The sequence below is a fragment of the Netta rufina genome (genome assembly GCF_964035555.1).
Source record: "Netta rufina genome assembly, chromosome: 2".
Taxonomy (NCBI): domain Eukaryota; kingdom Metazoa; phylum Chordata; class Aves; order Anseriformes; family Anatidae; genus Netta; species Netta rufina.
In genome coordinates, this window is record NC_140124.1 from 41,985,438 (window position 1) to 42,057,526 (window position 72,089).

At 38.6% G+C, this 72,089-nt stretch overlaps 1 protein-coding gene across 2 annotated transcripts; it reads right to left on the minus strand.

Annotated features, from left to right (window-relative positions):
- Window positions 1–4,301: 4,301 nt before the first annotated feature.
- AZI2 (5-azacytidine induced 2) lies at window positions 4,302–26,337 on the minus strand. 2 transcript variants are annotated; one of them, XM_084282872.1, is made up of 8 exons: window positions 26,122–26,337; window positions 17,029–17,258; window positions 15,788–15,913; window positions 15,401–15,500; window positions 14,141–14,289; window positions 12,027–12,088; window positions 8,466–8,581; window positions 4,302–4,997 (listed from the first exon to the last, which is right to left on the minus strand). In XM_084282872.1, exons 2-8 carry the CDS (start codon window positions 17,251–17,253, stop codon window positions 4,603–4,605), a joined length of 1,173 nt encoding a protein of 390 aa, XP_084138998.1. In that variant the 5' UTR covers window positions 17,254–17,258; window positions 26,122–26,337; the 3' UTR covers window positions 4,302–4,602. The 2 variants fall into 2 exon arrangements, with proteins under 2 accessions (XP_084138998.1, XP_084138997.1); XM_084282871.1 differs by lacking the exon at window positions 26,122–26,337 and adding an exon at window positions 19,540–20,226.
- Window positions 26,338–72,089: the final 45,752 nt, after the last annotated feature.

The window sequence follows — 72,089 nt, forward strand, 5'->3', positions numbered from 1 at the left end:
CGATAACAGAACAAAGTCCTGTTTAACCTGCAAGTATTACTCCCCTACCATTTTATACGTGCTTCATATGCATGACTGCAACCACCCGTGCTTGCTTGCCAAGCAAACTCTACTGACAAGCCTGAAATTGCACCTACTAAATCATGCCGTAACCCACGCACTTTACCTACATAGTTGCACGTGTAAGAACTGGGTTCTCACACCTCTTCCTTTGCTGTGGCATTTAGAGCTGGGCTCTGGCATCAGCTTCCTCCAACACACCCACGGCCTTGATTTGATGTTTCCTAGTTCTGAATTCTTGATTTCACACCTTTTGTATTCGTCACGTCTTGTGCGGTATCTTGTGTTTTAATTGCATTTTCACTTTTTATTTAAAGTCAAAATGAAGGAATGAGAACTCTGAAGTGACAAAACTCTTACTCGTAAATGCTTTGGGTTTTGCTTTCATCGCAGCTGCAGCTTCTCCTTTCTACTCAGGTTAACAGGAAGCAGCCCTAGATTCTAACCAAGGTAATAAAGCATTAATGGTACCGATAAAGCAGTAATGGAGTGAAGTGCATTCTTCCTCATACTCCTCCTCAAGCAGAGCCTGCAAGATTGTGTTCTGTTTACAGGTCCACAAAAATATTCAAATACATTTGAAACAAGCACTCCATCTAGTTATAGGAACAGTAAGCATCTGGTTATTAGCCGTGCCTCTCCCCTGGATCAAACTCCCTGCTCAAACACCCTCAGTACAAGTTACTGCCCCTTGCACTGCCTTGCTGCTCAGAACGCTTCAGCTTTCACCTCAAAGCACAACACAATGAATTCTGTCCTGCGAAAGGGAACAGACTGAGGGGCACCGATTTCAGCTCATGTCACAACACTTACAGACAAGAATTTTACAAAAATGGTTCAACTGCTTGCAGGACTTGAGAATATGCAACAAAATGAAAGTGAGGGCTTACCTTTAGTGCTGATAACAATAATAAAGAAGTACTTCTGTCATTGTGCCACGTTCATGCAACTGCAAGTTGCATACTCTTCCCCCTACAAAGAGAAGCAAAAGTCTGACCCATTAAAAATCATACTTATTTCTATAGTTGCGCTACACAAAGGAACAGGGAAACACCTTATCTTTTTTCCACCATTTTTGTTCACTGAACCTGTCCGAAGAGCAGAATAAAACACAGGCGAGCTGTTCAGCTACTGAAGCTTTTCACTCTTCCCTTACTAGGTCACAACATCATTAAAAAGACAGGTGGCTGAGCATAGGATCCCCCAAGTCTACCGCAAAGAGTTTTTGAAATTAAATCTGATTAAACCTGTTTTACATCTCTAGTATAGTTCATATGCTTACATGGGCCTGTGTTGAATTTTTTGCCATGGCTATTGTTTTCCTGTACCTCCACCATATGTCTGGCACAGCGCTCACCTTCTTCCAGCTGTAAAAATTTGACAGCACATTACAGCTAATTTGGGAGTTGGCTTTTCTTCCCTATGGATATTTTCACATAGGAGGAAAATGAAGCAGCTGAAAACCCACAAAACTGGCAGGGAGGCTTTCTAGATGTTTAAAATGGTTAAAATTAATCAAGTTACAGTGGAAGTTTACATTGTGCTACTAGGTTAGTCCAAGTCTCCAAACATCCAAATACATATTCATCAGCCTGCCATATGCTCACTTAAACGTGCAAAGCAACAACCTCGTCCTGCCCAAAAGCTGTCATTCATTGCTGTTGAATGGAATTAGAGCTTTCTTAAATTAAAAATTATCAAAACTATGGGGTAGGTGAAGTTTTAAAATGTTCCAAGCTCACATTCAAGTGATTTTTTTTGGTCACTTTACACACTTATTGAAGGTTTTGGGCCTTACCTTGCGCAATGTCACTGCTTTATGTAATAAAAGCACACAAAGCACCACAGCCCCTTTACTACAGCTACTTCTGCATTTAATTTGCTGTCACTACGATGAAAATGGAAGAAGTACCTTAAGCCACTAGTGGCATGGATTTAAATGACTTTTCCATCTTGAGTCAAAATTTGACTGTATGCTTCAGACCACCAGATGTTTCACAAGCCAGCCGGCTCCCAAGTGGCTGCAGAGCTGGGGACTTCCTTTTCAAATGTTGCAGTTTGGCCACGGCAATGAGTGACTGGATTGGAAATGCTGCCTACAGCAAGCTCTCCGTGATGCTGCCCTCCTCTCTCAGATGTCAGCACATCCGAAGTCCCTCTCAGCAAACATGGCTTTTCCTTCCATGGCCCCTTCTCCGGCACAGTAAGCAGCACAGGTAAACCAGGAGCTGGAAGCAAAGCCTGGAAATTCTTAGTCACTGCAGAAAAGGTTAAAAATGAAGCTTCCCCATCACACAGGACAGGCTGCCAGGGCGGCTTTGGACTCAGCAGTGAAACCCCAGTAACACCCAGGAACTTAAGGTAACCAGGTCCCTCAGTTCCAATCTCGAAGAGAACACATCTCCCACCATGCACTGAAGCAGTCATTTATTTCCACCCTGAATGGAGAAGAATGAACCTCAACCCAAACCCTTTGTATTTGGAGTGACCTTTCTACAGAATGAAGAAATCAAATCCAAGTAACAGTTCTTGTGCCAAATACTAGAAGGAGATTTATAAGTTAAACCAATTTCAAACAAAAATAATTTATTAAAATTCTTACACAGTAGAATTCCTTCATTGCACAAATCAAAGTATTAATCATGCAGATGGCTGCTGAATAATATACTTAGAAAAAAAAAAAATCTCTCTCTGTAAGGATGGGGTGGGGAGCCCCAAGAAGTAAGCTACTTTCGAACTAGATACCATGTAGTTTATGCAGCCACATGAGACATGCTTCCTGCTGCTTTGTTATTACACAGGTAGTTGGTTCTATCAGCTAAAGCCTAGTGACTTGGATTTGTTTTATGCATATTGGGTTTTGTTCTATTACTTTCCAAGAGATTGTACTCCCCTGAGTCAGCTGTGTTCATTGGTCAGAATAAATTCCAGCATCTGACACCATTTCCATTAATCACAGACAAGCCACTATACGTGAGCAAGATGATAGAAAGATAAAAACCACTATCTGGTGAACAGGAAACATTATTTATGTATGCTGTTCACTAATACAATAGAAGGTATCCGAGAGGCATTCTCTCAACTTTGCTAGACAAACTGAAACAGGAGAGGATGGGCATCACATGAAGCACTTATTCCACAGGGGAAAAAAGTGCCTGGAACCACACAGACCATGGAGTGCCTTGGCTAAGGAACACCCATCATTACAAAGGTTATCCTACAGCCACAGCCTCCCCGTGTATTTGCAAGCAATTTTAAGATCATTTGCTACTAAACAGCTGTGAAATTAATTTTTTATTACACTGATCTCAAGCGGGACCTGCGAAGTTGAATACTTCAGCCCCACACACATCTGTACATAACATTTTTAGTATTAAATACCTTCCCACCCGTTACAAGTATCATGGATCTAAAATACAACGCATTTTCCTTCCAAGTATTGAGCAGTCGAGGCAATTCCACTTAACCCTGTTGTATTAAGCCAGATAAGAAGCAGAGCAGATTTAAAAAAACTAGGCATAATTGTATTTGTCTAAAAACAGTTCTTGGCCTTAAGAGGAGAAAAAAAGGTCAAGTAGTACTCGGACACCCATCATCTGCAAATCTGAGTAACTTCAGCTCTCAATGGAGCACTAAAGATACCACCAAAATTCTTCTGTGTATCAACACCCAGTCCAATTAAATTAAGGCTTTGTTTCTTTAATAAAAGAAAAGTTAGTAGCCTGAACAACCACACAAATAAAAAGTCAAGGTTCTGGCGATGTGCAAAGGAGGCACAGTAAGGATAACTGCACTGTGAGAAGGACGATTCTGCGGCAGGCACCACTGTGCGTAGAAGGAAGCCCCTTTCCTACAGCATAAACTGAGGGAAACAGGCTGAACATCTACGACTCAATGTGTTCAGCAGCATTACTTATGATCCTTTTTAATCCACAGTAAGGCCCAAAATGGTGCAATCTAAACAGGATAGCGTAGGAGTGATTTCTCCCTTGCCATTATCTAATATAAATCAAAGTTTTGACAAAAAATCTCACCCTTCTTATAAAAAAATCATATAAAAATGCATTTCTAAACCAGAGGAATCAAAGTTATTTGTAAGGAGAGAGGAAGAGAGAATCCAATCTTCATTTGATGCCTTAATCTGAGAAAAAAATGCTGTCAAAACTAAGCTCAGAGCTGTAACAAGTTTTAACATGACACCAAGTGCTTGATAACATACAAATAGCAAACAGATACAGAACTGGATTATTTTGTTTTATTCCAAGAACTAACTTCTCACTGTAATCTTTTAGAAATGTGTGCCATTTGCAAGACAAGACTATCTAGGCCCCATGCTAGATTCGTTCACAGTACGCTATCGCAGCTTTAACTTCTCCTGATGTACAGCAGAGGAAGACTAGGCTTTCTGTTTTGGAAATAGAATTAAAAACAAAACCAAAACAAAACACATTTCAACCCATTTGTTTACCTCTTTAAGAGTTCAAGCAGTAAGGTGCCTATTCAGAATCATTCTAAAACACTTCAGTTCATTCTAAAAATTGCTTAGCTCTTGTGCAGACAGTTCTGATTACACTGATCCAGGTAATCTGCTGGACAGTTTAACAAAGTTGTTTTATTTTTCATTTCCCAAAACACATTCTCGTTAGGTTTCGGAGGACTTGGGAATACCCAGGAATTATCTTCCAGAGAACTCTTTCCATACGAATGGTGTTCCTGGAACGTTTTACCATCAACTGGAATGGGTCTCTCATCTGTCCATGCTTCCAGAGTCACTCTTTCAGATGGGCTTTTCCCATCTCTCAGCAGAGGGGGAGGTACAGCATTGCACAGTACTTGATCATTTTGGGAGAGTTTTTTATAGACCACCACCCCAGACGTCAAGTTCAACTTCGGAACATTCTTCAAGTCAACACATTGTACTGGTGCAGAAGAGGCAGCTGGAAAAAAAAAGATGATAAAAAGATTTTTCAATAATAGGTTATTTAGTGCATTTTTCACTTACTCCAAAATGTCCTACAGTACAGCAGGTTATGTTAAATCCAATGTTTTCAAGCTACAAGTTTGCAAACAGTTTTTTTACTTCAGTAACTGCTTAATGCTACAAACTGAACACACTAACTTCCTCAGATTTTGCAAGATGAACCAGAGATCCTCAAATCATCGTGTCTGAAATACACCCAACTCCAAGGAAAATCCCCAGTCCCCACTTCAACACAGGTAGAATAATTTGAATAATCTGAATAATTTTTTTGACAAGACTGGAATTAATACTGAAACAGAAGGAATTTCCATGTGCTTGGAAAAATCGACCAGATTCAGAATATTGCTTCAGTAAGAACACACTTCTTCCTACATTACTGATTCTTTTTTAACAAGGCATGCTCTCAGGCTGCCAAGAGCCTGAAAACTCCATGAAGCAGGAGAAAATGCATGTTACAGGGTCCCTGTGCTCCTGTATTGTCTGACTTTTGAAAAGAAAGCCACAGATTGCACTGTTCAGCCATCTGAAATTCCAGGTGAGGTTTAAACCATATTAGGAAGGGAAGGATTTTGAAACGGGACAGCATCTACCTGACATGAAAGAGCTGCAACTTCAACAGACACCTGAAGAGACAGACAAATATTTTCAGGCAATGATTTTGTAGTACTACATAAATGGAGCAGATAAATGGTTCCTATAGTTAAATAAACTCATAGGTAGTCTTCCAGAAGTGTTATGAATCTCAAGTAGGAACTGTAATTTGTAACTTTAATTCTAGGGACAAAGAGTCAGTATCTCAGACAAAGACTGCAACTGCAATTTGTCACTAAAAATTAAAGGATCTTACCCAATTTGCAAATGTCAGCCAAAAGCACTTTCCAGCAAGAGAGACACCATATCTGAAAGATATGCTGATAGATTAGATTTGGCCACCTCATCCTGACAGGCATAAAAAGCCATTCAAGGTCTATAGACCCTTAGAAGTTTAAGGAAAACGTAATCTACTGTAACATATTTGAAATACTACTACCTTAGCATCAGAGTTAGGAGAACTGTAGTAATTATTAATAATCTCTATACAAATAAACAGGTTTTACTCTCTGGAATGTTTACACTAAGTTATCTAACACCTTGGCAGCTTGAAGCAGCACACCTATATTCAGAATTGTGTGGCATTACAGCCCTGGGAGTGAACAGGTGGTGTAATTTACTTTCAATGATCCCTTAGGTTAGAACTAGTCAAACTCCAATGTTTGCAGTATTCAAATTGAAGAGTAGCTTTAGCTACTCTTCAAGGAATAAATTGTTTTTATTATTTTTTTTCCTCCTCTAGCAGCAAAACAGTTCATCCAGAGCTAAACAGAAAAAAGCCAGGTAAGTTTGCCGTGGTTAAGGTATGTTCAACCATAGCAGCTATGCAAGAGTACAAGAGCAATCCTTGACCTGTTTTGCTGGCTATCTTGAAGTCACTTCAGGTAAGATTTCTGTACCGTGTCAATTGTTGAGGTACCTGAGGTAGTTTATTTAATGTTTTTATTATAAGACAACTAATACTAATCAGCAAAGCAGAAATTTGGTTTTCAATCGTAAATTCTACCTGTTAAAAGGGTAGAGCAAAGGTAGAAAGGGTACCTGCCCCAAGACATTGGGCAAGAAGAGAAAGTTGGGCTTCACGTGATTTATTGAAAAGGCCTTTGAAAATAAAACAAAAACCCATGAGCAGATGTGTAGAAGTGGCCTCCTTACATAAGTGACAGCTAAGCAGAATCTGTGTGTTAACTGATACTGTTAACATCAAACACTCAGCAAGAAATACTGTGTTCCACAGACTTCACGCACCTTGAAAGAGGATAAATAGTAATTAAAAAAAGCCCCCCCATCCCTGACACTATATACTGTAACTATATAGTTGCTGCTATAAAGAGTGAAGGAAAATAGCTAGTACTACAAGGAAAGGAAGTTTTAAGTCAGTTCTACCCCCATTTTATATAAGCCAATATTTTGCTGCCAATACTAACAGACATATCTGCATTGCATTCAGTGTGGCTAACAAGCAAGGTAAACAAGGAAATAAATTCTAGTTTCTACCAAAGCTGTCCACTCTTACATACTTCTGAAAATTTACTGAGAGGAACCTACAGAGCAAAAGGCAAAATACCTTGTTTTTCCACTCAATCAAGATTGCCTTTTACTGTTGTGGATGTACGCATGCATTAGCAACTGCACAAATTCAGTTTGTTCACCAGGTTGAAGAGAAAGATCAGTACTTGTGTAGTGGCAAGACAGGTAACTCCAGGTTAAAAATAAAACCAGCAAGATCCTACACAATTATATCAAACCCTGACAGACTTCAGGGTTAAAAACTCATTCAGTTCTTCGTTTCTCCACTGAAGTTATTTGATAAATGTGTCTTAGAATTGAAGGAACACAGGCTAACCTGGTAACAATACCATCAAGTCTAGAATGAGTGTTAATAATTTATCAGCCAAGTACCAGAGAATGATCATTAATCACTGCTGGCCACAGACAAAGCCAGTCATTGACCTGGAGGTGAATCCTATCATTAAGTCAGTGAGCCCATCAAAGCAGTTAGAAACAAAATATCTTGATCTTGTAGTAGATAGGGACATCCAAGACTGTCACTACTACACCAAGTTCAGTTTCTTTGACCACCACCTTCAGTGTTCTGAACACAGTAAATACCACAGCTCAAGTGAGCAGACAACAAAGGAAATAAACACCAAGATAAACAGACTGATTAGGTCTGGTCCCACCATAATAACCTTTTTGCAAAGCAATTGGATCAAGAGAAGCATACATGTAAAATAGAGAAAAACATCTGATGAACTGCTAACAGAAAATACGCTCCCCTAAATTGTTTGCAAGGTAGCAGCAGAAATAAAGCAGTTTTGCAACATCAGTCAGCAAAATGTCATCTTGCATAGCACTATGCTAGAAAATGCAACTTCTCTGTATGCTAATGTAAAATATATAGCCATAAGGGAATTAAAGTTAATTTTAAAATGCTGCCATATTAATACTTTATATATTCTATAGAGAGAAAATAAGACTTGTATTTGAAAAGATTTTTTTTTTTTTTTAATATGAAGTGGTTGTGGTAAAAGGTCAAATACGAGTAAACTTAACACCTCAGCCTTGTGCACATAAGCAACACTTGACTGAGAAAAAAGCCACAAGGGGAACAGAATACAGTACTGAAGAAAAAACACATCAGCAACACCTTTATGTGTGAAGTTGACCAGTATAAGACAGAAGCAGAAAATGGGTAGGCTGGAACCATAATACAGCCTAGGTTATCAACTTCAATTGACGAGATTCTGATAAGATATGATAGCCAGTTTCTTTTGAAAATGGTGCAGCTTGGATCTACGATCTGTGTTTGTAAGGTCTGTTACTGACTTGCCTTTCTTGGTCGGTGTTGAGTTTGTTTTCAGTTTTCGTAGAACCTCAGCTTGCACTTCAGTCACTAGCTGCAAATTAGACATTTCTCTCTTCAGATCCCAATATGCTTGTTGCACACTTTCAAAATAATAATAAAAAAATTAAAGTTAAATACTTGCCACCTCTAAAGCACTCCCATGCCTGCTAACATTCCCAAGGCTTTTTACCTGACATACACTGACAACTTTACAGGAGTACCATAATTCAAAATGATCTGAGCAGTACTAATAACTACCTTAAACTGAACAACTTTTCTATATTATAATCTTTATAAGTTACATACATATATATTATACATTAAAATATGAAAGTCTTAGATTAACATACTAGATAATACTAATGATTTCAAATTGCCCAAATGGAAAGAAATATGAAGCTTATTCTCCAATATCATTATTTTAAATTATCTTCCCATAAAATTAGCAGTCTCAAGGGAGTATTTTTGTAAAATACATTAAATGAACACTAAATTGCAAGCAAGGTAGACTATTACCATTGAATGGATTTTGATAAATGACCCCACACACCATCATATGCTATGATCCTAGTCACATTAATTGATCACAATCTTAAATACTCAAAAATCATTATTTGGGTCTTTACACCATTCATTCTGCTACAGTGAATTCAGACTAGATTCTAGAGGTCCAAACAGATCACACATACACACACAGGGCAAAATAATTCAGCACAGTGTTTCATATTCGAGTCATGTAATTTAAATTAATATACTGCCTTAACAAAAAGGGTTAAAATTAGAAGATCCAATTTATTCTCTGATAAGACAGCATAATTTGAGAAATGTATTTAGCAATAACAGCACTGTGCCAACACTGAAGTTTCAGATAATTAGCTAGTGGGAAAATGAAGAACAAAAATCAGAAAAGTTAGCAGCTTTGTATTTGAAGAAGTTCTGCTTCTGTCATCTTTACCTGTAAAATTCACTTGACTCTGAACTTTTAATTGTAAAATTTTCATCTAATTAAGTTGATGTTGCAACCATCCTTTATTTATTTTTTAAGAAGTCTCAAAAATAAGATTAAACAAACTTTGGTTACATTAAAACAGAACTGTCCAATATTTACACATAGTCGTGAATAAAGGAACAGCTCAGTGTCTGTGACCATCTATGCACCATTCATCTCTACAAAGGATGAGAGAGCTGGAGTTGTTCAGCCTGGAGAAAAGACGGCTCCATGGAGACCTTATAGCAGCCTTCCAGTACCTAAAGGGGGCTTTTAAGAAAGATAGAGAGAGACTCTTTATCAGGGAGCGTAGCGATTGGACAAGGGGGTATATTGGTAAAAGGGTAGATTTAGGTTAGTTATTTGGAATAAATTCATTACTCTGAGGGTGGTGAGGCACTGGCACAGGCTGCCCAGAGAAGCTGTGGATGCCCCATCCCTGGAGGTGTTCAAGGCCAGGCTGGATGGGGCTTTGGGCAACCTGGGCTGGTGGGAGGTGTCCCTGCCCATGGTAGGAGCATTGGAATGAGGTCATCTTCAAGGTCCCTTCCAACCCAAACCATTCCACAATTCTGTGATTCAGAAAGAGTTCTGTAACATGAGTTTAGCTCCATTAAAAAGGATCTTGCAAAGGGATGCAGGTACCAAAATTCCACTTAAATCACATAACATATTTGAATTGTTTTGGGGGTTACTAGTCTAGAATCCCGTTGCAAAGCCCAATTTTCAAGGAAGTTTCAACTAAAAAGCAAGGATTTCATGTGCTTGGGTGTTTACCCTATATTGCCTTCTAACATGTAACATAAAGTTTGAATATAAGAACTTATTTTTCCCTTATATTTCTGTGCTCTGCACAGTTCATTCTGTATGGAAAAACAAAGCATTTTTAGCCACAAATGCACCTCGTATTTTTTCTTCTAATATAGAACTACATTTAATCAATTTGTTTAGGTTTTTTACTATTGTAATTACTACAGTAAGAACATAAGCAGAACATATGATCTGTACATCTGTCTGAAATGTTTACAATTTTTTATTTTGCCACCAGTCCCCATCCTGAAAAGCACAATCAGAATATAATCATTGTACAAAAAAAAAACATATTACATGAGAAGATTTTAGAATCACTATAGCTTAATCTGCAGCAAAGTAGATTTGCAAAATAATAAAAAAAATAAATTGAAGTCAGATTTGCAGGCTGCTGACAAATGTGAAATAATTCCTTTCCAAAAAGTTCACTAATTGCAAATGCCTTTGGCTTCCATAAACAGCAGGATTGCTTGCTACAATGAATGTTTCACATAGGAGTTTTCGAGTGTTCCCCCTCATCCCCGTGCACAGATTTTTGGATGGACTGGTGTATTCCAAATGCATCACACGCTCATTATGTGTATCATGTTACACTAAACGCTACACTGTACATATGTTAATTCTGATGGCTGCCACCTGAACACGACTTCTTGAAATAAATTTGCTCTGGAAGATCAAACAGAGCTGTTTTACCTTGAGGTAACACCTTTTTTCAGGCGTGTAAGACTGACTACGAAGCTCCAGCAGAAACCACAAGAGAAGTGCGAGCTAGCTATCCAGTCAAGATGAAAGGTGAAAGTATAATTTGTTTATAGCGTCTACAATGTTATCATCATTATATCAGAGAACATATGAAAGAAATGTCTGTAGGGTTCTTTCAGTGACTGATTTCCTTTCCCATCTCTTCAACAGCCAAGTAAGCAAAAAGATCCTGCTCTAAACAACCTGTCATTATGAAGGAGCACTCTACCCTCTTGTGGAAAATTGTGGAAGTGCATTGGCATAACCATGCATAAGAGATGCAGGAATTTCGTTTCTGCAAGACAAAACATTTGGGAACTTTATGGAAAAGAAGTTTTTCAATGCATGAAAGACTTAAGGGATATATCTACTATCTAACATGGCACACATACTGAATACAGGATAATATAGGACAGTACCAAAAGCACAATTATTCACTATTTGAATGCCTGTAAAATAATGAATGCTTTCTGTTCCACTAAAACTTCAAGAAAATCATTTCTTTTTGCATAGGTCAAATATTGGTACCTCTATATTTAAAAAAAAAATATCCTTCAATGTCTTCTAATAGAGCTATTATTATACTGCACTAAGTAAAAACGTATATTCTCATACTAAGCAAGAGATTTGAAGCCACCAGCCAAACACAGAAACCTCCTCATATGCAAAACAAAGAACTTCCTATAGCTGGGATGAGACTTGGAAGTTCATCTACCACCTCCTCATGTCAACGGATTATTAAATAGTTGATTTCTAAGTCCAAGATAATTTCATTTTCTATACAATATGAAAATGTAAATACTTTCTTATAATTCTGGGCTTCAGACATCATTCTGTCTTCATAGACAAAGGGAAAGAGAAGATGACTTTGCTTAATCAGAGTGCCCAGACTTAAAAGTAGATTATGTAGTTTGAAATAACACATTTGCGCAGGCTGCAAGAATATCTACACCCTCAAATAACTGTCTCTCAGTAAAATAAGTATAAAACATGAAAGATTTTCATACCTCTGAATGTCTTGCCTTTGGGGGTGGTCTCCATTTAATGGCTTTCCATCTTGAGCCTGGTCCTGCATAACAAAGTGAGGGGAAGAAAAAAAAAATGAATAGGTGAGTCGAAATCTATCTGAAAATACTGCGATGAGTTCTTATTCATATTCCTGCTCTTCATGTACCCCTCCTGCTACCATTCCCTCTAGACAAAGTTATAACTAATTTGATACCAGTTACTGTGGCTTCAGGCCTACCAAAATTTCAAGCAACTTGTCAGTATAATGTACATATGGCATCAACCACAATGCAAAACCTGAGTAAGAATACCCATATAGAAAAAAATATATACAGACCATATATATATAGGATGTTGAAACAATATTGACCTGTTGGATTACCCATTAATCATATTTCTCTCCCACACACGCTTTTGAAGACTTTCTTACCACCACCCAGAGATTCAACTTCATTATTCAAAAAGCTCAGTTGCAGTATATTATTCTACATTTGAAAACTACTTTTTTACTTCCTATGTTAAGCAGTTACCAGGATCAAGGAGAAATTACATTAAAAAAAAGTCAGTTGCTCCTTCTACTTGTTCTTTACAACAAATGCTGCTGGCATAAGCATTAAATAGTGTCATGTTTGGTATTTCTTAGAAACACTATTTTAGTCTTTTTTCTAACAACATTCATTCGCACACTGAAGTCTGCAATCTTCAATTATTTCTATAAAACCACATAAAGACATCAAAACTGCATAGAAGTTCAAGTACACCTTCAGAATTTACAAGCTATTGCAAATATCTACAATAATTCCAGATTTAAAAGAACACAACAACCAACAGTAATGAGAGTTAATAAAACATCTTGCCTGCCTTCCAGGTAATGTGCTTTATCCCCACCTAGTGGAACAAACGCAGAATAAACCTGACACAAGACGGCTGACGTGTAAGCACATCCACGTAAGCTAGGAGAGTGGTTTCAGCAACCCTGTAGGGACCCGTTCTGTGCTAAGAACCGAATGCTCCAGCTATGTATGCTTTGAGGGAGGCAGGAGAGAAGGACATCGCTTGAGGCTAGCTCAAGTCTGGTCTCTGAATGCCCACAAGAGGTTGGGGTGCATCTTAGTTTCATCCAAAAGGAACCCAATTCCCCTCCTTCAGATTGCTCCATAATGCAAGGCACAAGGCCTGTTCTGTCTCAGATCTCCCTTTCATTTCCTTAACCAAACTATCAATTCCACCCAACTAATTCCTGCTTTCTCATCCTAAATTCATCATCCAATTGAAGGCTTCACAAATCTCTGCTCAATCTCAGAATGAGCAGTTAGGGATAAGACTGAGACAGCCTGAACAGTTGTTGTGCTTCCCTCAACACCTTTTTTATCTACTTGTACAACTAGTTCCATTCTCTTTTAGTACCTTACACTTTCATGTTCTTTCTATTCCCAACATTCTTCTTCTCCCACTATGACAGTCTCTTCTAGCCTTCGCCATTCAAATCCTACTGTCTTCTCCTCCTGTTGTTTCAGCTGTTTCCTGTGGATACCTCAAGGTAAGGTCCCAGCTACTGATTCCAGTTCTCACCAGTATCCTAGCTCAGCCCAGGATGCATCTTGTTACAAAAAAGAAAAGAAAAAAACAAAACAAAAAACCTGCTTTTCTGACACACTTCATGCAACTATGCTAAAGAAAAGTGTTAGAGCTCCTTAAACAAAGTTCATAATATCTTTAAACACAAGCATGCCATTGTTGCTACAAAAAAAAAATATATATATATAAAAAAAAAAAAAGACCATGTTTGGCTCAAACATTCAGAAAAGCTCAGCCTGAGAAAAATACCAACATAAGCCACTTTGATCGGAATGGTGACTTTAAAGAAACAGTAAAGCTTTATTTTCTATTGGTAACATCTGGGTAATCTCACCTATGTACATGCACTATTTCCAAAAGTAAACCAGCCTATGGCAATATTTAAGGTTAATTTTATTACGATGTTCATCTTGCAACCAATTATTTTTTGTATCCGTTTCTTTACCCTTTATTTTGCTTGGACAAGATAGTTAAAATGTTCTAACAAAGCCAAATCTATTAATACAAAAAAAAAAATCCTTAAAAATGAAGGTACCTTCTGCTTATATTTTTGCAATTCCTTTCTGAGACTACTGCACTCTTGCTTGAGGTTTTCTAGATCCTGTTCCAGACTATGCACTTTCAGGTCACTGTTCAGCTTCTCTATTTCCCAGTTGGACTGATTACAATTCAGATTTCTCATGACTGTAAAAAAGACAAACAAGACAATCAGATTTCAGTCCCCATTCAAGAAATACAACTCCTATAATACATACAGTTTCACCTCAACCAGTCTACGCTCTACAGAAACCTTATCCTGAATAAACTGCAGTCCATGGTAACAGAGAAACAGTAACACTGATCAATTTGTAGGTAGAGAAATAATCCATTCTCTGAGTTTAAAGTACACAGTCCTCCTTTCCAGAACTGCACTGGAGATTTTAAGTAACAAAAAGAGGAAGCAACATAAAAAAAAACAACAACAACAATGGAAATGCAAAAAATCAGTTAATGGCAGAAACACATAGCATATTACTGACTTGCACACTCCATACACGCTTTGAAAACATAAGCCTTTTCCCCTCAGGTTTGTATTGTTGCACAGTTGAACCAAGTGCTTTTTTGTTTTGTTTTGTTTGTTTGTTTGTTTTCAAATTCGTATATCAAGAAGTTCCAAGCAGAAAAACAAAAGAAAAAGTAACTTCATTAGACAAAAAAAATAATAATAAAATCATGTGATTACTATTAAGAAGCAACCTAATCTCATCAGTTGTAGGAGGCTAGCTAGAGGACAAGAACAAGACATGAAGACACTCCCCAGTCTTCAACGACATGGTGCACTCACTTCTGGATTTAATGATTTATACAAGCTTAAGCTACACTCGTGTTTTTTAAACAAGGCACTCAGAGCCCACTTAGGAATAAAATTGATTACCCAACAAGGCTTCAAATCGCATTTTCAAAGCTCTCTTCATAAACTCTGCACTTCATATCTCCTTAAACCATTATGTTCTCAACAATTGCTATTATAACACGTAGTTTGCTCCTCTAGGTTTAAAAACATTGTGCAATGGAAGTACCACATCACATGCTTCAGGTCCTCTTGGAAAGTAATGCAATTCAAGCATAGCATTGCTTATATGAACCTTTCAAATGACTGCATTTGTATAGAATCTGAAGTCCAGTCCATAGATTTAAACATACAGACAGCATTTTCTTGTAAAAGCTATATATGATTAAAACTCTTAATGCCCTGAGTTCATAATATAACCACTAAAACTAGTCAGCATATATTAAGATGCAACCAAATGCATACCTTGCTGAGTTTCCACTTCAGTTTTTAGTTGCAAGAGCTCTACTTCCTTAGACTGCAACTGTTCATTCAAGGCTTTCAAGGATTCTGCAGTTTCTTTTTTCTATTTTCCAACAGAGAAGAAAAAATAAAAACCTTGTGGAAGTTTTCTTCTATCACATCTGAAAATCATTTTTTTCTAAAAACAATTATTTTTTCTAAATACTAGAAAAATATTGCTTTGATTTTTTTTAAACCATTAGCCTACCCCTCTAAGAAAATTAAGACTATTGTCATTCCTAAATAAAGTATCACCATGTACTTAGAAAACCTAAAAGAGTGATACCTCAGATCTTCAGCAATTAAAAATTCATTCTACAAGTGTTTAAGTCATTACTTAGGAAGACCTACTATTTTATCCAGTTTGCTTTTCAGATTATCTCGGTCAATGCAGGCCTCCCGATAGGCTTGGTATGCCTTATTTACTTGTTCGCGGCCAACTGAACTGCGCTCTTCCTCCAGGCGGGAGCCAAGCAGCTACAAGTTAGAGACAAGAAAAGAGATGAGAAATATGTTCTGTATCTTACAGTGAGAACTTTTTTTTTTAAAGTTTCAAAAAAAGTTAATGAAATACATTGATATGGACCAAAATTTTACAGAACTACAAAAAAGACCATTTAGGAATTCTAGAAACCATACTTAGTCCTTACTAGCCTTCTGCTATGAGTATTTAAAAAAAATCCACTAGTCATGATTACTTACACCAACAATTCCTTAAACAAATTTTTTCCAAGTTCTATAGATGGAAAAATTCCAAGTTCTACATTTTGGAAAAAGAGGTTTAAGCACATGAAGATATAACACACAATTCTGAGCAAACTAAACATTTATAGTGACTCATAACATGAATACCGTATTTTTTCCCCTGGTGTATTCCTATGAGGAAAGCCAAAGCAGAATTATTTTAAAAATACCTCTATTAACTTCCAGGTCACCACTGTCTCATTGCCAGTTAAGGGAAACGACAAGCAAGGGGGAATAAGCACTACCAATAAGATTGCTCCCTTCTTTCTGACAGAGTAAAAGTGCATTTGGTTAAGACAGCAAGAAGCCTTACAGACCTCAAATTGCAACTGTTCACATAGAAAGTTCTTGTTTTGACTATCACATAATGCTTTTCATTCTTTTTATTCTTCACACCTTCTATAAAAGAACTGAGACTTTTGAAAGCATTCAGTGTACGTAATGCAGATTCATGATAGGTTTGTAAGTATTTTCTTAAAAATTAAGATGTACAAAAAGAATACAAAAATCAAAGCATTGACGGAATATAGCTACTACAAATATCTTTCAAATTAATACCTGGAATAGGAGAAAGTATGAGAACTCTTATTTTTACGGCTTGCTATCTCTGCCCTTTGCTTTTGTATTGACCTTCAAAGTATGTGTATTACTTACTAAGTTTTGTCCTTTACATTTCCCCCCTCAACCCTAAAAAAAGTTTTTACACGTATTTCCAAATAGAGGCATTCAGATAGAACATAAGCCTTAGCAAACTTCCTGACTTTCATTACACTTTGAAATTTACAACTTCGAAAAGGTATCAACTTTACCAAGAAACATGTGGGTTGTTAAGTTAACATTTTTATTACCTTCTCCTCTAAAATTCTCACTCTTTTCTTTAAAACGGAGTTCTCCTTCTCTGTCTCCTTTAGCCGCTTCTTGATGTCTTCATATGCGGTGACAAGGGCAAAGTGGGAGGCAACAGACTCATCTCCACTGTACGCTGAAACAGGAATCTCCCCATCTCTCTTATGACTGTTGTCTGCTTTCTCATGGTTCAAAATGCAGATGTCATCCTCTATCAGCTCCTCCATGTCAGCTGTTTAAAAAGATAGATGTGAGTCAAATTTTCACAAAGACAAGGTCATCAAGAGTCTCAAGTCTGAAAATCTTCCAAATACTGGAGGATGTTTCTGCTTAAGTAAGACAGCAAGACTGAATATCCGGGAAATATCTTTATCTTGCAGGAAAAAAAAAAAAAGACATTACTTGATAAAAATATTTTGAGTATGCATCAGATTTCTGAGTCCCCAAATTCTTTTTTATTAAGGTTTAACACCATCCTATAATCTTTGGCTGGTGATATGAAATATTTAAACTTTACAGACACGTCTCACTAGGGTTTTTTTCAATTCCACACTGAACTATAGTAAAAAACATTTCAGTTGTGAGAAACTGACCAACTACATTTCCTGAGCACAAGCAAAACAAAAGAGAGACATTTAATTTGATTCATTCTTGAATGCAAATATTTCTACAGTTCCCAAAATTTTAAATGGAACCTTAACACTAGCATTAATCCTTAAAAAGCCTACACTGTTAGCTACTCTCTAGTCACAGCAGAAAACATCCTGCCATACAACGAGCCACTCTTAAGTGCAGATAAGATGCAAACGAAATGTACTTCACAACATGATCTGTCTCAACATGCATGCAGAAAACTGACAGTAATCTGACCATAAACGGGCATCACTATCACTAGGCAAATCCACCTGAATGACAAATGCAAAGTAATGATTGCACTGAGCTTTCGTTGCAACACATTATTTAGGTTGAGCAAAATATTCAACAAGAAGGTGGTGTATTTTCTTGTTGTGCTCTCCATTACCTTTTCCTTGAACTCCAGGCCTTAAACAAGAAGCCCCAACAGCATCTTCCTTCTTGTGACTAGTTATCACAAACAAGTTCTGGGTCATTCACATGGATTTAGTTCAAGATCAAGATTCCTCATCTTTATGTGCAATACTAATGTACAGTAAAAAAAGTTTTTTCAATGGAGAACTGACCTGATCAGCAGGGCAGACGTGGATACTGGGCGGGGAAAAACCCACACCCACAGCTGGTGCCCCGGTTGTGTATTTGCTGTTTCAGTTACTAGACTTCCTTCTTAGACTAGGATATTTGTTCAGCAATATGAAGAGGTAAAGGGATCGACTGCCTTTGACCTTTCATCTATGTGGTCCAATTCACTCCTCTGTTTCTAGCGATGGAAAAGCTGCGTGGACTGCAGCTTTATGAAGAGCTCTGTAGCCCAGACACAGCTGAACAATGCTGCTGTTACCACATTTGTCTCAACTTGCTCCAAGCCAGACAGACAACATGATAAAAGCTGTGACAGCTCGTTGATACTAAATAGGCAGCGGTGGAGTTGCAGCAGTAAGAAAACTATGCACAAATCAAGGCTGAAATTCCTCCAGTGGTTATCTTCAGGATGTGAACAGATGCACTGTGTACTGTATTACATATCCTAGATTGAAAATGAAAGAAAAAGCTTCCCTTGCCTGTCATTCCACCTCATGCTTACACAGCAAGACCCTTGCAAAGAAAGTTTGCTTCCTTCTGCTGGTAAGGATTTTAAAGCTCCACGTACAAGGTGACTTTGACGAAAAGCACTGCCATTCAAACGGCATTACCTGATTGAAGGAGGTAGAGTGAAGGAGGAATACCTCGAAGGAGGTATACTGCTGCCTTTATGACCTCCCGAAAGAGGAAGGCCTTACAAGTAAGTAGGACTCCATATTTTCACACAAATATTTTTATAAATTCAACTACACCCTTAAAGTGCACCCACTAGGAGGACAAGTTACATGTATACTTACTGATTTTTACGTAACGGCTGTCAGATAACCTACAGGGTTACTGAACTCTGGACTTCTGATACTGTTCCTAAAGCAGCACATAGGATGCTATTTACAACGCAAACAATCAGCCTCCACCTAATTCAGAAGGGCTTCTAATATTGTTTTTCTACATTTCAACGCACAAGTTTAACATTTCGGGAAGCTCTGGCACATGCATTTTGAGTCATCTTACTGCACACCAGGAGAAGACAAACAGCCTGCCAAACAAGAGCCTGCTTCTCCTGAGAGAGGTGCCCCACGTAAGACATCCCCTGTGAGAAGAGATCTGATGATGACACATTTTGGAGGGGACAGCGGGAACAGACACTGCATGCCTAAATGCAGAAAGGGGGATATTCAGAAGGGCCGGTGGGATTATCTAATTGCTGGCTTCAAGCAATCAAAAAAGAAAATTCTTATCATGAAACATGCTTCTCTTGACTGGAATCTCAACAGCTTCAGCCAAGAATGAAAACTCACCAGGATATTCACATTGGCTTGGGACTGATGTCACTTTCATGGAAATAGATGAGTGCCACCGAACACCAATTTACTCAGAATTTCAGAGCATCACATGGAGGAAAAAGCGGTAAGATTTTTACATTACTGCAAATGTGGCATAACATCACTTAAAAAAAAAAAAGCTACAGTGCAGACATTTCATAAAACAATAAGCTTCTGATATTTGGAGATTTCCCTCTCTATCTTAAAGGACATTTCTGTTTTTGAAAAGAGCACTGATCCCAAAACTGAAAGCAAAACAAACCATTCGGTCTGGCAGTAGCATGAGAAAATGTCTTAGCAGTCATAATCTGAAAGGAAGTCTTCACCTATTTCAGTCTAAACAGCTCCCCGTTTTTCTCATAACAACGTTCTCTACCATCTATTTTTTACAAAACTTCAAAAATTGCACCAAATTTATGGAAGCAAGAAATAAAGAAAAATGTATTTATCAAATCTAAGGGTATGAATTGATACAACATAACTTTAATAATTAACTTTATAAGTAAAAGGTCACTGTTGTCTGTGCTTACTAAATATTCCTTATTACATGTTTCAAAAGGTTTCAAATCTCATAACCCATGCAACTATATAACACAAACGTCTTAAGGAAAAAAGGTGCTATGACTTCCCTGCAGGATGACTCACTGATAACCCAAAGGTAAGTTACAATCCACACCTCACCAACTGCAGGACACTTTATACGGACACAGGGGAGAATTTGCAACAGAAAATTAGAGCAGCATTGCTGAATTGATCTAAATAAACCAACAAAACCTAAAAACAAAAAAAGGAAGAAGGCAGAAAAGCGCATCTCTATGCTGCAAAAACCTTTCTGACTTATTAAAAAACAAAAACACCAACAACAAAACAAAACAAAGCCACCATCAAGCCCCAAAGTAATTTCTCCTGCACCTGCTAAGCTGGTATTAAAAGGCCAATAGGAGACGTAAGCTCATACAAGAATAAAACCTGGCTGTTAAACAGTAAGATCAGCAGTTCTATAAAGGTTACTGTGAAACACAGTTTACCCAACTCTTTGCTGTATTGTCAGGAAAAAACCTGAAGAGATAGCATGCTTACAAATACTTTTCTTCACAGGAAGCTTTGTTAAGATATTTAAGCAATGAATTGAAACCCTTAAAAGCCAAGACTTCAAATAATGGGATTGTATCTGTAAGAAATCCCTGACAACAGCTGCAGCTTTCAATTCTACTGTTTAAGCATAGGAATCAAAATTTAGTGTCTCCACTGATATATTATGTCATTTTAGAAAATCAGAACTGCAAAGGGCAATCAAGGAAGAGCCCTCTGAGACAATGTGTGTATTAGGTTATTCCATGAGTCAGGACTCCTCAAATCCAGCAGTGGCAGAAGGGCTTGCAAAACAGTTTGCTGAGTCCTGCCTGTCTTTTACTCCAGTTGGCTTCCTCAGTAGGAAGCTGCACATGTGCTGGGCTGCAAATGCCACCCAGCTGGCACTCTAAAAGCACCTGGGTGAACGTGGATCTCTGGTAACCAGTTCATGAAAGATTTAAAACATTAAAACATTTAAACTAATATACAGACAAGTTGTTAATGCTGAACAATAGAATTATTGTCCATCTCTGCCTACCTAAAGCAAGTTTACAATCCCAAATTACCACACATCCCAACCTAGGGAAGGTCTGTGACAAAGAGGCATGTTACATTTACAATATTTTTTAAGAGTGAACTGCACACTAAATGGCCCATTTAAAAGGGTTCTAATCTTTATTTCCCCAAATAAAACATTAAATGAATACCAGTATCAGCACTTGTATGAAATGATTCATGTTCTCCAAAAGGAAACATAGGACAGGCTGTAGCAGTAAGTTCTAGCAGAAGTAATTATGTCCCCTGCTTACAAGCACATGAGTTTGAATAGATGGCACACAAGTTCTCTTTCACGTACTGCAGAAAAGAATGGTTTCCAGAAATCCCTTCTGCTGGCCATTGACACCTAATGCAAGTTAGAGAACAGCTTTAGGATTTAATATATTAAATATAATGCTTGGCAGAACCGCAGCTTTTCTCTTCGGAGAGCTTTACAAATATTAGTCATTAACACCATGGGAGGTGGTTAAATACAAAACACATTTTACATATGAGGAAGGCAGTTTAAATGAATTCCAGGATGCAAAGGCTCTAATAGCAAACAGAGCCCTGCACTAACAGATTTCTGTAGGCTGAAACCCTAATCTTGCACTTGGATCAGCAGGAAAGACGGTAAAAGCAGGATTACACGAAATTCTTCACAGTATAAAGCAGATTCCCATTTTGACCCTTCTTGTGCTCCGAGACAGAACAGAATGGTTTTTGAAATATTTCCAAATGCCAAATGCAAATAATTTCAAGATGGTGCTTTCCTGATTTTTTTTTCCCTAGGCTACTGAGAGTCTGAACCATTTTACTTTGTTTGCCTCTCAGACTCAAGGGATTTGACTTCACAGTGGTGGTATGAAGAGGCTCCAGGTGTTAACACAGAGTACGATTTCTGTACTGGTTTACCTCGTCTTATGTAGAAGGGCACGTACATGCACGTAGGTATAAAATAAAACATTAAATTCAACAAATATATCTGACCCACAGAAATGAGTGTGTTGTAACCCCCACTTGAATTTCAGGATAGTTCAGAGGTTAGAAAGATACTCCAGCACAGCAGCAAAAAACAAAAAAATACAGAATTCCTGCAGCTAACAACAAAAACCCCACACAGTGTATGGCACACGGTACTTAGGCAAGATATTCACCATCCGAAGCATTTGTCATTTTGCACCTCTCAGAGATCTCAAGTTTTTTTGTGATTCCAGTCCTCTACGGTCTGTTCTACTGAAGCTTTCCTTTTTAAAAGCAGATAGCGGCTTCCTTTTTAGAACAAAAACTCTGCCTACACGCAGCCCAGTCGCTGTTATCTTTGGCCATTGCTTGTCCTTCAGCAACGTCCACAATCCTCCCTAGGAATCGCTGCTTACAAGGACACAGCTCTGCAGTTTTAATATACTCACCGATCTTCAAAACAATGCCAGCTGAATCAGAACTTCCAATTACTTCATTTTGCTGCCTCCAGCGCTGCAAAACACTTTGTCCCTAATCACTTTCCCTAACACCCATAAGGAAAGGAGAAGAAAGAGGCGTTGTAACCAATCAGATATTGTTCTCCAATATTTGAAGCCACTGTGTCATATAATCCTGTTTATTAAACTATCAGATTTAATCCTGAAACTCATTAGAAGCAATAATGCCAAAAAAAAAACACGGGAAGGAGCAATGTGTGTTCTGGCTGTTAGACCTTCCTAACATCAAACAAGTTTATTCAAAGGTTCCTGAGAGAATCATATGCTCTTGTGCTAACATTATCTGTTATTTTAATAGACACCTCCCATTTCAAAACATTTATAAAGAACAGCAACATTTATGAACAGTAAGAGGGTTGCTTGCTTGTTGTTGTTTGGTTTATTTCTTTTTCTTTCTGAAAACAACATCTTTTGTAAAATATATAATAGGTCCTACCTTCAGTTTTAAGTTTCCTCCCACTTAATGCAACTGCCATATTAAATCACGTTCAGTAAGTGCATGGGTTTAGTGACAAGGTATTGTAAAAGCCTTGTGTAACTGCATTAACTGTTAATTCAACTAGAAACACCTCACCTGTTGCAGCTATTAAAAGACGAGTTAACCTGCTTTGCGCTGATAGCCCGTGGTCATCCTGTAACTCACTAACACGCAGGTTTACATCTCATCATTTCAAACAAACCCAATCATTTGAACACAAGTTTCTGTAAGCAATTTGTAAGTGGCTAACGTTCAACATTCAAGTTCCTCATGCTTCACTCCCCTTCACAAACACCATTTCTTCTCCCCAGATGTGTTGTCAAATTTTAGGAGCATCACCCATTTTGTATACTGAACTCCACATACCTATTAGTTACATGATTACACACATGACTGCACAATTAGCTGACAGCAAGTTGAACGTGAGTCAGCAGCGTGCCCTGGCAGCCAAAAGGGCCGACCGTGCCCTGGGTGCGTCAGGCACGGCACTGCCAGCTGGGTGAGGAAAGGGATTGTCCCGCTCCGCTCTGGAGTGGCCTCAGCTCTGCATGCAGTTTTGGGCACCACAGTATAGGGACATAAAACTGTTAGAGAGCCTCCAAATGAGGGCTATGAAGATGGTGAAGGGTCTAGAGCGCAAAACGTATGAGGAGCAGTGAGGTCCCTGGGTTTGTTCAGCCCCGAGCAGAGCAGGCTGAGGGGAGGCCTCATGGCGGCCTGCAGCTCCCTCACGAGGGGAGAGGGGAGCGAAGGGGCAGGCGCTGAGCTCTGCTCTCTGGGGACAGCGACAGGACCCGAGGGGACGGCATGGAGCTGGGACAGGGGAGGGTCAGGCTGGGGGTTAGGGACAGGGTCTGCACCCAGAGGGTGGCCAGACACTGGGACAGGCTCCCCTGGGCAGTGGTCACGGCACCGAGCCTGCTGGAGTTCAAGAAGCATTTGGGCAACGCTCTCAGACACAGGGTCTGATTTTTGGGTGGTCCTGTGTGGAGCCAGAGGTTGGACTTCATGACACTTGTGGGTCACAACTCCAAGTTTTCTATGACACACAGTATTTTTAATGAATCTATTTACAGTACAGCACCTAACAAAAACATAAAATGGATTATTCTGAATAAATCGCATTTGGCTTGGGGTCTCTAAACCCACCATTGACTTTTGCCATGCTAGTTACTAGCCTGACTCTACCATTAGTTCCAGCTTTGCCATTTTAACAAACTCAGTCTCGCTGCCGCTCTGTTTTATTGAATACGGACACCTTTATCTGGGCTTCCTCTGTTTAAGGAACATGTAACAAAAGCCAAACCCCCACTGTGTTTTATCCCATTTCCCTCAGCCTTTTCATGCATTTGCATTCTAAAGAAATCAGGTATCAACAGCATGTACAGTAATAGGCCTGCACTTTTTCAGGTTATCACAGAATGGTTTGGGTTGGAAAGAACCTTAAGATAACCTCATTCCAGCCCTCTGCTACGGGCTGGGACACCTCCCACCAGACCAGGTTGCCCAAAGCCCCATCCAGCCTGGCCTTGAACACCTCCAGGGACGGCACATCCACAGCTTCTCTGGGCAGCCCGTGCCAGTGCCTCTCTACCCTCATAGAAAAGAATTTCTTCTTTATACCTGATCTAAACTTAAAGCCATTACCACTTGTCCTATCACTGCACCCCTGACAAAGAGTCCCTCCCCAGCTTTCCTGTAGCTCCCTTTAGGCACTGGAAAGCTGCTATAAGATCTCCCCGGCACCTTCTCTTCTCCAGGCTGAGCAACCCCAATTCCCTCAGCCTGTCTTTGTAGAAGAGGTTAGTTTTCACTTTCCTAAACACCCACCTATCATTTAATGCTTTCCAGTCATAATGCTTCTACTAATACGATAAGAGCAAATACTGCTGGATTTGCAACTTCGTATAACAGTTTTTCCAACACTGTGAGATGAATTTATTCTATTCTTCCACTCTTAGTATACTAAATGCTGTTTGTTCATGCACAAAGTAGCTTTAGGAAAAATGCGTTAATTATTTTGGGGGAGGACATGGTGCGTATAAAACCCTCATAGAATCTGTCCTAGAGTTCACTCTAAAAGTGTTTTGTGTCTCTCCTGACCAAAACAATTTCAAGTTTTCTACACGTATCAGACCCAAGCTTTCCAATAAAAATAAGTGACTTCACTCATGTATCAGTACCTCAACAACTGCGCTCAGATTACCCACAAATGGGGCAATAACTTCCTACCCAAATTACACCGGGATCACATGATTGACATTTATTTCTATCATGAGTTCTTTTATTACTAACCATTATCTGAGGAACTAAATGTAGTAGTAATTTAGATTTGTTTTGGTTTCTAGGCTAAAAATTCCAGGATCTGGTTGCTGACAGATACCCGGTACTAAAAGCTGTAGCAGCATTTCATTAGACACCCAGGAAATGAAATGTTTCCCATAGCCAACAGGCAGCTCTATCTCGGAAGAGCATCTGACCTTTGGAGCCCATGGCAGACTCGACGATATTACAACAATAATTCTTCCCTCACTCTGCTTTTTCAAGTGCTGGCTTTACTGCATGCACAGAGGGTAAGACGAGAAGGGAATTAGGGGGTCCGATGAGAAATGCAAAGCGCCCAAGACCACCCAGTGGCATAGTTTACAGCCCAAGCTGCTCACGCGTGTAAGTTACCGGATAGCTGATTTATTTAAGGACGGTAAATTCCCTGCCGGGTGAAACACAAGGATTTGAAGGCGTGATTTCTGCAGCTTTCGGCACCAGCAGCATGACAGCATCGCAACACCCATCCCCACTTCCTTCCTCCCGTGCACCACGGCCTGCAACACCTGCACTCCAGCCACCTCCAGCCCTTCATCCCGCTTTATTCCCAATTCACACCAAAGCTCTCAGTTTGCTCCTTTCCTCTGCCGGACTCCCCTCTACCTGCCCCAAGCCCGTGCCCCCCGTGCCCGCAGAGCCCCCCCCGAGCCCCGCAGCACCGACCTCTGCGGGCCCGCCTGGGGCCTGGCGCCTCGCTAACGCGCGGTGGCCTCGGCGGCGGGGCGGCGCCGGCCGTCGCGGTCCCCGCTCGGGCTCCCGTGGGCTCCCATCGCCGTGCCCGGCTCGGCCCGGCCCGGCCCGGCCGCGATCCCGGCCCCGGCCCCGGCCCCGGCCGCCTCCGCCGTGCCGGGAAGTCCCGGCCCCGCCCCGGCGGCAGGGCAGCGAGCGGAAGGGGAGAGGCGGCCGGCGGCGCCTACAACCCCCGGCATGCAAGGCCCTGCACGCAGCACGCCGGGAAGGCTCCTCGCAAAACCACTTTTTTTTTTTTTTGGCCTTTTTTTCCCCTCGGATGCCGCAATAAGCTTAAAGCACGCTGCGGGAGCTCTGATCGTCCTGACGAGGCGATCCGCCAAGTCTGGATCCGTGGTGTTGAGGGCGAACGCAGAGCTGCCAGGAGGTTCCTCCTGACAGGAACGCAAAAACAAGCACAAGATCTCCATTAGTCGTGTTCATAAGCCTCAAAACAACTCAAGTCTTCAGCACGCTAGCACAATTGTTTTCATCTGAAGTTTAGGTTATATAACCTTTGCTTTTTATGAGCCAAGTGCGCTGTTTTCCAGTGTATCTAAAGTCTTTACTTCCCAAAGCAGTGTCCTAAGTTCCAGGAATACCATTTCCAAGTTAACCTTTTTCCCAATAATTACATAGCATAGATTGAAGCATGTCCTCATATGTTCTTGTATAACAAACCTCTCTTCTGTCCCTTCTATTGTTGATCTGAAATGGTGCCATTACAAAATGCAGAACAAAAACATAAGGATCTGGCCTACCAACTATATCCACTGTTCTTACAAATAGCATTAATACATTAAGTATGATGTATATTTTTATCCATGTATTTAATCAGCATTTTTTTTTAGTACATGGGATCATATATGCTGGGGAAAAAAAAAAAAAAATTGACCACACCCAACCACTGGCCTGTATTGATAAAGCTCAGTTGCACAAATCTAAAAACAGCTTAAAAATGGTAATATTAGAATTATTGTCTGATTGTAACATTTCAGACAGAAAAATATTGTGTATTGTGGGAATAAATACTTAAGTGAACCACAGTTAATGGCATCCGGTTGGCTTTTCTAGACAGAGGTAACATTTTTCTGAAGAGAGGAAACGCTGATTTAGGATCAACCCAGTACTAGAACAGGTTGTGGATTAAAAAAATAATTATAAAGTGTAAAAAGAAATAGCTCAGCGGCACGTAGGCATACAATGATTCCACAGAACAGGTGCAGAATCAAAGAAAGAAATACACCTTCAGATCAATTCTTCTTAAAACACCATGTTGCTACCCAGATCTTTTTAGACTGTTTGGCCTGGATATTGCAATCTACCAAACATTATTTAATTAGCAAGACACTTCTCTGTACTTTGAAATCCTAATTCTAGCACATGATAAGCACGTACAGTCAGATGCATTGTCAGGTGCAAGCATAACACTGCAGAATTGTTATACTTGACTTTTCAAGCAAACACCAAATACAATTCCCAAATCTTCTGAAACTCTTGCAAGTAATTCAACATAAGAAATGGCCCCAAAGTTGTGGGCCAGAGCATCCAATGTCAAAAACTGCATTTTTAATCAAGACTAATACTTTTTCAGGACTGCCTACATTCCAGTTTGATAAGTCAGAAGAACAGTATATCCCTCACAGAAACTGACTCCACAGCTGCTTTTTCATATTTATGGAAAGACAGTGTTTTGTCACAAAGCAGAAAAAAAATATTTTTATCATGGGAAAACACTGATCAGTGATAAAATATAGTTTAGTACAAGCTATATTAAACCAACTCACATCTGATTTTCTTCTAGAAATTTTTAAATGGAAGATACAAGATTCAGATATGTTAAGGCCACAGAACAGAACTGAATAATTGCAACTCTGATGGATTGAAAATCTTTGCCTGGTACAACTTATTCCCTGAACTGTCAGATTCTCTTGACTGTTATTACTATATGTGATTTTAACAATGTACAATTAGAATGATACTAAATGTTTATTACTTATATTCAGAATAAAAAACTTTATATAAAAAACAGTATGCTATAAAAACAAATTTAGATTCAATTTTGCAGATGCAAAAGTTGTTTAATACTCTGCATCTATTGATTCAGATTATCTTAGCCTGCAAAATAAATGTGACTTTTACTTGCTCCCCATTCAGTGCAAATCCTTGCAGATATAAAAGTAATTCTTAGCCACTCTCCTCAGATCCTTTCCTGTACTTGACATCATACAGAAGCAGCACAAAGATCATAAAACACATTTTTCACAAAGCCTTTACACCATCTTTGCAATCCTTCTGTATCACCACAATAGGACAAAAAGACGCATTACAATAATAACATGGAAGTAAAGAATGTTAGTATATGCAATTAAAATCTTTGCCACATATTTCTCTTAACTGTATTTAAAGGCCATGTAGCATTTAAATACAAAGGACATTTGCTGAGTTTTAGTTACGGGTTTATGGGTATTATATTAAGTATAAATTCCTCTACAGAAGTCAGACACAGGTGATGCTTTTATCAAAGCACAACGGGAATCAACACTTTACAGGCACTTCTGAAAAATAAATAAATAAATAATAATAAAAAATAATAATAAAAAGTGCATCTTTTTCTAAAACTTGCCGTACATCATAGTCATTTTACTGCTATCATAGTAGGAAGGGAACTGGAAGGGTCATTTCCAGAAGTTTAGGAAAAGCATTTGAGAAAGTAGCATACAATTTGTTTCAAAAGAGATGAGAGTCCTGTTTCTAACAGCTCTTTTACCCTTCAGCCCTAGCTGGAAGCTAAAAAGCCATCAAACTCAGGGCTGGCAGTGGGACAACCACCACCTTTCCCCTCACGCCCTGCCCTAAGAGCTCCGAGCGGCCATTAGGTGAGCAATGGCACTGGGGCACCAGGCCAGGCCAGGCCGCACTCAGCGGCGGCTTGGCCAGCTCGGCTCAACTCATCGCTGGCTGACAGGATCATCTCCATCAGGGGCTCTGATTGACAGAGGAGAGCTGGTGATATGGATTTTCCTCAAAGCAATGGGTGCTGCTTAAAATACCTCAGGTACCGCCTGGGCTTCGGTTCACCCCGAGCACCTGGCTTTCCCTGGTCTTGGGGTTTCTGGGCTCACTGCCAAAACTTGCCTTTTCCCTCACCCGAAACAAGGGTGAAGGAAGGAGTGGTGGCAGGTAGGAACCTAGTGTCTGCTGGCTGTTTTTTCCCCCTTCTCTATGCTCAGTAAGTCTTTCTGGAAGTTTACTGGCTGCAATAGCAAGCTCCTCAGGATCTCCGAGCTGAAGTGCAGCTTGCTTAGTTCTAATGCTGCTGCCTTGGAAGCTGTGTTAGTCGACTTGTGAATCCCCATAAATATATATACATCTATGTTAGCAGGTAAAGAATTAATTCCTGTTAGGAGAAAGTCATTTAAAAAGGGGAAAAATATAAAATAACCAAATTCAAACTTTTATTGTCATCCATAGCTGAAGCGGTGCTTGCTGTTGCTGAAAAGTCAATGGTAAAACATTGGCTGAGTTGTGCTGAGCTAAATTTCTTTTGTTGCCCTTGTAATACCCACGGGGTTTGAAATGCTAAATTGTTCTCCACATTAAGAATAAATATTTTGTGTTTGAACTTAGATGAAATATTATTTTCATGTTTCTACTTTGTCCCTTCCTTATTTGGGGCTCTAAAATAAAAATTGCCCCCATTTGTGTTAGGAGGCTTTCCCTAGCTTTTCTTAGCTAAAGTAGCTAAAATACATCCATCAAAAGTGTTCCAGGCATCAAAGTAGGCTAGAAAGAGCTGTCTGTTTGAACCGTCATGCAATTTTACAACTGACTTGAAAAGGTTTTTAGAAGTCGTATTTTTACTTTTGTTTGATGTTGCCAGGAGGCAAATATGCATGTGAATGAGAAGAGAAATGGAATGGGAAGAGCCCTGTCCAGAACTAATGTGGTGGTAAACACCGTGCTCGTTTTCATGAAGGAAGCACTGTTCTGAAAGAGAATTTCCATTCCAAATATGGCAATTTAAAACTTCCATTACAGCTTTTAGAGAAATAGATTTGGGATTGTGAAGGAACTGGGGGCAGGTTGAGGAACACTGGAGTTTCATATGAGTTTTTTCACTGACTTAATGAGCATGGAAGCAAGCTAACGAAGCATTTTAAGTGATATTTCTCTGTCCTTTTTTCCTACCTGTTTCATGTATGCATTAGTTTTTTCTGCAGTACAATTAGGATATGGTGTAAGTGGGTTAGAGAAAATGCAGTAAGATTTTCAGTATGATAATCAAATCATGAATTATTTGTTTCTTTATGACATTTGTAGTTTTGATCGTGAAATTCATAAGCTAAGTAATGTGCTTATTATCAGTGTAGTAGCTAGCTCTGGCTTAATGTCTGTTAAATAAAATATACAAGACAGTAACATTCAGAACTTGTAGCACTCTTAAAACATTATTTTCTATGAATTCAAAACTACTGTATCCTGAGCCATCGCCAATGGATTTGCTTGCAAAACACTCTGAATTAATTTGTGTCTAACACTTTTTATTATCTTTAGCAGTATAGAATCAATGTATCTGAGGCAGATAGATCTCTGGTCCCTCAGGATGTGTTCTGGTAGCCTTCTAGCTAAAGGAACAAACCCGGGTCTCCTTCTGATCACACTAATTCATACTCATTAGTTGCAGGAAGTTTGAAATTCTGTATGCTAATATGATAAAAGCAGTTAAAACTCCATTGCCTTCTCCTGACAATGTATTTTAGTTTTATTTCAGCACTAATCCCAGACTGCTCATCTTTTATTTGTATTTAGAATTGGGAATTTTGATACTTCTGTAGCTACAAGCCTTTAAAACTGACTTTCTCAAATATAGGCATTTTCTGGTGTTTGTTTCTTTATTTTTTTAATTTCTTTTTGTATAAAAATTGGTAAAGTACATTAATAAAATGTAGGGAAAGGAGAAGAAATTGTTTTCTTTTCTTCTCTCAAGAGAAACTGAGTGGCTGCTTGGGGCCTACTGCCGGTAATGTAAGCAAGAACCAAGGAGGGCATCTGGCACTATTTTCCACCTCTTTTTTTTACTTTTAAATACAGATGAACTGCTCAAGATCTAACAAGACAGTTTCAAAGCCGTAAATTGGGAAGTGTGTAAAGGAGTATAGATATGTCCCAGTCTGCTCCTTGATGGATTTGTAGAATGTTCCAGGTGGCCATGAAATAATTCATTTTGCTAATCTGAGGGGTGTAATTGTAGTTCAAGATAAACTGATGTAATCCCCTGAAAAGCAGAATTTTCCTGGAGAGTTTTCTCCACTTTTTTGAATCATGAGAGAAGTGTATAGAGGTATACTACATTGAAGGTAAACTCTATGCTCTTTGTGCTCCCCATCTAATTCCTCTCGTTTCTTTTACTGGGCTTTTGTATGAGAATGCATTTTTAGATGACTGATTGTCATTGATGTATCTGACAGAAAAAAAAAAAAGAAAAAAAGAAAAAAAAAAAAAAGAGTATTCTTTGAACCAGGGACTTTATCCTGATGTCAGTACACATTGTTGATTTTTCATGTATACGTGTACCAGCAGTGTGATGTTAAACCACTTAAAACAGTCCTGTTTTTAAGTTTTGCCTGACATAGTTTGTAATTGACCTGGTAATGTGGGCAAGGGTCTTTGCTGTTAAACTTGATCTCATTTTCAAGCATCAAAACAAGTCATTTTTAAGCAGATTCCATTTGTGCACAATCCCTTTTTGATTTAACAGAATTAAAAGCCAAGATTGTCAGATAGTCGTGCTTCCAATTCAAGAAAACAGAGCTGTTCTTCACAGGATGAGTGAAGGTAGATGGGCACATGATGATTTCATTGTTGAAATGTCATCATTGTGCAGGAGAGCAGATAAACTGTTCAGCAGTGTCTGGGAAATAGCAGCATGGTAGCTGAGATTTTTACTGTAGTGCAGAAAACAAAGATAATTTTCTATGCTCTACTTGGTCAGTGATTATTCTTTCAAATCCCATAAATCACACTTCAAAATCTTGATCTGGTCAAGAGCATACCAGATATCTGAGGAAGGAGCTCAAGGAACAGTTCAAAGATGAAAGAAAGATTGCAAAATATTCTTGAGGGTCCTACCACTCCATTTTAGAGCTACAAACAACAAAATCCAGGCAGTCCTGCAAATTCCTTAGTTCTTCTTGCCTTCCTCCTCCTTAGTTCTTTTCATGTGTTCAGTTCTCTGGGTATTTAGGTTATTATCCAGCACAGCTCTGCAGCTTGTTTAGATAAGATAAGTGAGCCCGTTCACTTGAACTACTTGCAAGCCATTCATAGCTTTCAAAAATAATGATAATTTTCACAGAATCACAGAATTTCTAGGTTGGAAGAGACCTCAAGGTCATCGAGTCCAACCTCCAACCTAACGCTAACAGCCCTCCACTAAACCATATCCCTAAGCTCTACATCTAAACGTCTTTTGAAGACTTCCAGGGATGGTGACTCCACCACTTCCCTGGGCAGCCTGTTCCAATGTCTAACAACCCTTTCAGTGAAGAAGTTCTTCCTAACATCTAACCTAAAACTCCCCTGGCTCAACTTAAGCCCATTCCCCCTTGTCCTGTCATCAGGCACGTGGGAGAACAGGCCAACCCCCACCTCGCTACAGCCTCCCTTGAGGTACCTAAAAAGAGCGATAAGGTCACCCCTGAGCCTCCTCTTCTCCAGGCTGAACAAGCCCAGCTCCCTCAGCCGCTCCTCGTAGGACTTGTTCTCCAGGCCCCTCACCAGCTTCGTCGCCCTTCTCTGCACCCGCTCAAGCACCTCGATGTCCTTCTTGTAGCGAGGGGCCCAAAACTGAACACAGTACTCGAGGTGCGGCCTCACCAGAGCTGAGTACAGGGGGACGATCACCTCCCTAGCCCTGCTGGTCACACTGTTCCTGATACAAGCCAGGATGCCGTTGGCCTTCTTGGCCACCTGAGCACACTGCTGGCTCATATTCAGCTGACTATCCACCATCACTCCCAGGTCCTTCTCTGCCTGGCAGCTCTCCAACCATTCCTCTCCCAGTCTGTAGCTCTGCTTGGGGTTATTGCGCCCCAGGTGCAGGACCCGGCACTTGGCTTTGTTGAACTTCATGCAGTTGACCTCAGCCCATCGGTGCAGCCTATCCAGATCCTCCTGCAGAGCTTTCCTACCCTCGAGCAGATCGACACACGCACCTAACTTGGTGTCATCTGCGAACTTACTGAGGGTGCACTCAATGCCCTCGTCCAGATCATCAATGAAGATATTAAAGAGGACCGGCCCCAGCACCGAGCCCTGGGGGACGCCACTAGTGACTGGCCTCCAACTGGACTTGGCTCCACTCACCACGACTCTTTGGGCCCGGCTATCCAGCCAGTTTCTAACCCAGCGAAGCGTGCGCCAGTCCAAGCCAAGAGCAGCCAGTTTCTTGAGGAGAATGCTGTGGGAGACGGTGTCAAAAGCCTTGCTGAAGTCAAGGTAGACCACATCCACAGCCTTTCCCTCATCCACCCAGCGCGTCACTCTGTCATAGAAGGAGATCAGGTTCGTCAGGCATGACCTGCCTTTCATAAAGCCATGCTGACTGGGCCTGATCGCCTGCTTCCCCTGCAAGTGCTGCATGATGACTCTCAGGAGGATCTGCTCCATGAGCTTTCCTGGCACTGAGGTCAAACTGACAGGCCTGTAGTTTCCCGGGTCTGCCCTCCGGCCCTTCTTGTAGATGGGCGTCACGTTTGCTAGCCGCCAGTCGATTGGAACCTCCCCTGATAGCCAGGACTGTTGATAAATGATGGAAAGTGGCTTGGCCAGCTCCTCTGCCAGTTCCCTCAGTACCCTTGGGTGGATCCCATCCGGCCCCATCGACTTGTGCACATCTAAGTGCCGTAGCAGGTCACCAACCAGTTCTTCATGGATAATGAGGGCCACATCCTGCTCCCCATCGCCTTCCACCAGCTCAGGGTACTGAGTATCCAGAGAACATCCGGTATTGCCGCTAAAGACTGAGGCAAAGAAGGCATTGAGCACCTCCGCCTTTTCCTCATCTCTTGTAACTAAGTTTCCCCCCGCATCCAGTAAAGGATGGAGATTCTCCTTAGTCCTCCTTTTTGTGTTGATGTATTTATAGAAACGTTTTTTGTTATCTTTAACGGCAGTAGCCAGATTGAGCTCCAGATGAGCTTTGGCCTTCCTAATTTTGTCCCTGCACAGCCTCGCTACTTCTTTAAAGTCCTCCTTAGTGGCCTGCCCACTTTTCCAAAGCTTATAAACCCTCTTTTTCCTCCTAAGATCAAGCCACAATTCTCTGTTGAGCCAGGCCGGTCTTCTTCCCCGCCAGCTCGTCTTTGGGCACGTGGGGACAGACCGTTCCTGCGCCATTAAGACTTCCCTCTTGAAGAGCGCCCAGCCTTCCTGGACCCCTCTGCCCTTCAGAACCACCTCCCAAGGGACTCCACCAACCAGTGTCCTGAGCAGCTCAAAGTCAGCCCTTCGAAAGTCCAATACAGCGGTTTTACTGGTCCCCTTCCTGGCCTCGCCAAGAATAGTGAACTCCACCATTGCGTGGTCACTCTGCCCAAGACAGCTCCCGACGATCACGTCCTCCACCAGTCCTTCTCTGTTTGTGAAGAGAAGGTCTAGCGGGGCACCACCCCTGGTAGGTTCACTAACCAGCTGTGTCAGGAAGCTATCTTCCACGCTCTCCAGAAACCTCCTAGACTGCTTTCTCAGGGCTATGTTGTGCTTCCAGGATATGTCAGGGAAGTTGAAGTCCCCCACGAGTACAAGAGCTGATGATTTAGCAACCTCTGTCAGCTGCCTGTAGAATTCCTCATCCGTCTCCTCATTCTGGTTCGGCGGTCTATAGCAGACCCCGACCAGGACACTAGCCTTGTTGTCCCTGCCGATCCTAACCCAAAGGGACTCGACCTTGTCATTCCCGACCTCGAGTTCTACAACCTCGAAAGACTCTCTAATATAATTTTGGCCAGTTCTGATTTGTTTACTAGAGTGCATTTTAGGTAAAACCTGAATATATCATCTAGAGGCTTTATCTCGGTAAGACACAAAATCAGAACTTTAGAACAGAATTATCAATGGCATAGGGCATCAAACTGGAATTCATCTGTGAAGGTATCTTGCACTTTTAAACCTCAGGAGGTGTTCAGAGTTTGACCATAATGAAGATTGTACTCTTGTTCTTGAAAAATGAACAGGTGAGAATCTGAGTTTTGCTGCTTTGTTTTGAAGAAGATCAAAAGAGCTCATTCCCTTCCATTTGAAGAAACGACAACGCTGAACTTCTTGATTATCTGGAAGAATTCTGTGCTTGAATTTAAGGATCTATCTTGTAGCACTCCAGGTAGAAGGAGTGTTTTTGAAACTTAGACTAGAAGATTTTGAACACCACGGCATTAACGTGATAGTAAAATCCTTGTTCCTGTTTTTGCCTCAGAAGTTGCAAGATTTTTTCCCAGTGATTATGCTCACTGTATAGATCTAGAGCAGCATATTTCAGAAGAAGAAAGTCATATTTTTTAACTAAAGCTGACTAAATATTTTCTTGACGCTTCCCAAGAATGCTGATTGTTGACATGCAGGAACTGAAGAAACGGAGAGGATGTGATTCCCACACTAGAAGAGACCATTCATCACTGGATGGTTGAAACCCATCCAGTGCATATTGCTGCAGATGGCAGATTGTTGGCCAGCACATCTGCGTGTGGCTAAAACTCCTCTTTCCTAACGGTTCTGTTCTTCTGGATGGGTTTTTGTGCTTAACTCAGGGAATCAAAACAATTCTTAGAGGAGAAATCAACCCATGTCCGCGTTTGCATAAAATTAATCATGCGTCTTAAATATTTGATGTTCTTTTGGATGTAAAAAGTATGAAGAACTGATTCAAAAAATATGAAGAATATTTCCAGTATGTGTACTGAAAAATGTATTTTATGTGATGCTACTTTTCCTCCACAATATTTCTTTCTTTTTCTTATTCTACCTTCCTAAGCTTATAGAGAAGCAGTTGAAGCAATCTGTTACACATCCCGTGACTGCCAGTTTGTTGGTGCCCTTGCTTAGCGTTGGTGCCCTTGCTTGCTTTTGTTTTAGATATTAAAAATAATTCAGAAATACCTTTGGGAATAATTAAACCTTCCTTGTAGAAATTCTGTTGTACTTGTGGTTACGATTGTTTTGCAGTATAAAATAAATACAGTTCAACACTCTTTTGAAGGATTGGCAAAAATGTGATTTTTCTATGGAAAATTAAAATGTTGTCTGCGTGAAGTGTGGGGTTTGAGTCAAACATTTCCCATTTTCAAACAGGGACTACTTTCAAGTGATGGTGCTGTATAAGTTTATACAAATCAGCCGTGGTATTGCGATGTGAATACTAATGCACAGTTGAATAAGTGGTTTTGACAAAGTTTCCTGAACAGTCTGAGCTCCATAAAAATGGAAGCCAGGATAGCAGTTCCAGAGCTTCCTCTAGGAAATAGCTCTGGTAAGTGTGCAGATGGCCAAGATAATGCTACAGATGTTGTAATCTTAGTTGCTTGGGTTTTTTTCTTTTTTTTTTTTTCCTTGAGACATGAATATATTTACTTTGTAGGATGTGCTTTTCTGAAGCGTGCCCTAGTATAAAAAATACGAGTTGGAGAGAAATGCTCAATATTAGCTCAATCAATCACTGTTGAGTGTGTGCTCGGTTATTGGGGTAAAATGATTTACGTTTAATTTTTACTACCTGTGACATTTTACTAGATTGTGCTTCATGTTTTTTTTTCCATTGATACCTATTTAACTTTACTGAATAATGTTTTGTGAGAAGTCTTTAAGATTACCACTTTATAGAACTAGTTGCCTTTGAACAAATGTGACCTCTCTGATGATCTAAGACTCATTTTTAAGCATACAGAGCCAATAGATGCGTGCAAACTGATCATACCCTTTAGCAGACCCAAATCTGCCAGCTCCCCCCACCTGTATTTCACAAAGCTTTCTATTCCCTGGGGCTTTCTGTTCATTTTACTCTATTAAAAACACTTCGGGATCTTGCCACTGATTAAAGTGTCCAACTCTTCCAAACCTTTGCCTGATGTTCTCTAGCAGGCAATTGTTCTTCTGCCCATTTCTCTGGAGAGCCTCACACCATCACCACCCTCCCTAAAACTGTTGACAGCGCTGCTTTTTGTAGTGCTCGCTCATATGTCCTGCCTTAACAGCTGCCACGCCTGCTTGGATGGAGTCTAAAGAGCTGCAGCACTTCTTGGAGCAAAGGTTGGCTCTGGCGTGCCAGGTGTCGCCCTGACGGAATGCATGGACTTTTGCTGTGAAATAAAAAAGCTTTCTGATTTCTGTTGTGAATTTTGCTTTTGCAAAAATACTAAGAACGTAGGAATTATAAAAACACACGTCCTGCATGCTGATCCCATGGACGTTCTTGCCATTGAAATTTTAGAGTCATTACTTCTTCGGGAGTCAGATGATGCTAAGATGATCCCTACCTGAGCAAGACTGCACAACTAATATTTGTCATGGATTTTAGTATTAACAGGCCTTTCAAATTCACAGGGAGAATTTCTGAATGTCTATAAAGACGATTGCAATTGGAAATTGTATCACTGAAGGATCTTCTAAGCTCTGTCTGTATTTTCTGTGCTATTTTTAATTATAATATGCAAATTCTTGAACTCCAAAAATGAGCAGTCGGTATCCTGTCGCTGCAGGGATATCGATGAAATGGGACACTAGATTTGTTAAATGTGACAGATTGAACTTGTTCTCTCTTGATACACTGGTTTATCACAAAATTCAGATGAAGCTAATATGGGTGTTACATTCATCATATATTTTGTTCATCTTTACAGAGCTTTTAAAGTAAGAAAAGTACTTCATTTTTTCCTCGTATTGCATTCCATGCAGTAGTTGATAGCAATGGAGATGTGGATAGGATTCCAAAACAGACTGCTTATGATGGTGTATTTTTTTTTCAGATACTTTCTGGTGCATACTTTGCTCTAATCTGTCAGCAGACAGTACATGGTATGATTTAGATGGCTGGGTTTAAAGCAGTCACGTTGAATTTCTGGTCAGTCATTGTTTCAGAGCTTTCATTGCTGTAAAACATTAATTGTTATTCCAAGCCCCTGTTTCAAAAGTTAAACCATATTTTAGAAGTGGATCTATAATTCCATTCAAAATCCAAAATTAAATATAAAGTAGATTTTAAAATGTTCTGTACACTTTCAGATAGACCATGTTTATATCTACAGCAGCGTGACCAAAGCTATACCTTCACTTTGAGGGGGAGAAAAGAAGCTGCAGAGATATGACTGAGGTTTCCATGATCATGAAGGCAGCAGGTAAAAGAACACAGCTGTTTTTTGCAAAATGTCACAGTACTAAAGCCAGAGGGCACTCAAACTAGCAGGAGGTGAATTTAAAACAGATAAAGTGCTGCTTTATGCAATGTGCATTGGACAATGTGAGTCAGGCAGTGTAAGCAGGTTCAGAAAGGGGTTGATGTCATAACAAAATAACAGCTTAATTTTATAATAAAAAGACTAGGCAAATAAGTGCCTCCTAATATCCATAAACCAACATCTTTGGGTGCTGTGGGAGTGTGCCAGGAGAAACTGGCTGGATTCGTGTGTTCTCCTTAAACAGCATTTCCTTTTGCCACTCTGAAATACAGTGCTAGGTGGACCTGTGGTCTGCCTTAGCAGGACACAGTTCTTTCATATGAAATATTCAATTTTCGGTTCCAAAAATATTTTTTCTATCAGAATTTGCTGGCAACCTCAAAAGAATTGCAACTGGTATGAAGAACTAAGAGCATCTTCTTTATAAATTACTTGTAATTATTCTACTTTTTGTCTTCATTTTGCTTTTTATAGGCATTCAGAATACTGGTATGCATTTCTTGCTGGTGTATACTAATGAAAATGCCTGATATTTACCATAAAATCAAACTATTGCATAACTGTTGCTTTGACTGCTTTTGAGTGCTTGCCAGGGATTAGACTGTGGGTATAATTTCCTTTTAATAACTTCATGTTGGGTAGTCCTGCACTCTGGTTTATGCACACTCATGCCAGAACAAATCAAATATGAAATGTCGCCTTTTGGAATTTTGAATGTAAAATAGCTTGTGGATATTTTGAGAGTATGTTCTGGGTGCTGTCATCAGCTGTAATCCTCTCTTCCTCCAGTTATTCAATTCATTAGCACTTGCTCCTCAGCAACATAACATGTTTTTCTGGAAGATGTTACTACGTACAACCCACGTACAGAACCGCAAAACACTCAAAGGTGCCATCTTTTTTTGTTCAATAGTATCTTAACCATTGCTCAGATGTCCTTAGTCTTCAATAAATCAGTCAGGCATTGCATGCTACCTGCTATATCACTCAGAGCCTATATTATCCTGATAGAAATGGCAGAATGCTAATATATTTACACAAGAGTCTGTATGTCTCAGTATACACTTTTTTGTTTGTTTGTTTGTTTTCACTGTTGCAGTACTGACATTTTTAAGTGTTCAGGAACAGCATAACAGTGTATATTTAGATATACACTTATCAGTAAGCTGGAAATTTGATTGCTGAAATTACAAAAGAAATTGCTTTTAAATAAAGGTAGCCCAGAAAGATCTATTGTTTTGTGCAGAAAGTGGTTTTTAAGACCCCTTTGAAAATGTTTTTAAAATGTTCTTAAAAACATTTGGTAACATCACTACAGACTTTTCTTATTTATGTGTAACTTTGCTACTCCAAGTGTGAATGTCCTTTTTTATTTCTGTTTTAATGTATTGGTTTAGGCTGCTATTTAAGAGGAAAAGCCTGGAAAGGCCTGAAAAGGCCATCTTTCTTATGTGTCTGAGACATGTTTGAGTGGGGGAAGACAGCACGTCCCAGTCGCTGATCTCTGTACCTTCCTCATTAAAGCTGAGGTGTAAAGTGTGGACAGATGTCCTCAAGCCTGAAGCAGAGTTGACAATTGAAATGGTTTCCAGTTTGACTTATATTGGTTGGAATAATTGTGTGTAGGGGGTGAAATGCAACCTTTTGCCTTTCTGATCGACCAAGCATATTTGCCAAGTAACTGATACGACTTCCGCTTAAGTCACCCAATTCATTCCTGTATTTCTTAATATACCTCTTTCTGCTATTTTCGGACACTTCAGTTCTTTCTCTCAATAAAGACATGTCCATTCTTGTAAAGAAAATAATCTTTCTTAAAGGAATTACTGTGTTCTTGCCTTTGGCTGAAATGCATCCCTCAGTTAAGGTTATGAGGAAGCTTGTTAGGCCGCTCTACAAGCGAAGCAAGGTTGCACCTGAGATTAATAGTCCTGTTGATTTCTTTCATATACTTTTCCCTAGTACCTGCCTAAGAAAGTGATTACTTACAGCACTGATTGGCAGCAAAATTAACACCGAATGTGTAGTATATGAGGTCTGTGGAGCATTCCTCCAAAGTCCTCAGAACCATCTGCTAGTGAGAACTCCAAGATAATATGCTTCAGGATTTTATTTCAATTTCCACATCCATCTGTTGTGATCATTAGACACATCTGATCTCCCCTGGTGGAGAGGCTGGCTGTGCCGAGAGCGGGCTGGGCTGGGCGATGCAGCTTTGGGTAAGTGTTCGAGGGCTCTCACCTTCCCCTTCTTCCCCTCACAACAGAGCAAGGGGTGCGAGGGTATCTAGCAGTAGCTAACACAAATCAGAAAGCTGCATTTTAGTGATCATAAAGGTGCATATTTGCTTTCATCATACTAGTGCTTTGAGATTTAGCCTGTGGGAAGGGGTTGTCCCGCTCTGGTCAGTGCTGGTGCGGCCTCACCTCAAGTACCTTGTGCAGTTGTGAGCATCGCAGTATGAGAAGAACATAAAACTGTTAGAGAGCCTCCAAAGGAAGGCAACAAAGATGGTGCAGGGTCTGGAGGGCAAGATGTATGAGGAGCAGCTGAGGTCCCTGGGTTTGTCCAGCCCCGAGCAGAGCAGGCTGAGGGGAGGCCTCATGGCGGCCTGCAGCTCCCTCACGAGGGGAGCAGAGGGGCAGGCGCTGAGCTCTGCTCTCTGGGGACAGCGACAGGACCCGAGGGGACGGCATGGAGCTGGGACAGGGGAGGGTCAGGCTGGGGGTTAGGGAAAGGTTCTACACCCAGAGGGGGGTCGGGCACTGGGACAGGCTCCCCACAGCAGTGGGCACGGCATTGAGCCTGCTGGAGTTTAAGAAGCATTTGGACAGTGCATTTAGACACAGGGTCTGATTTTTGGGTGGTCCTGTGTGGAGCCAGGAGTTGGACTCAATGATTTTTCTAGGTCCTTTCCAACTCATGTTATTCTATGATTCTATAATTTGTAGATGGAATTTGACCTAATGAATAAGAATTATTCTTAGTTTTTGCTGTCAAAAGTAAGTGGATGTTAGTCTGATCGTGAATATTTTTTGTTGAATTTATTTTTGTGAGTTTGTCAGGTCTAGTGGTGATGAGACAGATACACTCTGAATAACACTGTCATAATGGCTTCTTCTGTATGGGTCTGACAGTAATGATACAGACATTTTCTTGCTTCTTACCAATATTTCTTTTCTATACAGCTAATTCAGAAGGTTGAGTGATCCTTATCTTTGTCATGGCTTAGTTCATACAACACTGCGTATAGCTGACTTTGTATGTAAGTGAAGATGCTATCTGGAAATGTATATGCTCAGGAGAAAATACTGTTTGTAGAAGAGCATCACAGCCCCCCTCATTCCGTATCTGTCTAGTCACGCTGTGCAGGAGGTATTTGTGCTTCCTCTTGGCCTCTTACCCAGGTACTTCTGTCCTCCCTCTCAACTTGCCTTATGCTCTCGACCAGGAGTCTTGTGAAGCGACTTTATTCTTGTCAGAAAAGTCATTCTGTTACATGACCTCAACCTAATGCTAAAAACAAGGTTTTTCTTTCTGGAGTGTTCAGGATGTTCTTTGCTTATGATGAAGACAGCATTTTTATTACTTAAGAAAAAAAAAAAAAGAAAAGTGAAAGTAGACCTGAATCTATACATTGCTGTATTCTACAAGAAATTACTTCATTCTCATCTAGGAAAAGCAGACTTATTCATGCCCTTGGCATTTAGGTTGTAAATTCATTCTATTTAGTAAATATTAAGTCCTCGTCTGGATTGTAGATTGCTTAAAAAGTTGTTTTGTGTGATTTGCAACGCTGCAGAGCACTTGTCATATATAAACGTTTTTAAATTGTTGGACCAAATACTAATTGAGACTTTGGGAGGAGGAAATCCCCTTGAGCAAGTAATACAGAAGTTTTGTAGGACTTTTTAAAGATGTGAACTGTTTTGTGGTTATTGTAAGTGAGTAGAACAGGAGAGATTCAGCGAAGCCAAGCAACATAGCTTCAGGAGAAAGCACATCCCAAGAAAGCTTGTCATGAGCAAAGTTCATATAACACTGGCTGACCCTAAAAGGCAAGCTTCTGTTCTTCTCAAAGGGGCATTCACCACATAAAATATGGGCTGTAGACAGCAAGTGAGTGTAACTGCAAAAACAAGCAAAGAAACAGCTGCTTTTCCACTTGCAAGCTTCACTCTCTCTCTCATTGCAAAGTCTTTAACTATAGAAACAGGACTTTCTTTGGACATCTGTAGACAGTCATCACAAATTAGGATGCATTAGGTACATTCATGTACTTAATTTGTTCTCTATACTATTAACAATAAAGTTCTCTCTATTTTTTTTAATTTTAATTTTGAATTTCTCATTTTAAATAAAATCTATTTACCTGTAAGGCAGGACAATTAAACAGTTTATTTTTGAAGTGCTGAAAATGCAGAAAATGAATTAGAGCTGAGCAATAGAAATAACTACAGAAAATAAGCGTGTCAATATGCAAGTTCAGTAAGTCTGCTAATCTTTCTACTTGGAAGGTGATTTATCTGGATTGTAAGTAGATGAATGGTTTCTAAAAACACTTCCTGATACTTTATTCATCACCAAGATTGTTTTTCTGATTTAATGTTTCTGTCAACTGGAGGGATTCTTGACTGACAGGAAATTTATGCTTGAATAGGTGAACAAGTTATCCAATATATTTATACTTCAAAATTCAACATTAACTATGTGAAATATATTTACTTTTAAAATGAAATGTTCAATCATTTTACAAACTTAAGAGCCGATAAATGAAAATGTCTGTAGTAGTTCAAAGCTCCTACTACAGATGCTGCATCAATCCTGTATAGCCCTTTCTTTTAAGCATCTCAGAATAAAATTATTGCTTTTGCAGTGCTGAACTGACTGGCTCTTAACTTGTATAGGGAGCCAAAAAAATGGATGGGAGGAAGGGGCATTCCTGCAGGGATTCCAAATGAATGGATAAGGTTTGTTTCCCAGACACTGGTCTTCTGGATTCTGTGTCCTTGTCTGATGGAGCCATGCCATGAAGTGTGTGCTGTGACTCAAATTCAATCGCAGCTACAGCTCTGGGAGCATTCTTCAGGTGGGTTCAGGTTAGGCTCAAAATTCAGCCTGTTTTCCTCAATATTTGAGGTGTCACGTTTAACAGCATTAAAGAATGTCTTTTTAACAGCATTAAAGGATGCCTTATTTTAATAGTAGAATATCATTTGAGTTAAAAACTATTTAAAACTATTTTTTCTTTCATATATCACTCTATAACTTGACATTTTAAGATCTTACAATCAAGAGAGAAGCCCTACTAATACCCACTCTTCTGAAGTTTCCAGAAATTAACTAGGTATATAATTACAGAATATAAGGATATGAGTAGTGTATGCATATGTTTTTGCTGATCCCTCCCCCAGTATTTTGTTTCCAAATTGTAAATAGCTATCAGTGATGATGACTTCAGTATCTCCTTTAAGACTAAAGAACCAAGGTGCCCTACAGCATTGTTTTAAATGCATTTAAAGGGTTTGACCACTAGATGTCACACACCTATCTTTGAATGTGTAACACTGGCTAACAGCATTCCTTGCTTTCTCTTTAAGCTATGTATATATATATTTTTTTTTCCAGAACTCTAATATTGTATTTGGAGAAGTGCTTGGTTTTTAATGGCAAATATTTCTTTCTTCCTCTGCCTATAACATTTGTTCTCCATTTACTAACTTTTTAGTTGAACTATTTCTGCGTCGTGACAAACATTCATTTGGACTTCTCATAGCTTTACCATTTTGCTTTCTCTTAAGTAATGGCCTTTCCTTTTGCTGTAACGGCAGATCTTTATTTTTATGAGGGAATAGTAAAGTAGGAAATAAAAAAATAATAATAAAAAAAAAACAATAACGAAACAGGAATTTTGGAAGTCTCTTCTTTGGTTGTGGCAAATTTCTGAAAGTGCTGCCACTTTACTAATGTTCCTGCCAATAAGCCAGTTCTTCAGCAGCCTTGCACTAATATCCGAGCCAGGTTTCTCTTTCTGGACTCAGAATTCTTTTTCTAAAGCTTTACTGCTGTAAAGAAGTGTGATCCACCTCCCCCAGCAATTCTTTTCTACCATCAGTTATTGTCACCTCTTAAAAGAACAGTGTATTTCCTCCTTGGCTGCTCCAATACATCACTGTTTTGTTTTGCTTTCTGTCCCCATCTAGCATAATGGACAATCTTTTTATTCCGTTTCCAAATTTTTCATTTTTCCTGTCTTCCTGTTCTTCCTCCAAATAACTTGACATACGCTCTTTCCAGAAGTAAACAAGGCTATCCGTACAAAAATACCAGCAGGCACGAATGGAAACGGTAAAAACGAATGAGCATAACCCAGTTGCACTATAGGAGTAGTTCTGCAAGTCAGACTGTTGGTCCACCTAGCCCACCTCCCCTTCTCTGATCAGACAGTACTGAATGTCCAGCAGAGAGAGTAAAAGCAATGCCAAAATGTGTTGATGCCCCCCTAGAGCACCCATTTCCCACCATCTTATAGCTTGATGCCTTCTTCCACGAGTAATGGTCTTGATGGTTTGTTCTTTTCTTCTCCAGAAACTGCTCACTTGGTTTGGAACACATACAGACTTTTATGTGACATGGCAAGGAGTTCTTCAGCGCGACTACAACTTGTATGAAGTATATTTGTTAGCCTTGAGCCTTCAGTGCACAAAGGTTGCTGCCACTTAGTTCTCATGCTGCAGGACAGAGGAAATCATTCCATATTCATTTTCTCTATGCTATCAAGATCTCCACTTTACCACCATGTCAGCCATCTCTTTTCTAAGCTAAGGAAGTGCATGAAAGTCATTTTATGGTAGTTCCTTGTCTCTTTTTGTTATTGTTTTTCACTGTTGTTCTTGTGATTGTGGAATCAAAATGTATGCAGCCTCCAACACTTGAGCGCGTTGTGGAATTACGCAGTGGTGTGATGTTTTCTTCCACTCCATCCTTAATTCCTAATACTTGGTTTGCTATTTATTGCTGAACTGAAGGAACAAATGTTTTCGGAAAGCTATTATAACCTTGAGGTCACATTTGCATGGCAGCTTTCAATGCGCAGCCTGTCATATCTGTAAGCTTGAGATTTTTTTCATATTAAAAAAAAAATTGTTTTAATTGATTGGATTTGCATTGGATTTGGTTTTAATTTACCCTGGATTTTACTGCCCAGTTAGAACTAGAAAGCTTTTTTTTTTTTCCTTTTTTCTTTCTTTCCTTTTTTTTTTTTTTTTTTTTTTTTTTCTGTTCCTTGTCCCTCTGCCTCCCGTCTTGCTGGAAGAAGTTAATATCATCAGACTTTATCTCAGTGTTTATTCCTTTTTCAAGATAATTTATGAACATATTACACAGCTAAAGCCAAGAAAAGACCATTCGGGAATTCTGTTAGTGAAATGACATTCCTGAGAGAACACCAAATATTTTTCCCCCCTTCCCCCCTCCCCCCTTTTTTTTTATGTTGTAATGTTTGTGGTGGTGGCTTCGTTTATTTATTTATTTATTTATTTAGATAATTGGTTTTCTCATTTGAGGACCCTTATTCTGTGGCATTCTTATTTTGGGAGCCTATGGTAAGAAACTTAAGTACCTTTTGGAAGCATGAGAAAACTGTATTAACCTGATTTGTTTGTCCAGATACTTGCAGACTTCAGAGAGTTCTGGTGGCTATAATAATCTTTCCATCTATATTCATTCTCTAGAGTAAGTTGTGCTTTGTTATTCAGTCAGTTGAAGGATCTGACAGTGGTTCTTCAAAGCAAAGATTCATCTGCACAGCCTACATCTGTTTTCTCCATGCTAGCGCCATATGTTCTAGGACTGTATCTTAAAAATCATCTGGTACAACTTTCACGCTATTGTTATGGATGTGTGCGCACCTATAGTAGTTTCTATCCCAGTTACACAACTTCAGTGTTGAGAAAAAGCAAGAGAAGAGAACGATTATTCTTTGATGCAAGTCTTTAGAAAGAAAAAATGGCCCTACTTAAGCTTTGACGGTGTGCTGTCTGCTGCCACCCTCTGTCACAGTCGTAACATTTCAGTCTTCTGCACAGCAGCACATCTGCTATCAAAATTTATGTAATAGAGGAAACCCATAGTCTTGGAGATAGTTAGGTGTTTTGTTTTGTTTTTCTTTTGATTTAGGATCCCTGATCAATCTCTATGCTCCTGAAGTGTTTTGAATGAGTAGCTCACCTGTTGAGTTATTGAAGGCCCATTCAGTATCAGCCCATGTGTCCATTTTGTTTCCCCTAAAGCTTTAAAATACAAAACAAGCCAATCAACCAACAACAAAAACACCACCAAAAACCTCCCACAAACAACAACAAAAGCACATTCAGTACTACTTACATTGTCCTGTCTGAACACAGTGCTAATAGGATCGAGCTACCAGTCTGACCATCCTTATGATAACGTGCTTGACCCTTTTCTTGGGTAACAGTCTTGCTTATTTCCCTAGAAAGACTGGTGAGTTATCTGATGATGTACTTACCTGATGCATCTTGATTTGTAACTCTGACTGAAGTTGTTGTCTTGACTTGGGGTTATTCCAGGTACTGCTGCCTTAATGGTAGGTGCACATATTAAAGCATGTGGAGTTACCACAGCAGAATGAACGTCACTTTTTCAGTAGTCAGTACCTTAGTCATTAATCCCACCTAAATGTTGCATTTTGTCTTTTGTGTTATACTTTCGCCTATGTTTGAGAGTGACTCACACCTCCTTACCTCCTGTGCAGTGTTTGTCTGCATTCCTGTCAAAATGAAAACCCATGGTTTCCTTGCTAATACTTGTTCTCTCTGAATTATCACCAATACAATACCTTCCTTCCACTTTCTTCTGCAAAGTTTTCTTTGCTTAAGGTAATGTCGCAGTTGAGAATTAACTCAGCATGTGGCCACCTCACTTTCAGATGTTCCCAAGCCGTGTTTTATGAATTACTTTAAGAACATGGCCAAGGGGACAGGAGTTCCCATCCTCCTCTTTGCCTGTCCTAATCCCCAACGTGCTTGTCCTTGCTCTAGCAGTTGCTCAATGAACTAGATCAATCAAAACAAGACTGAAATTAAATTTGCAAAAAAAAAAAAAAAAAAAAAAAGTAAGTACATGGAAAGCAATATAGCAACAAACTAAAATACTTTCCTTTGTCAGCAAATACTGTTGGAAGATGCATAGAAGACATTGCTGAAGATTTGAAGAAACAGCTCTTAGAACAAATTGTGCAGTATGGCAGGTTTGCTATGCAGCTGGATGAAGGTACACGTTTCTAACATGCCTCAGCTTATGCTATTTGCATTTCGATACTGAAATGCACGCAGAACTACTCTTCTGAATCACTACAGGAAAGAAGTACTGGATAAAATGTATTCTCAACAGTAAATGGCTTTTTAAATAAAAAACAATGTTTTATGGAAGAACTGTGCAAGTGTAACCCCTGATAGAGCAGCTGGCTTGACTGGAATAAAAAGGGAAAAGGTTACAGGGAGCTTCGCCTGTGAAACTCTTCCACTGCATCGCTCATAGGCAAGCTATTTACAGCAGCAATGTTGGAGCCAGGAGTGGCTACACAATGTCATCAGTGTGGTTAACTCTATAAAAAACAGCCCTTTAAGCCACAAAATCTGTCCTAGACTTTATAAGGAGATGGGCAGTGACCATGAAAGTCTTTTGTACCATGCAGGGGTTCACTGGCTATCTCCTGGCAAAGTGCTTAAAAGGGCTTCAAACTTTCTGCGTTTTTCTTTTCCAAAAAGACAAGTGTTGCAGATTTACTGACCTTTTATCTGATGACAGGTGTCTGCAAGTAGTATGCTACCTGGTAGATATTTAAAAAAAAATAAACACAATGTGTCCCTTCAAGGTGAAGGTGATGTTTTAACACTGATGGAGAAACTAACTGCTTTTTGAAAGGAACTTGTGCCATGGAGATAACATTTCCAAGCGTGTTTTCAAAATGCTTCCATGATGTGCTTTGTTGCTGGAAACAGTGGAAGTGTGTCACCTATAAAACCATCTTGTATCTGTATGCTTAAACTTAGAAACAGAATTTTCTAAAATTTTTCTGTTGAAAAATGTTCCAAGTGAAAATATTCTGTTGGTTTTGAACCCATTTGTTAAAAAATATAGGCATGCAACACGTTATGATTAGTTTGGAAGAACAACTGGTTGACATCAGGGAAGATGGACATTTACTAGCCCAATTTCAAAAAAAAACTTTGCATAATTAGTGGTTGGGATTGAAAAATGAGGATCATGATTTAGTCAGCAAAGGCAACAATGTGCTTCCATCTGGATCTACCTGTCTCTGAGGTGAGGTTTTTAACTATGACAGCCATCAAAGCCAAGTAACAAAATAAACTGAACTTAGAACCAGATCTTAACAAAATTAAAATAGTACTTGCAGTAACAGAGCCCAATGGTCTCCATGTCTAAAAAGACAGTAATTTGAAAATCAAGCTGAAATTATTTGATACTATTCTTTGCTTAATTTTAGTGTGGCATAATAACTCAATTACAACAGCTGTAATAATAGCATTAATTTCAGCAGGTAAGGAATACAATGAAATCATGAATAATCACTATAAGTATTTTGTTTGTCAGCAGTATTTGGCTTCTGCTGTTATTGGTTTTGAAATGCTTTTTGGCAGCACTAGAGGATCAAGCAACTGACAATTACACGGTATTGCACAAGAGAATAGTGGGGCCTTTTATGAAATGTTGTAAAATATGCATTTCTAATATTCTGATTAAAACTGATGAAAAGCATGAGGCGAGGTTCATATTTTTGAACTGTGATGTCTGTGCCTTTTACTGTCAACCACTTCTAGGCTTTAAGCTCCTCAGGTTCTTAAAAAAAAAATAAATTAGTAATAAGAAAATAAATATTCTGTTGGGTTTTATGCCAGAATACACTTTAACCGTTGTTTTATATTTTAACTTATCTATAGAACCATAATAATGTGTTTTAAAACATGATAAAAGCTATTGTATTTGTAAATATAATTCTACTTCTGCATTCCTTTCACATCACTATTTTCTGCATATGCTTTACAGATTTTTTACTTGCTTTTTTTGTGTGGTTTCATTATTTTGAAAGTCGATAGTTTACTTCTGTATTTTGAAAGTAGATAGTTTAAATAGAACTGTGAATCACAAAGGTGGCATCCTTTGAGGGGGAAGAAAGCAATATCAAGTCAAAACTCCGAACACTTGGTTATTCCTTTTTGATGTTAGACATAGTTCTCATTTATATGGCTTCGTATGAATGTTATTTAACAACTGGCAAGTCAATATTTTGGTTGAGTGGTTATGCTCAACAGCCTAATTCATCCAGCCTTTGAACTGTACGTCTCATTCCCATTTGATGTGTTAGAATCTGTTCGAAGTGGTTACAAAAAAACAGCTCTATAGTATCTGATAATCGTAATCTCAAAGATCTACTCAGTTGTTATAAAAATCCCCTGCTTTACTATTTAATTGTAAAAAATGTGAAAACAGAGCAATGCACATTTGGAGCTCCCAGCTCCAGAGGAGTTGCTGTACTACAAGTCACTGGTATGTAAAGTAACAGCTTCCCACGTGTGCTTAAACATAAATGATTTGCTGTGGTTTGGGATGCTTCGAGACTCCGTGGTATATCATGTTTCATATGCAAAACAATGAGCTCTAATCGTGTTCAAAAGTTGCATCAAAGAAGTTGGAGGACGACTTATTTCAGAAACATGCCGCTCCCATTTAAAGTATATCAAAAAAGATTGTTTACATTTTGGGATTTTTTTATTTTGGGATTTTTTTACATGCTTAGCCTTTTCTGAGTAAAATCACTGGCTTTAGACATCAAAGTACATAGATGAAATAAAAATAATTAAAAAAAAAAAAACAACAACACAGAAACAATCAAAATACTGAAAATCAAATTAGTGTAGAAATCGGTTCATCAGTATTGTAATGGTTCTCAGGGCATTCAGGACACCTCCTGAAAATCTCATACCAGTTGTCGGTGATTATTATTATTATTTTTTTTTTAATGAAAAAGCTGTCTGAATAGTTTTGGGATCTTAGGGAAATGGTGTTCATCCTGGAGCTTCCTTTAAATTTATTAGTAAATATTCTTATTAGTAGCTTTTTCAGATGTTCATACAAGTGATACAATCGTTATTAATTTACTAATCTTGATTTCCTGACAAATGATTTTTTTTTACCACACTGCAACACAATAAAATGTATATCTATTATTGAAAAATATGGAACATTTGTTCGATATGGGATTGAAAAACCTTCTAAAGTACTGATAGGTAGCCAGTTGCTGTAAGAACTATGTGTGCAACCTCAAATTAAAGCTGTCCTCTAGTGATAGAAGCCTTCTGAATTCAAGCCTGGAGTGATTTGCAATAGGTTTATAACTATTTTCTTTTGTCTTCTGTTGTCCTTGAGTTTAAACAGCTGTTTTCTTGGTGCTGTCCTTTAACATAGACTAATAGCAAGCAGCAATATTCACTTGCACCATAAATTGGCATTGCTACTCTTACTTCAGCTTCAGTCCTTATTTTTTTTTTTGGTGTCAGCATAGACATGCATGCTCAGAAAATAAACCCTACCAGGAGTCTGATGTGTGAAGGCTGTCTTAATGAAGAATGAGTTCCTTGACCCAGCGTAGCTACATGGGCACTGGGGCTGGCGGAGTGGTGCTATTGAAGGTGAAGCAGAAACAATCACGGAATTTGGGGGTAAGGGTTGAAGATCTGAGGTTGGCAATAAGGGAGGAAAGCTAACGTGACATCACTTTATGCAAGTGTAAGTGCTTTTACTCAGCTCTTATAAAACAGGACATTTTCCATTCCCTGGTCATCCTAGTAACATTTCTCTGCATGTGTCCTGTTTAAAATCCATTTTTCTTTAATGCAAGTTGCCAGAATTTGGCAGATCTGTATACACAAGAGCTCATTAGTATAATGTAAAATAGCATAAAGACATCTCCTACTCTTCTGCAATGATCTTTTCTGATTTAAGGTCATGTTTGCCTTGTAGGGTTGCATCACATTGGTGGTTTGGTTGTCCTGAGATTGACTAATATGTTATGATCTTCATTTCCCTAATAGGTTTTCAGTGTATTAGTTGCTGAGGAAGTGTCACAGAACTAGATCTAGGCATAAATCCTTGTGCATGGTGACATGCTGATGTCTGCAAAATCCTCATGGGACAGGATGGCTCCCATAGCTCATCCTTCCTTAGCAGCTCAGGGTGCCAAGAGCACAAATTACCAGCCACAAATTACTGGGACTGGGGAATTTAACTCAGTTGTGGCTCTTTTCCCCTCCTCTTCCCTTCTCCATATTAGAGATAATAAAGTGTCCTAGGGGAATTTGGCCACTGACAGAGGTGAGCACAGAGCAGACTCGGGAAACTTGGCTCTCTGTCACTGGAGCTGGAAGTCCTTTTGACCCACGATGTTCTTGTCTCTCCTCTCTGCCTCCGCCAGCAGCACTCCCTTGTCTTCCTCTGCCAAGGTGCACGGACCAGCCCCAAACCAGAGGAGGGGTGTTTGGGCAAGGGGCAGAGGGGCTGAGGCTGTCTGCTCTTGGTGTTTGGGATGCCGCTTAGCTCAGCAGCTCACAGACTTCTCAGGGAGGATGTTCCTGTCGTGATTCCTCTGTCATCACCATGAAATATAGTTTTGATGCCTGTTCATGCTGAGAAAATAAGTAATTTTATCCTCTCCTTGAGGGCATCAAAATCCAATTTGGTATACACTGCTAAGAAGCCTTGAGTGCTGAGCCGGTGTCCCAACCTCATACTTTGTATTATTAAATGTCATGACACTTCTATTACTCCAGTCCCCAAGTCACCCAGTTTTTCCTTTATCATAGTTCAGCTCTCTGTATTGACACATGGTTAGGAGGCATCGGCACCACTCCTGCTTCATATGCCAAGGAGTTCCAAAAATATTTAGGAAGATTGGTCCCAAAGACGGTGTTTGAGGAACTCTGCCACCAACCTCACTCTGGCACTGAGGTCCAGCACACAGAACTTGACATCTCCTTCATAGCCACTTCCTTGCTTCGTACAATTGTAGCTTTAATCTCTATTTTATCTAAAAATTTCCCTGTAGTGTATTACAGAAGTCTGGATAAATCCTCTCCTGTATTTTCCTTGACCATAAAATTTGCTCTGTTATCAAAGACAACCACTCATTGTAGCGTGATTACTTTGGTAGTCACGTCATTTTATCTCATTTCCCATTTGCCTCTATATACTTAATGGTTATTTCCTTTACAATTTTAGATCTTTGTACTCGAGGATTGGAGCAATGTGTATAGGTGCATAGATCACTTTTTTTTTTTCTTTACTGTTTGCTGACATAGAAATGATATAGCAGTGGGGAAGTAGGGCAGTATAAGCTAATGGCAGAACTTTAGACTATTCCTGAAATATTATTTTCAGTTATAGTTGTTATATTTCTAAAAAGAAAAAATATTGAAAAATTGGTCAGAAATTGCTGTGAGAATGATTGTGGGGTTCTTGTATTGTGAGTTATAATGAGAGGCTGAGAAAGCTCACTCTGCTCAATAGATGTGAGGGAAGATTCAGATGTAATTTGATCACAGTCCACAAATAAGGTGCATGAAAACGAGATTTCTAGTAGTTGATGGCTTTAAAAAAGTAAAGAATATAATGAAATCCAGAAGCTTGAAACTGAAATAGACAAATGGAGACTAATGTATAAGCCACATATTTTTTAAGAGTGAGGGTAACTAACCTTTGGAACACACGATTTAGGTTGTCATTACCCGCATTCTTTAAATAAAAACGAAATGTCTCTGTAATAGCGGGAGATTCTTAAACCTAGGTAAGAAATGTGGTCACGCTAATTTAGTTACAGTTCCTATCGGCCTTTCCTACTTCTTTTAAGATTCTGAAATAAAAACAAGTCCCTCCAAAAAGAGAAAAAGAAAGAGAAAAGGGAACAAGGAAAAAGGAAAAGGAAAAGAAAAAGAAAAGGGAAAAGGAAAGAGGAAAAGGAAAAAGGAAAAGGAAAAGAAAAATGAAAAAGGGAAAGGAAAAAGGAAAAGGAAAAGGAACAAGGAAAAAAAATGAAAAACGAAAAGATAAATGAAAAAGGAAAAGGAAAAAGGAAATGGAAAAGAAAAGGAAAAATGAAACAGAAAATTAAAGGGAAAAGGAAAAAGGAAAAGGAAAGGAAAAATAAAAAAGGAAAAGGGACAAGGAAAATGGAAAAGAAAAAGGAAAAAGAAAAGATAAAAGGAAAAGGAAGATGGAAAATAAAGAGGAAGAGGAAGAGAAAGAGGAAGAGGAAAAAGGAAAAGGAAAAGAAAAATGGAAAATGAAAAATGAAAAAGGGAAAGGAAAAGATAAATGGAAAAGGAAAACGAAAAAGAAAAGGAAAAAAGAAAAGGGAAAAAGGAAAAGGAAAAGAGGAAGAGGAGGAAGAAGAAAGGATCATTACTCTCTTTTAATTTTGCCATGTACAATGTGTGTATTTTGATTTTTCTTTACTTAGTGAGAAAGGAACTTACAGAAATCTGCTTGCACTAATAATCTGCAAAAGATGGCATTTTATAGTCAGAAACTATTGAATATGCTGTATTATCATGCAGTACAAATTATAATTTAATCAAAAATTAATTTCTAGTCATTCTGTTTTCAAATCAGCATTGCTTTCTTTGTGCTGTGAGAAATATAAAATAAAATAACACTTGTAAATACATCAGTGGCAACTTGAAAAGGCAAAATGTTTTACTTCTGTTATATGTGGGAATCCAGTTGTAGACTATACAGGAAAGTGTTGTTTGGCTGTGGGTTTGGTTGGTTGGTTGGTTTGTTTTGAGCCAAGTTATATAGATACTTATGAAAATTCCCTGAGAAATATGGGCAGAGATCGAGAATAACAATGGTATGGCTGATAAAATCAACATAAAGTGTAGAGAGCAGGAAGGCCAGTGCTTGAAGTGACTCTGTTATGGGGATCTATTTTCATAAAACATATTTTGAAAGTCTAAAAAATCCAACATAAAAAAATAAAAAAAATCAAAAAATCCCTATGTCACTAGCATTAATTAATGAATAATTAAGGAGATAATTTGTATTGAATATAGAAGGAATATGAAAATAAATATGAGTAAGCTTCAAAAACTTTAACTAACAAAATATATCTTTTTTTTACTGGCCTAAAGTATATTGGCATTACATGGTGTGAAAGCTACAGTCAGTGCAGGGAAGTTGGATTATATGGAATTTAGGTGAATTTGCTGAAGATAAGTATTAAAAAATAACTTGAGCTTGTAGGGTCCAATTGAGGCTTAACAAAGGATAGATACTGGGCAGCAATAAGAATTCAGTGTATGTGTGGTGTTTTTGCTTGTTTAGTAAAACATAGCATAGAAAAACAGGAAGAGGAAAAGTAGAAGTCTCAAGAGAAATCTTTTAATGGTTTCCAGCAGGCTGAGCTGGTAAGTTAAATGTTTTATGCATAATACATTACTGGTAGGTCAAGGGTATGTAGGTTGGTAGCCTGCACAGGTATTGTGGTGACAGTGACACAGGACAGTTACTGCACATTTCAGATTCTGCTAGACATAGCGTACCCAGTCAGTCCTGGAGACTTGAACTTGTGGGGCTGTTGAGAACTTGGGGAAGACACCTGATGTACTAGGAAACCAAGGGCAGAACACTATCTCTTATCCATATATTTATATTAAACCAATCTGTGGTGTTTCAGTCCTTGCAGGAAAATGTGTAACTTTATAGACTATAACATGGTAGCACAAGAAGTAATACTTCTTGTAGAAGTAGAAGTACTTTGCTCGCATGGAAATATATGAATGAAATTCTGCAGAGGCCTGTTCTCCGTCTGGTTTTGTTCAGTATCTGCATCAGCAATATGAATTAATAAATAAAGAGCCCCACACAAGTGAAAATGTGCTTAATGAATGAAAAACAGGGATATTATGCAGCACAAAAGAGGTATAATGCTTTAGGCTGGGATAATCCTACAGGTATGGGGTTGGAGAAAGGGGCAAGTAAACAGGATTACAGCTGACAAAAGCACATAAAATAATCCTTCATTTTCCTTACGCTGTTAACACTACAGTGGGATTTAGTTATCTGATTTGGAGCATTGTAAGAAACATATGGTCCATGTGGACAGAATCCAGAAGAAAGTACTGGGAGTTACATGGAGAATAGAAACCGTGAGCTGTGAAGAAATACTGAAAAACTGGTGTTTAGTGTAGAGAAGCCTGAATGTCCTGTCTTCAGGCTTCCTGAGGGCAGCAGTCATGAACTATATAAAAGGCAAGTAGGGGAGGAAAAGCTTTTTTTTTCTTTCTTTTTTTTTTTTTTCCTGTTATCGTGGTAGTTAGGAAAAGAAATAATGAGCTCAAAGTAGTGAGAAAAATACCAGAGATATAAACAAAACTAACAACAACCCCTCCTCCCGCCCTCTGAAATAGTAAAACAGTGGAAAAAAACTTGTCTCAGTCTCTGGAATTAAAAGAAAAAAAAAAGCAAACACCTTTTGTTAATGACATAAATATAGTTTATCCTGCCTTGCAGGAGAGGATGCACATAGCACCTGATGCTTCTTTTGCTCCTGTTTTTGTATCGTTTTGTCTTCTGGAGAAATAAAGCTTTAGTTAGGATTTTATTTTATGATTTTCATCATTGAGAAAATAAATATTTAGTTTTCCTTGAATTAATAAGATAATAATTTAAAGCCCAGGACCAGAATGTTTTTGTTTGTTTGTTTGTTTGTTTGTTTTGTATTTTGTGAAGCTTACATATTGTATCCGTATAAATCTATTGGTTGATATTCTGATAATTACTACAAAACTTACTTCTAGCATGAAATGCATCTGAACAAGTACATCATATGCACAGACTTTTGCACCATTGGAGGAGCTAACTTGATGATTACAATTTGACCAGAATTTGGTATTTAGAGGGGAAAGCTTTTGTCCCGTCAAGTGAAACACAATAATGTTTCATTAAATTTGAGATATACTGCTTGTGTCTGTATTACTTTCTTCCTCTGTTTTCCCTGCAATGTTGTATCGGTTGTTTGTGTACTATTTGAACAATGTAAAAGTTATTATCACTTGAGAACAAAGAAGCTTGAATGGAGAAATAAATACAGGTTTTTGATGTTGGGAACAGTTTCACTTTAAAAGCCCAGAAACACTGATTATTGTGGTATCATCCCTTGATACTGTATGAAAAGTAAAAGTAAGAGGAATGAATTAGCTGACCTTTTCAGAATATTCTTAACCTAGACAAGAGAAATAGAAATGGGTGAGCTTTCTTTGCTAAGTCTTTGACAGACGGACTAATAGGTTGTCATCTTGTATACATCTAATACCAAAATTGTTTAATTAGTGCTGTCTGAGAGAACTAAATGACAACGCCACTAGCAGAAAAGGGAGGTCATTTAGTTGAAAGTGTTGCAATGTCATGCATCTGATCAAAAATCTTGAGGACATAAAGACAGGAAATCAACTGCTTCTTATAGAACTACATGAAGACAACACAAATACGATATTCGTTGGTGTTCAATTAAAGAAAAAAAACACACAATATGGTTTTTGCTTGACACCTGATGCAAGAAATGTTTCCTGATGTACTTAAGTGTTACAGGATCTTACTGGAAATCTACCTTTACAAGCCTACCTTTGGCTTCTATGTAATGAAAGAATAAGTGGGCAGTACGGTATTTCATCTTTATATGGAACTCTGTGACTTATTTTCCTGGAATATTTTTGGCTCAGCGTACTTGTGATCATTTATTTGAATGTAAATAGGGTTCAGGAAACGCTCATTTGAGAAATGTGGTGTGAGTAAATGTAATAGTATATACCATTACGTAATTTCATTCTTTAAGGGTGAATTTTTTAGCAGAAAGCACACAGGTCATCTGCATTTGTAAATTAGAAGAGGTAACCAGGATGACTCCTTAATTCTTTTAGTCTTTAAACAGGAAACTTAGGAAGCTCTGTGTTCTGGGTTGCACTATAAGAAATTGATTTAATTGCTGGAGATGGGCAAGACAGCACTTCTGTGTAATTTACATTATATCTTTTTTTTTTTTTTAAAGTTGTAACATTTCTGCTATTCCATTCACAGCAGTTTTTGTGTGTAGTATTAAATCATGCCAAAGTGGTGGTTTTTACAATGATCCACTAGAGGATGGAGGAATAATATTTATTTGGTTCTGAAATGTTAAGCAGTTGCTGAATATTAGTGTATTGCTTCAGCCTGTCCTCAGTGCAGCTTTTTGCCCTATAGGAAAAAGTTTGGGGAAGACCTACAGCAGCTAAGAGTAAGGCACTCTATTGATTGATCTTAAAGACATTCTCAGTAGGGATATTTTAAAAATAAATGGCATATTGATATCATACTTGGATAATCTTTCTTGTTAAATATATATTAGAGCAACCCTCAACCCAAAATGGAATTTACTGTAGCAGTTTCTGCTGCTCTTAGTTAAAAATACTTGTTCCTATGGCATTATTTTGTAAGTCTCAGAACAGTTTAGGTTGGAAGGGACCTTAAAGATGACCTCGTTTCAACCCCCTGCCATGGGCAGGGACACCTCCCACCAGCCCAGGTTGCCCAAAGCCCTATCCAGCCTGGCCTTGAGCACCTCCAGGGATGGGGCATCCACAGCTTCTCTGGGCAGCCTGTGCCTGTGCCTCACTGCCCCCACAGTAAAGAATTTCTTCCAAATATCTCATCTAAATCTACCCTTTTTTAGTTTAAAGCCATCATTACCCCTTGTCATTCAACTGCATGCCCTTGTAAAAAGTCTCTTTCTGTCTTTCTTATAGAGTCCCCTGTAAGTACTGAAAGGCTGCAGAGAGGTCACAGCCTTCTCTTCTCTGAGGCTGAATATCCCCAGCTCTTTCAGCCTTTCTTTGCAGGAGAGGTGCTCTGAGCCATTTTTGTGGCCCAGCTCTGGACTCGCTCCAACAGCCCCATGTTTTTCTTGTGCTGGGGGCCCAGACCTGGATGCAGTGCTCCAGGTGGGGTCTCATGAGGGTGGGTGGAGGGGGACAATCACCTCCCTCGACCTTCTGGCCACACGTCTTTTGATGCATGTCCCCAGTCAGTGGGAACTTCACCTGACTGCCAGGTCTTTTCAGATAGGATGGAGAGAGGCTTGGCAACTCCACCAGCCAGTTCCTTCAGGACATTGGGATGCATGGCATCAGGCCCAATAGACTTACGTACATTCAGGTTCCCCAGGTGGTCTCGAAAGCAACCTTTATTTACAGGGGATGGACTTTTCTCCCCCCGACTCTGCCTTGAGGTTCAGGGAGTTAGAGATGTGAGACGAGTGAAGAGTTATTAAAAAGAAGCATGGGACTTCACATGCTAGTGTTCAGGTCCTTGTTTGCTCAAATCTACTGAAAGCTCAAATGCACTGTGAAAAGAGCATAAAAATGACATAAAACTAGAATTACCTTAAAAATAAGTTAAGTTTACACATTCAAAACATTCCAATTGGTATTTCTTCAAACTGTAAGTGAACAAAAACACTGAGTTAATTGTATGAACTATTAGCAGTAAGAAGTTTGCAGGTAAGTTGCACTCACAATAGAACCTAATAGAAAAAATATTGTAGGACTGAGAGTATTGAGCATCAGATAAATCATAAAGAGGCATAAAAAAAACATTTTCCTTAACTATATAAATGTTAGTATTACATGGAAGGATAGTAATAATAATTATTATAACTGGCAATATTGGTATGCTTAAAGATTTGTGATAAACAGATCTAGAGAACAGCAGTGCTTATAACTTATAACTTATTTGGTCCCAATTCTAAGTAGGAACTTTAGGACTTTTCCTTCTAGGCATTTGGAGAACGGCTATGGGTGATCACTGATTTTCTCTTGTGAGTGACTACAGGTGCCCAAAGACATTTTTGACAAGGTGGGTAGGATCTGAAATTCATGAGACTGGCGTAGGTGAGAGAGAGGCTTGTGGAAGGAAAATGAACATCACTGCCTTGTGTAAAAGAAAGTCAGGAATGGGAAGCAATACAATTTTTTCTTAAAACAGAGTTCCTGAGACTGCATACAATATTTATGCAAATACAGATAGAAGTCAGAGACAATGGGTTTACACAGAAGTATTCACAGGTCTTGCATTATGACCCAAGAAACAAAAACCAATGTTAGCTGTGCAGAGTGGGTCAGGATTTGGTGTGGGCATGAACTCCTTAACTTGCCATCAGTGCACAGCTTGGCAAATTGCTTTAGTAGCTTTAGACTAAGTGTTAGCACATGCTGCACTTGAAAATAAAGCTCTTTGTTTCATTGTGTGCTTCTGAACTGGCTGTGAACCATTAGTAGTTTTTAATGATAACGGATCTACCATTTATTGGAAATATCACATTAAATTTACCTGTGTTTCCTTAGTGTGTACTAATTTAGAAAATCTTGATAAATAACAGTAAATTATTATTGTATTAAGCGCATCAAAAAGCCTACTCCATGAAACGCTGTAGAAATACACTGAAAAGGTGTACTCATGACAGGTTGCCCTTCCCAAATATTTCAAGTGTACAAATAGAGCCTACAGCTCGTCAGAAGGCACGTGGGGCTCAGACAAGTGAAACATATTGTACAATATTTCAGAGCAGGTCAGTGGTAGTGTCAGAGGTAAGACCACATCACCAGTCCTAAGTAAATGACTGTGGTTTACTTTCCTTATATTATCATTAGACTTTTACAAACAATTCTAAGGAAAACGAGGCATGAAGAGTATTTTATTTTCTTAAGTAGGTTTTGTTTCCTTTGGTAATAATAGTGCAATCATTAGGTCAAACATGCATTTATGTGATTTTTCTCTGCCATCCCTTTTTTCTATATTTATAGACAAAAATAAAAACAAATAAAAAAGCCCACTATGTCTCAGCCAATGCATTGAGGTGGTAACTATGCTAGTAAAATATTCAGATCTTGACTTGTTACACATACATGCTTGATATAGCATCTCATTACTTTTTAATTGGAAAAAACATGCATAATGATAAATTTAAATGTGAATTGGAGTTCATTTTGCAGCCAAATTTGTTAACATACAATGGAAAGAAATAAAGCATTACAGTTAATTGTCACTTAAATACCAAAATTTAATTTTACTGGTTTAGGGAGAACAAGCTCATAAAAATAGATGTGGACTTGGACAAAAGAGAAAGTTTTGGAGTGTGCTTTTAAAAATCTGCTTATGTAATCTAATAAACTGTGTAAATTAATGATTTTCCATTGCTAATTCTCCAACACTGTGACTAACAGCGAATAACTTACTAAGCTATTTCTGTATTCTTCAGCATAAAGGATTGCAGAAGGAATAGCATCTTGTGGGAATAGCTAGTCAGCTGTATCCATGGTTTATGTGGGCACAAGTGTGCTTTTAGTGTATTTTAGTGAAGAATGAGCAACGACAACTAGGAACCCTGTGCTGGGATATAATCACTATTTCTTAGTAGTCAATCCACAACACGTGCAAGGAAGAAGTTCTCTATGGTTGCAAGATCCCTGAAACAAGGAATTTTGGAGGAGACATGGGCAAGGTAGTAGGTAAAAATTTTGAAGATTTCTATAGTGGAAATTGAAAAAAAAATACGTTATTCACAAGTTAGAAACACTGTTAAATAAGAATTCCTTTTCCCAGATTCACATCTGCTCACCTGGCTAAATAACTTACTGCCTTTTCTGATGAGTTAGATTTTCATTGTGATTTTTATCAGGCTTTCATTTTTCATCCAAATTCTTATTTTTGGGTAACATACACTATTAATACCTTGCAATGTCTCATTTATCAGTGAAATTAAGTATTTAAAGATCTACATAAGTTAGTTCTATAAAGATCTATATAATTAGTTTGCGAGATGGTTAGGCGACAGAGTTTTGCCTCATTTCTCACAGAAAGAAAAGCTGTTTTTCAGAACGTGGAATTCTGGAATTCTTGCCCTGCTAATAAATTGCAGCAGAATAAATGAGGTGCTATGATTACTGCTAATGATGAAAAGAGAAACTGTCTTTTTCACAGCTGATGTCCAGACACTAACTCTTTTCTGAGATGATAAGGCTGGAGATCATATTCCAGCTTTCTTGAATTGTGAGTCTTATGAGTATTTCATGACATTTCATGAGCTGAAATGATCTTTTTCAAGGAAAAGTGTGCCAAGATGCTCTCTTGAAATGGTTGTGGGTAAGATACATAAAAGACTTTGTTTTATTTATTTATGAGGGTCTAGTTATCAGAAAGTACTGATACAAAACTAGCATACAATACTTGTGAAATATTTAATAACTTCCATAGAAGGAGAAAAATGTTTTTCTGATATAGCAATACTTTAGCAGACAAGTCTGATATACACCTCATATCATCTGGCCTAAGAAAAGAATTTCTTACTGAAATTGATTTTTAAAATACCTTCAGATGATCAACTGTAATGGCACTACTGTTACTATAACAAGTATGTATAAATATTGGAAGAAAAAAAAAAATAAATCCGAGACATCTGTTATTGCCATATCACGTTTTACTTCTAGTCATTTAAAAATAATATAAATAACAAAAGCAAGGGATGGCTTTCTAGTTTTCTGACCTACCTTGTCTCTTTAATAAACTTTGTGTAATGAAAGATTATGACATTTATTTTATCTCTGTTTGGTTGCTTGGTTGAAATAACTCAGTAGGAATAGCTTCAGCTTAATACCAGTTGAAACAACTTGACATAATTTATTTCTAATACAGAAAAACTAAATTTGGTCATTGGAAATTTCCATAGTAGAGGGTTAGGTTCTGTGGTGTTCGTATGCCACAGACGATTTTGTGCATCATCATAGATAAGTTTTTTAAAAACATATGGAGTGATAAGATCCCACTAGGCAAGAGCTATGAAATTACATATTTTTACCCTAAATCTTGAAAAAATCGAGGTTGAAATGGCCATGCTACAGTTCCCAGCCAAGCCCATCTTCATATAAATCAAAGAGCATTTGGAAAAGATGCAAATGTGTAAGGAAGGGCAGGGCTGAGGCAAGAGAAGCTGAAGGACTTGCTTTGCTTTTCTCTGGTCCAGAGGTGTAGTTCTGTGTGCTCCACAGGTAGAAGGTCAAGGAAGTGAAACTTAGGAAACCTGAACCTCATCTATACTATTAATTATAAAAACACTTTCTAAATAAACAGTAACCATAGAATTAAATTCAGTATCAGTAAGACTCGTCCCTTGTATCATGTTGTGTCGTCCCCCCTCCATTTTAGCAAGAAATGTTCAAAAGTCGCTTTGTCATAGCGATTTCTAGGTGGAGTTCCAGCTGTTTCTGCAAAGCTTTTTATCTCTTGTATCATTTTCTTTGTCCAGTTTTGCTTTTGCTAGATCTGCCTGTGCTTTCCCGGTAAGTAGGCAAGAGACAGGATATTAAAGCAGCTGCTCCAAACTCCATCCCCAAATACACTAGAAATCACTTAAGACTTCACAACCAGTTTTACAGCATATGTTTTTGAGGTCGAAAACCTTTTTAGGTGAGCCTGAGAAGTGTCTGTGCATTACAGTATGTAAAAGTGTAAGAAAATGTCAGAAAGTGAAATAAACCTGTAGTGTAGCACTGCTGAAATACTAGAGGGTGAATGGCAGCTATTTGTTTTATTGATCTGTTTTCTTGTCTAGCATCCCAAACTGGCTAGCTGTGGTCCCGTTTGAAAAGTCCTTGAAAATATTGTCTAGAATTTTGTGTAAGCACGTCCTCAGGTGATACTTATGAATACATGGAGTAAAATAAATCAAAGCAAATGAAATCATGTCCTGCAAAAGAATCCAAGACAAAACATCCTAAAAGAAACAAATGCAGAATCCAAAAAACCTTGCCCTTTTGCTTTTCAGATTTACAGATTCAGGACTCTCACTAATGACATTGAAAGTGATTATTAGTATTAATTAGCGATTAATAGTATTTATGAGATTGAATTGTTGATTGTTATATACAGCTATGTTTCCTTAGCTACAACTTTGAGGGACACAGCTTCACAAATAGTCTTAATATTCTGAAACAGCCTGAGCGTAGGCTGCATTAAATGCAAAATAGTGAATTTTTGTCATTTCATATACGTATGTTTTATATTTCACCCTGTTGCTTGATGTGTTATTCTGAAAGAGAAACTTTTGTCACTAGGGAAGACAAAATAAATCATACATAAAATGACTGGTTAGTGTTCTGATAGCTGATGTTCACATAAACAGCAAGAAGCTGCTGTAAATTAAATGTTTCCTGCTGATCCACTTCCTTTTAAAACACAGTAGGAGGGGCATTAGTTAACATTAAGGCAAACACAATTATCTGTTGACTACGTTGCATTAAAAATAGCTAACAGTGATAATTCTTTGGCTTCTTCCATCACTGCAGGTATGTTATAAAATTAGCCCGTGTAAACATCTTGGACTGCAGTAAAATACCTTCTAATAATTTCCGGTATGCCGAGCTGAGCCTTAGCCACAGAGGTAATTTTCAGTTGTGAATAAACATTTACCATATTTACTATGATCAGGTTAAACTTATCTCATTTTCAGTGAGCACAGTGAGAAATACTTGAGGTAAACATGAAGTAAAACCAATAATTCTTACATATATCTATAAATAATGTATTTTCTGCTTATACTTGTCTAACGCCTCTGTATGGAAATGCGGAAGAGGGCCACATACAGTCCTTTGTCTCCAGTACAAGTCTTGGAGCTACCCTAATACTAGGGTTTCTAAAAGAAAGATGAAGAAAAAAACAAAACAAAACAAAACAAAATCCATAGTCCTTTCCAGAGAGTTCAACCTCAGGAAGTTTAGTTTGTCATGTTGCATTTTGTAATCATTCTTCCAGAGCGTGCTGCCTAGAAAGCTGAAGGTGTCTGCTTTGATTTGTTTGCATAAATAAAATGCTTGTCCAAAGTTTTTCCTTTTTGGAGTGTTTCTACTAATGTCAGCTCTACTACTTATTCAGTAATTTCATAATCAAATACAATTGTTTTCCATTATTCGGTTAATATTATTTATTCCAACTAAGAGAAAACTCTGGGAGAAGCAAGGTGCTAACCTGAAGCAAATATAGCTAATCTGTACTCACATCAGGATCAGCGAGAGTGGGGCTTTTAGTTCCATATGCTTTGACAATGTGAAATCCATTTTTATGGTAAAAATCATTATTTTCCTTACAAATGGAGTCCTTCTGAACCACTGAACCATACTGTTAAATGATCAAGTAATAGAAACAGTATTGCAAAAATAATAATGTATGTGCTAGGTAAATTTTGCATTTTAGTTATCTCTGAGACAGCAATTATATTAAAAGAGCTGGAACTAATTCTGAGACATGTTGCAGAGCTGCCCTAAAACAGCTTGTGAGTCATATAGAGAGAGAAGGAAAAGGAACCAGGAAAAAAGTTACAAAATACAACTTTTTTTTTTGCTGATAACTAACCACTGGAGGCATTTTTGGTATTTTACTTATAAAATGCATTTTTAAAATTATTTTTTAATTAATAAGAACTAATCCTAAAAGCAAATAATGTTGGTGAGTACCCTGAACATTACATTTGTGATAAACAATTCCTTCTGTGAGGAACTCCAGGTATTTTAGGACCGGAATTTGCATCTCTTCTTGCTGGGATTTAGAAAATCCAGATCTGCTAAGGGGTGCAGTCATGCTCATTGTCAGGTAACTCACTCGACCTGCCAGTAAAAAAGAGAGACAACTCCATGTTTAGTTCTTTTATATGTGCTATTGCAGCCAGAACTAGTGCTCTGTCCACATGTCTGGTTAAGTAGTTTTGTTTTATTTCACCTCATTTGATCAGTGCGGATTTATTGCTTTGATCACCCCAAGAATGGATCAAGTCTGGAGTGCCGCAATTCCAAAAGGTTGCATTCTGTCTGTGATCTTTTCTGAGACAGACGTAGTTTTTGGCATCCAGTGCATCAAGGAGAGTCAGATGTGGAAACTCATTTTCACATTGTATTGATGTTTCTGAAGCTCTTCTCTGACAAGACCGGGTGCACTGTGCGTGTTTGTTTTCTGTAAGCCTTCAAGTAGACCATCATATTCCTAATGAAGGTCTTGGGTGCACTTCTAAACTCAGACCTTCAGAAAAGGAGTCAGAGCTATTCTCTTCTGCCTCATTGCCCAAATATTATGCCTGAGATCTGCCTTTCTAAGTCTCAGCTGGATTGAGTACAAGCTCTATCTTGTGAATAGGAAACAAATTTAGGAACTGCAGAGATTAATGATAATTTATATAATCTTGCTACATGTTGGTATGTGGAAAGTGTGAACTCTTAAGAGTCAAACAAGAACGACAATCTCATGACAAACTCTTTGGTTACACAGACCTGATGTTCCAATTGTAGTTACAAATGTAATGAGCAGCACACTTGGGAATTTAAACACAAGGATAACTTTAGAAATTGAAAAGATAATGCCTGAGTAGATTGCTGCTTTGCGTGTGTATCTGCTTCAACTCTTTGATTGGCAAAGAGATTTGCTACTAGGCGTTTGGAATGAGCAGGGATGTATATTTGGAGGTCCTTTTTAAACAATTTATTTCTGGTTGGTTTAGGAGAATGAGATGTCCGTATCTCATGCAGATGTCTCAGCCTACTGCAGCATATTTTACAATACAGCATTGAGACTCAATATCTGTTATTATTTGTTGTTCCATGTACTCTCTTTTAATTGAAAAAGAAAAGGTTTGGATAATGACAAACTAACTCTGATGATGCTTGTAACTTCTGATACTTTTTAAACTGCTGCGCTCTGTTCCTTTCACAGCCCTTGACACCTCAGTCATCTCTATCGACTTCAGACATAAGAGTACAGTTCTTTTACTGATTCCTCTTGGAAGTAGGATCCTAGGGAAGTCCAGGGTTTATTACCTTATGTTTGGCTGCTTGGCTCTCCATTATAATTTTTCTTAGAGGAAGGCCTTATAAGATAAATGTTTTTCACATACTTGAGCTCTCCCAGCCCTCTTCTGTTTCTAGTCTTTTTCTCATCACGATTACTTAGGTCAGATGTAGTAAAGCTGTATTTGTATTACCTATGTGTATTAACATTGAAAAGCATTCTCATTTACACTGCTTGTAGAGCCTCATCCCTTTATTCTGGGCATGATTTGGAAATTGTTTCACCTGTGTTATAGGGACTGCTTTGAAATCAAAGTACAATATGGTGTGAAGGAGAAAGACTTCAGATAAACATTTTTTTTAATCTCTCCAGAAAGGGGAGCCAGAATTTGTGTGATTTTTTTTAAATTTTTTTTTTTTTTTTTTTTGCTACAGATGTACATCTACTCAGAAAGTGACTCTGTAGTGTTTAAGTATTCTGCATGATCTGACAGCTTTGTTGATCCTATTGACAGGGTAGCATTATATTTATGTGCAGAGCAAGATCAGATTAAAATTAATGCAATCTTTAAGTCAATGAGTCGTAATCTTTGCTTTAATAGAAAAATTAGGCATGTGTATTGTCTATTAGTGTAGTGCACATTGAGGACAATCATATTGGCCCAAGGCATTTATTCAACTGAGATTTATTGTCAAACTCTTCCACAATGCAACAAAACAGAACAACAACAACTGCAAAAAATAAAATAAAATAAAAAAATAATAAAAAATTAGGTGCAGAGGTTGTTAGGATTCTGAAACTGTGACAGAGAAATACTGTAACAGTGACTGAGTTGTAGTAAACTAGGTAGGTGGTAGGAAGCTGTTTTATTGTTCCTCCTTTATTTCTCAGTATAAACAAACTGTCTCCAAATGTTAAAAGCAAAATGGGGTAAAGTACTAACTATGTTATTAACTACTTCAGTTATCTCCTGTGAAAACGCTGTTTTCTTCCACTGTTTCCTGAAAGGCCTTCTAACAATCACAAAATTTTCATCGTTATCTGTGTCTTTGGGGTGATTTTGCTATGCTGCCCAGAACCAGGTCCAGGTGGCTTTTGAAGATCTCCAAGGGGGGAGACTTCACAAATCCTCAGGGCAGCCCATGCAGAAGTGCTTCCTGGTGTTTAGATGGAACTTGCTGGTTCCAGTTCATGCCCGTTGCCTTTTGGCACTGGGCACCACTAAAAAGCACCTGACTCCTCTTTGCACCCACCCTTCAGGTATTTATACACATGGATAAGATCCCAACACCCCAATTAGCCATCTGTAGGCTAAACAGTCCCAGCTCCATGAGCCTTTCATCATAGGAGAGGTGCTCAAGTCCCTTAGCCATGCTTGTGGCCTTTGGTTCCCACAGTAGGCCCAAGTCTCCCTTGTAGATGGGAGCCCAGATTTGGCACCACACTCCAGGTGTGGCCTCACCAGTGCTGAGCAGAGGGCAAGGAGCACCTCCCTGAGCCTGCTGGCAACACTTCGCCTAATGCTGCCAGAGGGCCATTAACCTTCTCTGCAGCAAGGGCACGTTGCGGCCTCATTATCACTAATGGAAGAACATTTTGAAGATGGAGGTGCCCTGAGCCCTATCTCCTACCACAGTTCTCTTCAGAAGCGTATGCTATATAAGCAGCTCCTTTTTCACTTTGCTTTGGCAGTACCATCTTCAGAACTGTGGTACCTCAGCTCTGAAGAGGACTCTGGAGCCTGGTAATGGGAAAAGTACAGCAGAGCCACACAGTCACATGAGATACAGTCAGTGATGTTTTGAGAATCGTTTTGCATAGTGCAGAACAATGTAGGCTTTTATGAGATGTGTCATAGGATTCCTGGTAAATATTGTTTGGCTTTTGCATTTAATATTTTGTATGCTAGGAGTACCAAAATAATGACAGGATGTACGAAATTTATATTTTTATTACATTGCATATGACATGATAAAATTGCTAACAAGCTTGATATATGTCAAAGTTAAAGGTAAGGCTGAAAACTGAAATTATATTTTTCTACATTGAATATTTTTACTGGGATTTTAAAAAAATAGGTAACTGAAGACTAGAGTTAAAATAAGAGCAGACAAGCTTCTTTTTTATTTGTAAACACATCTTCAGTTCTCAGTGCCTTCTCACAAATTGCTGGATCCTTATATGTTTGGAAGGAATTGATTTACACAAATCTTTCACCAGTTAGAAACTGTATTTCAGCTGTATAATCTTGACTACATGCCTTTTTTCAATATTAATAATGGGGTTTCATTGTCCTTTGATCCTCGTGTATAATCCCTTTTGGTTTACATTAGGTTTGAATTCAGTACTGGAAAAATCAGCTCTGTAGACTCCAACTTGTCCCTAAGAGTTTTTTCATTTAAGAAATAGTATGTTTGTCCAGGGGAGTATTAGCTGCTACACAGCTTTTAGAAATGTTAGAGAACATCCAAAGAATACCCATTTCCCTGTCCTACAACTAAAATTATACTTGAAAAAGAAAAAAAATACAAAATATAATAAAGATCAAAGCACATCTCTTCACTCCCACCCCCAGGAGTAGGGAAGGAAAAGAGAAACAGAAGAAAGTGAATAAAAATGGAATTAACGAAGAAACAGAGACAGATGAAATTTTAATATTAAACATGAAGGCTTTCACTTCACTATTCTACAAGATAAATGGTCTTCACCTCCCCCCCTAAATTTTTCAACAAAAACTTTAAAAAATTATTTTATGCTATACTTGCAACAATTAAAAATAATTATTTTTAGGATTTAGAAAATGAAGGTATCACTGAAATTATTCTTGAAACATTTCATTTTTCTTAAAATTGTTGAGTTGTTACTGATTTTTTTTAAAGTTTCAGATAATTACATATCAATGTTAAGAGATATTTTCAGTAACTCATCGTCTCACTTAGGCCAGTCATAGTAGTTTTTGTAGCTTCAAGCAAACATAAATTGTCTTTGAGAAGACAAATTTTTGCTTCTTGCAGTATTTTACTGAATAAAAGGTAAAAGAATTCCAAGAGCAGGACAACAATCTAGAATGTGAAAGTGAAACTATCAAATCTATGCATTCTTTAAAGTCAAACATTTCTACATTTGGAAAATGTCTTTCACTGCCCCCAGGATTCAGGGATGATTATAGATACCACAGCCTAGCAGACTCCAGTTCAGCATGAGAAAAACTCACTGAGTGTAATTGAAGGCTAACTAATGAAGCATTTGGATAAATATATGCTGGTAAGATCAAACCAGCCTGGTTGCAACAAGGGTAAATCATGTGTTCTTGACCTGCTATATTCTTTGAGTCAACAATACAGTGTATAAAGGGCATCTTGAGGAAATAATTTATTTTGATTTTTCTAAAGGATTTCTGATAAAATCTCTCACAAGAAACTAATAGGAAAAATCCAGTAGCCATACAGTAAGGTCAAAATTCTGAAAAGAACTGACACCAAGGAAGCCAAAATCAACAAGCTTTTAATAAATAACTTCTACACAGACTATGGAGGAATTCTTACCAGGCAGTATGGAACACTTAAGGCAAAAATAACATGGCGTGGTTTTACTCAAAATCTTTTGCCCGAAATACTTTACCCTGATCTAGTGATGATGCTACTTAGATAAGAGATTTCCAGGAAATCTCTCATGATTGCATTTTCATCAGAATTAGCTGTGGTAGGACGGCTGATGTGTTTTAGGTACCCTTTGATTTTAAGCACACTATTTTGTTATATTGTAGCTTTGAAGCATCAGACTGACATTGCTGTGATCCCATCTTTTTGACTTTGGTGCTTTGTTTTTGCCAGTGCCACTTGATACAGCTCAAGTGTTTGTGAGGATGTTTAGTAAATGAGATCAAAAAACCAGTCTGGCTCAAAAGTAATCCCTCATCCCCTCCAGTGAAGAGTTAGAGGTTTGCCAGGCTACTTTGCTGATGCAGTTCACCATGTAGCCATGTAAATCCATCTGATGACACAAAAGAGGGGACGGAACTACCAGGAATAGTGTCTGCAGGGGACTGCTTCCTTTGGTGGCAGCTCCTCCTTATGCTTGCTTCACATAATTTTTGAAGCTGTGGCTAACTCTGAGTAGAACAGGCAGTGAAGTCAGTTATAGCCAGTGCAGACCTGAATGCTGGTAATTGCTAGCACAGATGGAAATGCAAATGGTGAGAGATCTGTGACAAGCGCATTGGTGGGAGATATCCTAAAAGTGTCCTAATAATGTATGGTATGTATTTGGGGAAAATTAATGTAGAGCTCAGGCAGTTATACTGGGATCCATTTCACTTTACCTAAGCTTAACAAACTGTCACACTGGTGCCATTAATATACATATATATATATATATATCATATACATTAAAGATTATTTAAACTAGTACAATTTTGTCTGCACTATGCATAGGTCATGATATGATTAGAAATACCAAAAAATGCAGCCAAGCTTTATAAAATGTTTGAAAGGTTACAAAGCAAAATATAAGCATGCACAGTGTACTCTGTTAAACATATGTGTTAATATAACCTTTCACATGTAATAAAAAAAAAAAAAAAATCCTCATTTTTTTTTTCCAGTTGGTTAGAAGTACCAGAGACAAGCACAGCTGCTTAGTTAGGTTAAAAGCTAGGCTGCAAGTCATCTGTTCCACAGAGGCAGCAAATCTTTCACCATTCAGAGAAGTAAATAAATAGCTTAAGCCACTTACGTATATTTTTTGCTGAAAGAATGTAGAAGTGAGAAGGATGTAACAGAAAATTAGCTTTTTTTTTTGGTATCTTGATTACACCTGAACATTTTGATCAAAGAAGGTGAATGATGTGTACTGGAGAGGAGTCCTCTCCACGTTTTTCACTATTCAGGGACTCGTAGCTGGTGGGTCACAGCCAAAGCATTGTGAAAGGTATGGGTGTAGTACCCAGTCTGGCCACCTACAAGATGTGCAGCACATCATCTTGTTGCAGCTGGCTCTCAGTGTTGCAGAAAAGTAGCCTGCACAGTAGTATTTTAGCATGCCTGGTCTAGCTTAGAATTATTAGTTCAGTTGTGGCTGGGGAGAGCAGTTTCTTCAGAGCAGTCAGTTTGTAAAAAGTGTCTCAACTATGTTTACCAGCTGAGAATCTTCTGCTCAAATTTAGTAAAACCTGAGCTTGTGAACTCTTTGGTGATACAGGGGATGGGGGCTTGGTGACGGAGGATCAGAGAGGTGCCAGCTCCTCTTAACACAGTGCCCTCCCCAGGCCATCAGTGCCACCGCTTATGCAGATCGCTCTGCAGGCAGACAGATTTCTTCAGGTTGCATGCTGCAAATCATCACTGAGAATGCAAGGAAGGAATCTGCACAACCTCTTAAACGTGTCTTATTTAATGCAGTCATTAATAATCTGAAAGAGGGAGTGTTAAAAAGAAGATAGCAAGTTTCACGGATGATGCTAAATTAGGAGGTGTTGTGAATATTAGTGAAAACAGAGCTAATACA

Excerpts from the sequence above, each read along its gene's own strand:
- AZI2 (XM_084282871.1), bottom strand. The coding sequence starts at position 19,579 with ATGAAAGTGACATCAGTCCCAAGCCAATGTGAATATCCTG. Across the intron at positions 8,582-12,026 it reads CAAAGGCAAGACATTCAGAG|TGTGCAACAAGCATATTGGG; the intron begins GTATGAAAATCT and ends TTATTTTGAAAG. Across the intron at positions 4,998-8,465 it reads CTCAACACCGACCAAGAAAG|CTGCCTCTTCTGCACCAGTA; the intron begins GCAAGTCAGTAA and ends TTTTTTTTCCAG.